This window comes from Phalangium opilio, unplaced genomic scaffold (assembly GCF_054372755.1).
Source record: "Phalangium opilio isolate 3A_F unplaced genomic scaffold, DU_Popi_V2 ptg000019l_1, whole genome shotgun sequence".
Taxonomy (NCBI): domain Eukaryota; kingdom Metazoa; phylum Arthropoda; class Arachnida; order Opiliones; family Phalangiidae; genus Phalangium; species Phalangium opilio.
Window position 1 is genome coordinate 5,220,549 of NW_028324152.1, and position 72,089 is coordinate 5,292,637.

Below are 72,089 nucleotides of genomic sequence, written 5' to 3' on the forward strand. Positions count from 1 at the left end.
ACATAATAAAAATAAGTGAGACGATACCAAAGTTGACGAACATTTTGCTTAATATCTCGGACCCTGTTTGTCCTAGCTCAATGTTTTTAGTATGGTTAGATGGGGGACAATTTGGACTATAACATATCCTAAGGACATCCCCGTATCTCTAGTAGACACAGAGTTATGGGCCTGCAAAGTATAGTCTAATGCATTTGCTATGGACGGGTTGTTTGTTTACGTTTAGCTTAATTACTCGGCCCCTGTTTGTCGTAGCTCAATGTTTTTAGTATGGTTAGATGGGGGACAAATTGGACTATGACATACACAAAGGACATCCCCAAATCTCCAGTAGAAACAGAGTTACGAGCCTGCAAAGTATAGTCTAATGCATTTTCTATGGAGGGGTTTGTTTGTTCACGTATTGCTTAATTACTTGACCCTGTTCTTTCGATTAAAAATAATAACATATCTTTAGTGTAGCGGTTATCGCATCCGCCTCACTCCCGGAAAGCCACAGGTTCGAAACCGCGAAGTTTTTTTTATAATTATCGGAACATTTGTGTCAAGGTCACATTATTTACATCCCCGTATCTCTGGTAGAACCAGAGTTACGAGCCTCCAGAATTTAGTCTAATGTATTTCCTATGGAGGGGTTTGTTTGTTTACGATTAGCTTAATTACTCGACTACTGTTTGTCGTAGCCCTAATTCTTAGTATGGCTAGATGAGGGACAAATTGGTCTCAACATACTCAAAGGACATCCCCGTATCTCCAGTAGAAACAGAGTTACGAGCCTGCAAAGTTTATTTTCAAAAATCAAAAGTAACCTTCTAACAATAAGTGAGACAAAAAATAAGTTGACGACGATATTGAGGTAGCCTCAAGTTTAAAGTATCCTTGTATGGGGAGCAAAGAGTACTATAACATATCCAAAGGAGATCCCAGTATCTCTTGTAGAACAAGAGTTATGAGCCTCCAAAGTTTAGTGCAAAAATCATAAGTAACATAATAAAAATATGTGAGACGATACCAAAGTTGACGAACATTTCGCTTAATATCTCGGCCCCGGTTTGTCGTAGCTCAATGTTTTTAGTATGGTTAGATGGGGGACAATTTGGACTATAACATATCCTAAGGACATCCCCGTATCTCTAGTAGACACAGAGTTATGGGCCTGCAAAGTATAGTCTAATGCATTTGCTATGGACGGGTTGTTTGTTTACGTTTAGCTTAATTACTCGGCCCCTGTTTGTCGTAGCTCAATGTTTTTAGTATGGTTAGATGGGGGACAAATTGGACTATAACATATTCAAAGGACATCCTCAAATCTCCAGTAGAAACAGAGTTACGAGCCTGCAAAGTATAGTCTAATGCATTTTCTATGGAGTGGTTTGTTTGTTCACGTATTGCTTAATTACTTGAACCTGTTCTTTCGATTAAAAATAATAACATATCTTTAGTGTAGCGGTTATCGCATCCGCCTCACTCCCGGAAGGCCACAGGTTCGAAACCGCGAAGTTTTTTTTTATAATTATCCGATCATTTGTGTCAAGGTCACATTATTTACATCCCCGTATCTCTGGTAGAACCAGAGTTACGAGCCTCCTGAATTTAGTCTAATGTATTTCCTATGGAGGGGTTTGTTTGTTTACTATTAGCTTAATTACTCGACTACTGTTTGTCGTAGCTCAATGTTTTTAGTATGGCTAGATGGGGAACAAATTGGACTATAACATACTCAAAGGACATCCCCGTATCTCCAGTAGAAACAGAGTTACGAGCCTGCAAAGTTTATTTTCAAAAATCAAAAGTAACCTTCTAACAATAAGTGAGACAAAAAATAAGTTGACGACGATATTGAGGTAGCCTCAAGTTTAAAGTATCCTTGTATGGGGAGCAAAGAGTACTATAACATATCCAAAGGAGATCCCAGTATCTCTTGTAGAACAAGAGTTATGAGCCTCCAAAGTTTAGTGCAAAAATCATAATTAACATAATAAAAATAAGTGAGACGATACCAAAGTTGACGAACATTTTGCTTAATATCTCGGACCCTGTTTGTCCTAGCTCAATGTTTTTAGTATGGTTAGATGGGGGACAATTTGGACTATAACATATCCTAAGGACATCCCCGTATCTCTAGTAGACACAGAGTTATGGGCCTGCAAAGTATAGTCTAATGCATTTGCTATGGACGGGTTGTTTGTTTACGTTTAGCTTAATTACTCGGCCCCTGTTTGTCGTAGCTCAATGTTTTTAGTATGGTTAGATGGGGGACAAATTGGACTATAACATACACAAAGGACATCCCCAAATCTCCAGTAGAAACAGAGTTACGAGCCTGCAAAGTATAGTCTAATGCATTTTCTATGGAGGGGTTTGTTTGTTCACGTATTGCTTAATTACTTGACCCTGTTCTTTCGATTAAAAATAATAACATATCTTTAGTGTAGCGGTTATCGCATCCGCCTCACTCCCGGAAGGCCACAGGTTCGAAACCGCGAAGTTTTTTTTTTGCTTGGAACATGCAAAGACCTTTATAATTATCCGAACATTTGTGTCAAGGTCACATTATTTACATCCCCGTATCTCTGGTAGAACCAGAGTTACGAGCCTCCAGAATTTAGTCTAATGTATTTCCTATGGAGGGGTTTGTTTGTTTACGATTAGCTTAATTACTCGACTACTGTTTGTCGTAGCCCTAATTCTTAGTATGGCTAGATGAGGGACAAATTGGTCTCAACATACTCAAAGGACATCCCCGTATCTCCAGTAGAAACAGAGTTACGAGCCTGCAAAGTTTATTTTCAAAAATCAAAAGTAACCTTCTAACAATAAGTGAGACAAAAAATAAGTTGACGACGATATTGAGGTAGCCTCAAGTTTAAAGTATCCTTGTATGGGGAGCAAAGAGTACTATAACATATCCAAAGGAGATCCCAGTATCTCTTGTAGAACAAGAGTTATGAGCCTCCAAAGTTTAGTGCAAAAATCATAAGTAACATAATAAAAATATGTGAGACGATACCAAAGTTGACGAACATTTCGCTTAATATCTCGGCCCCGGTTTGTCGTAGCTCAATGTTTTTAGTATGGTTAGATGGGGGACAATTTGGACTATAACATATCCTAAGGACATCCCCGTATCTCTAGTAGACACAGAGTTATGGGCCTGCAAAGTATAGTCTAATGCATTTGCTATGGACGGGTTGTTTGTTTACGTTTAGCTTAATTACTCGGCCCCTGTTTGTCGTAGCTCAATGTTTTTAGTATGGTTAGATGGGGGACAAATTGGACTATAACATATTCAAAGGACATCCTCAAATCTCCAGTAGAAACAGAGTTACGAGCCTGCAAAGTATAGTCTAATGCATTTTCTATGGAGTGGTTTGTTTGTTCACGTATTGCTTAATTACTTGAACCTGTTCTTTCGATTAAAAATAATAACATATCTTTAGTGTAGCGGTTATCGCATCCGCCTCACTCCCGGAAAGCCACAGGTTCGAAACCGCGAAGTTTTTTTTATAATTATCGGAACATTTGTGTCAAGGTCACATTATTTACATCCCCGTATCTCTGGTAGAACCAGAGTTACGAGCCTCCAGAATTTAGTCTAATGTATTTCCTATGGAGGGGTTTGTTTGTTTACGATTAGCTTAATTACTCGACTACTGTTTGTCGTAGCCCTAATTCTTAGTATGGCTAGATGAGGGACAAATTGGTCTCAACATACTCAAAGGACATCCCCGTATCTCCAGTAGAAACAGAGTTACGAGCCTGCAAAGTTTATTTTCAAAAATCAAAAGTAACCTTCTAACAATAAGTGAGACAAAAAATAAGTTGACGACGATATTGAGGTAGCCTCAAGTTTAAAGTATCCTTGTATGGGGAGCAAAGAGTACTATAACATATCCAAAGGAGATCCCAGTATCTCTTGTAGAACAAGAGTTATGAGCCTCCAAAGTTTAGTGCAAAAATCATAAGTAACATAATAAAAATATGTGAGACGATACCAAAGTTGACGAACATTTCGCTTAATATCTCGGCCCCGGTTTGTCGTAGCTCAATGTTTTTAGTATGGTTAGATGGGGGACAATTTGGACTATAACATATCCTAAGGACATCCCCGTATCTCTAGTAGACACAGAGTTATGGGCCTGCAAAGTATAGTCTAATGCATTTGCTATGGACGGGTTGTTTGTTTACGTTTAGCTTAATTACTCGGCCCCTGTTTGTCGTAGCTCAATGTTTTTAGTATGGTTAGATGGGGGACAAATTGGACTATAACATATTCAAAGGACATCCTCAAATCTCCAGTAGAAACAGAGTTACGAGCCTGCAAAGTATAGTCTAATGCATTTTCTATGGAGTGGTTTGTTTGTTCACGTATTGCTTAATTACTTGAACCTGTTCTTTCGATTAAAAATAATAACATATCTTTAGTGTAGCGGTTATCGCATCCGCCTCACTCCCGGAAGGCCACAGGTTCGAAACCGCGAAGTTTTTTTTTATAATTATCCGATCATTTGTGTCAAGGTCACATTATTTACATCCCCGTATCTCTGGTAGAACCAGAGTTACGAGCCTCCTGAATTTAGTCTAATGTATTTCCTATGGAGGGGTTTGTTTGTTTACTATTAGCTTAATTACTCGACTACTGTTTGTCGTAGCTCAATGTTTTTAGTATGGCTAGATGGGGAACAAATTGGACTATAACATACTCAAAGGACATCCCCGTATCTCCAGTAGAAACAGAGTTACGAGCCTGCAAAGTTTATTTTCAAAAATCAAAAGTAACCTTCTAACAATAAGTGAGACAAAAAATAAGTTGACGACGATATTGAGGTAGCCTCAAGTTTAAAGTATCCTTGTATGGGGAGCAAAGAGTACTATAACATATCCAAAGGAGATCCCAGTATCTCTTGTAGAACAAGAGTTATGAGCCTCCAAAGTTTAGTGCAAAAATCATAATTAACATAATAAAAATAAGTGAGACGATACCAAAGTTGACGAACATTTTGCTTAATATCTCGGACCCTGTTTGTCCTAGCTCAATGTTTTTAGTATGGTTAGATGGGGGACAATTTGGACTATAACATATCCTAAGGACATCCCCGTATCTCTAGTAGACACAGAGTTATGGGCCTGCAAAGTATAGTCTAATGCATTTGCTATGGACGGGTTGTTTGTTTACGTTTAGCTTAATTACTCGGCCCCTGTTTGTCGTAGCTCAATGTTTTTAGTATGGTTAGATGGGGGACAAATTGGACTATAACATACACAAAGGACATCCCCAAATCTCCAGTAGAAACAGAGTTACGAGCCTGCAAAGTATAGTCTAATGCATTTTCTATGGAGGGGTTTGTTTGTTCACGTATTGCTTAATTACTTGACCCTGTTCTTTCGATTAAAAATAATAACATATCTTTAGTGTAGCGGTTATCGCATCCGCCTCACTCCCGGAAGGCCACAGGTTCGAAACCGCGAAGTTTTTTTTTTGCTTGGAACATGCAAAGACCTTTATAATTATCCGAACATTTGTGTCAAGGTCACATTATTTACATCCCCGTATCTCTGGTAGAACCAGAGTTACGAGCCTCCAGAATTTAGTCTAATGTATTTCCTATGGAGGGGTTTGTTTGTTTACGATTAGCTTAATTACTCGACTACTGTTTGTCGTAGCCCTAATTCTTAGTATGGCTAGATGAGGGACAAATTGGTCTCAACATACTCAAAGGACATCCCCGTATCTCCAGTAGAAACAGAGTTACGAGCCTGCAAAGTTTATTTTCAAAAATCAAAAGTAACCTTCTAACAATAAGTGAGACAAAAAATAAGTTGACGACGATATTGAGGTAGCCTCAAGTTTAAAGTATCCTTGTATGGGGAGCAAAGAGTACTATAACATATCCAAAGGAGATCCCAGTATCTCTTGTAGAACAAGAGTTATGAGCCTCCAAAGTTTAGTGCAAAAATCATAAGTAACATAATAAAAATATGTGAGACGATACCAAAGTTGACGAACATTTCGCTTAATATCTCGGCCCCGGTTTGTCGTAGCTCAATGTTTTTAGTATGGTTAGATGGGGGACAATTTGGACTATAACATATCCTAAGGACATCCCCGTATCTCTAGTAGACACAGAGTTATGGGCCTGCAAAGTATAGTCTAATGCATTTGCTATGGACGGGTTGTTTGTTTAAGTTTAGCTTAATTACTCGGCCCCTGTTTGTCGTAGCTCAATGTTTTTAGTATGGTTAGATGGGGGACAAATTGGACTATAACATATTCAAAGGACATCTTCAAATCTCCAGTAGAAACAGAGTTACGAGCCTGCAAAGTATAGTCTAATGCATTTTCTATGGAGTGGTTTGTTTGTTCACGTATTGCTTAATTACTTGAACCTGTTCTTTCGATTAAAAATAATAACATATCTTTAGTGTAGCGGTTATCGCATCCGCCTCACTCCCGGAAGGCCACAGGTTCGAAACCGCGAAGTTTTTTTTTATAATTATCCGATCATTTGTGTCAAGGTCACATTATTTACATCCCCGTATCTCTGGTAGAACCAGAGTTACGAGCCTCCTGAATGTAGTCTAATGTATTTCCTATGGAGGGGTTTGTTTGTTTACTATTAGCTTAATTACTCGACTACTGTTTGTCGTAGCTCAATGTTTTTAGTATGGCTAGATGGGGAACAAATTGGACTATAACATACTCAAAGGACATCCCCGTATCTCCAGTAGAAACAGAGTTACGAGCCTGCAAAGTTTATTTTCAAAAATCAAAAGTAACCTTCTAACAATAAGTGAGACAAAAAATAAGTTGACGACGATATTGAGGTAGCCTCAAGTTTAAAGTATCCTTGTATGGGGAGCAAAGAGTACTATAACATATCCAAAGGAGATCCCAGTATCTCTTGTAGAACAAGAGTTATGAGCCTCCAAAGTTTAGTGCAAAAATCATAATTAACATAATAAAAATAAGTGAGACGATACCAAAGTTGACGAACATTTTGCTTAATATCTCGGACCCTGTTTGTCCTAGCTCAATGTTTTTAGTATGGTTAGATGGGGGACAATTTGGACTATAACATATCCTAAGGACATCCCCGTATCTCTAGTAGACACAGAGTTATGGGCCTGCAAAGTATAGTCTAATGCATTTGCTATGGACGGGTTGTTTGTTTACGTTTAGCTTAATTACTCGGCCCCTGTTTGTCGTAGCTCAATGTTTTTAGTATGGTTAGATGGGGGACAAATTGGACTATGACATACACAAAGGACATCCCCAAATCTCCAGTAGAAACAGAGTTACGAGCCTGCAAAGTATAGTCTAATGCATTTTCTATGGAGGGGTTTGTTTGTTCACGTATTGCTTAATTACTTGACCCTGTTCTTTCGATTAAAAATAATAACATATCTTTAGTGTAGCGGTTATCGCATCCGCCTCACTCCCGGAAGGCCACAGGTTCGAAACCGCGAAGTTTTTTTTTGCTTGGAACATGCAAAGACCTTTATAATTATCCGAACATTTGTGTCAAGGTCACATTATTTACATCCCCGTATCTCTGGTAGAACCAGAGTTACGAGCCTCCAGAATTTAGTCTAATGTATTTCCTATGGAGGGGTTTGTTTGTTTACGATTAGCTTAATTACTCGACTACTGTTTGTCGTAGCCCTAATTCTTAGTATGGCTAGATGAGGGACAAATTGGTCTCAACATACTCAAAGGACATCCCCGTATCTCCAGTAGAAACAGAGTTACGAGCCTGCAAAGTTTATTTTCAAAAATCAAAAGTAACCTTCTAACAATAAGTGAGACAAAAAATAAGTTGACGACGATATTGAGGTAGCCTCAAGTTTAAAGTATCCTTGTATGGGGAGCAAAGAGTACTATAACATATCCAAAGGAGATCCCAGTATCTCTTGTAGAACAAGAGTTATGAGCCTCCAAAGTTTAGTGCAAAAATCATAAGTAACATAATAAAAATATGTGAGACGATACCAAAGTTGACGAACATTTCGCTTAATATCTCGGCCCCGGTTTGTCGTAGCTCAATGTTTTTAGTATGGTTAGATGGGGGACAATTTGGACTATAACATATCCTAAGGACATCCCCGTATCTCTAGTAGACACAGAGTTATGGGCCTGCAAAGTATAGTCTAATGCATTTGCTATGGACGGGTTGTTTGTTTACGTTTAGCTTAATTACTCGGCCCCTGTTTGTCGTAGCTCAATGTTTTTAGTATGGTTAGATGGGGGACAAATTGGACTATAACATATTCAAAGGACATCCTCAAATCTCCAGTAGAAACAGAGTTACGAGCCTGCAAAGTATAGTCTAATGCATTTTCTATGGAGTGGTTTGTTTGTTCACGTATTGCTTAATTACTTGAACCTGTTCTTTCGATTAAAAATAATAACATATCTTTAGTGTAGCGGTTATCGCATCCGCCTCACTCCCGGAAGGCCACAGGTTCGAAACCGCGAAGTTTTTTTTTATAATTATCCGATCATTTGTGTCAAGGTCACATTATTTACATCCCCGTATCTCTGGTAGAACCAGAGTTACGAGCCTCCTGAATTTAGTCTAATGTATTTCCTATGGAGGGGTTTGTTTGTTTACTATTAGCTTAATTACTCGACTACTGTTTGTCGTAGCTCAATGTTTTTAGTATGGCTAGATGGGGAACAAATTGGACTATAACATACTCAAAGGACATCCCCGTATCTCCAGTAGAAACAGAGTTACGAGCCTGCAAAGTTTATTTTCAAAAATCAAAAGTAACCTTCTAACAATAAGTGAGACAAAAAATAAGTTGACGACGATATTGAGGTAGCCTCAAGTTTAAAGTATCCTTGTATGGGGAGCAAAGAGTACTATAACATATCCAAAGGAGATCCCAGTATCTCTTGTAGAACAAGAGTTATGAGCCTCCAAAGTTTAGTGCAAAAATCATAAGTAACATAATAAAAATATGTGAGACGATACCAAAGTTGACGAACATTTCGCTTAATATCTCGGCCCCGGTTTGTCGTAGCTCAATGTTTTTAGTATGGTTAGATGGGGGACAATTTGGACTATAACATATCCTAAGGACATCCCCGTATCTCTAGTAGACACAGAGTTATGGGCCTGCAAAGTATAGTCTAATGCATTTGCTATGGACGGGTTGTTTGTTTACGTTTAGCTTAATTACTCGGCCCCTGTTTGTCGTAGCTCAATGTTTTTAGTATGGTTAGATGGGGGACAAATTGGACTATAACATATTCAAAGGACATCCTCAAATCTCCAGTAGAAACAGAGTTACGAGCCTGCAAAGTATAGTCTAATGCATTTTCTATGGAGTGGTTTGTTTGTTCACGTATTGCTTAATTACTTGAACCTGTTCTTTCGATTAAAAATAATAACATATCTTTAGTGTAGCGGTTATCGCATCCGCCTCACTCCCGGAAGGCCACAGGTTCGAAACCGCGAAGTTTTTTTTTATAATTATCCGATCATTTGTGTCAAGGTCACATTATTTACATCCCCGTATCTCTGGTAGAACCAGAGTTACGAGCCTCCTGAATTTAGTCTAATGTATTTCCTATGGAGGGGTTTGTTTGTTTACTATTAGCTTAATTACTCGACTACTGTTTGTCGTAGCTCAATGTTTTTAGTATGGCTAGATGGGGAACAAATTGGACTATAACATACTCAAAGGACATCCCCGTATCTCCAGTAGAAACAGAGTTACGAGCCTGCAAAGTTTATTTTCAAAAATCAAAAGTAACCTTCTAACAATAAGTGAGACAAAAAATAAGTTGACGACGATATTGAGGTAGCCTCAAGTTTAAAGTATCCTTGTATGGGGAGCAAAGAGTACTATAACATATGCAAAGGAGATCCCAGTATCTCTTGTAGAACAAGAGTTATGAGCCTCCAAAGTTTAGTGCAAAAATCATAAGTAACATAATAAAAATATGTGAGACGATACCAAAGTTGACGAACATTTCGCTTAATATCTCGGCCCCGGTTTGTCGTAGCTCAATGTTTTTAGTATGGTTAGATGGGGGACAATTTGGACTATAACATATCCTAAGGACATCCCCGTATCTCTAGTAGACACAGAGTTATGGGCCTGCAAAGTATAGTCTAATGCATTTGCTATGGACGGGTTGTTTGTTTACGTTTAGCTTAATTACTCGGCCCCTGTTTGTCGTAGCTCAATGTTTTTAGTATGGTTAGATGGGGGACAAATTGGACTATAACATATTCAAAGGACATCCTCAAATCTCCAGTAGAAACAGAGTTACGAGCCTGCAAAGTATAGTCTAATGCATTTTCTATGGAGTGGTTTGTTTGTTCACGTATTGCTTAATTACTTGAACCTGTTCTTTCGATTAAAAATAATAACATATCTTTAGTGTAGCGGTTATCGCATCCGCCTCACTCCCGGAAGGCCACAGGTTCGAAACCGCGAAGTTTTTTTTTATAATTATCCGATCATTTGTGTCAAGGTCACATTATTTACATCCCCGTATCTCTGGTAGAACCAGAGTTACGAGCCTCCTGAATTTAGTCTAATGTATTTCCTATGGAGGGGTTTGTTTGTTTACTATTAGCTTAATTACTCGACTACTGTTTGTCGTAGCTCAATGTTTTTAGTATGGCTAGATGGGGAACAAATTGGACTATAACATACTCAAAGGACATCCCCGTATCTCCAGTAGAAACAGAGTTACGAGCCTGCAAAGTTTATTTTCAAAAATCAAAAGTAACCTTCTAACAATAAGTGAGACAAAAAATAAGTTGACGACGATATTGAGGTAGCCTCAAGTTTAAAGTATCCTTGTATGGGGAGCAAAGAGTACTATAACATATCCAAAGGAGATCCCAGTATCTCTTGTAGAACAAGAGTTATGAGCCTCCAAAGTTTAGTGCAAAAATCATAAGTAACATAATAAAAATATGTGAGACGATACCAAAGTTGACGAACATTTCGCTTAATATCTCGGCCCCGGTTTGTCGTAGCTCAATGTTTTTAGTATGGTTAGATGGGGGACAATTTGGACTATAACATATCCTAAGGACATCCCCGTATCTCTAGTAGACACAGAGTTATGGGCCTGCAAAGTATAGTCTAATGCATTTGCTATGGACGGGTTGTTTGTTTACGTTTAGCTTAATTACTCGGCCCCTGTTTGTCGTAGCTCAATGTTTTTAGTATGGTTAGATGGGGGACAAATTGGACTATAACATATTCAAAGGACATCCTCAAATCTCCAGTAGAAACAGAGTTACGAGCCTGCAAAGTATAGTCTAATGCATTTTCTATGGAGTGGTTTGTTTGTTCACGTATTGCTTAATTACTTGAACCTGTTCTTTCGATTAAAAATAATAACATATCTTTAGTGTAGCGGTTATCGCATCCGCCTCACTCCCGGAAGGCCACAGGTTCGAAACCGCGAAGTTTTTTTTTATAATTATCCGATCATTTGTGTCAAGGTCACATTATTTACATCCCCGTATCTCTGGTAGAACCAGAGTTACGAGCCTCCTGAATTTAGTCTAATGTATTTCCTATGGAGGGGTTTGTTTGTTTACTATTAGCTTAATTACTCGACTACTGTTTGTCGTAGCTCAATGTTTTTAGTATGGCTAGATGGGGAACAAATTGGACTATAACATACTCAAAGGACATCCCCGTATCTCCAGTAGAAACAGAGTTACGAGCCTGCAAAGTTTATTTTCAAAAATCAAAAGTAACCTTCTAACAATAAGTGAGACAAAAAATAAGTTGACGACGATATTGAGGTAGCCTCAAGTTTAAAGTATCCTTGTATGGGGAGCAAAGAGTACTATAACATATCCAAAGGAGATCCCAGTATCTCTTGTAGAACAAGAGTTATGAGCCTCCAAAGTTTAGTGCAAAAATCATAATTAACATAATAAAAATAAGTGAGACGATACCAAAGTTGACGAACATTTTGCTTAATATCTCGGACCCTGTTTGTCCTAGCTCAATGTTTTTAGTATGGTTAGATGGGGGACAATTTGGACTATAACATATCCTAAGGACATCCCCGTATCTCTAGTAGACACAGAGTTATGGGCCTGCAAAGTATAGTCTAATGCATTTGCTATGGACGGGTTGTTTGTTTACGTTTAGCTTAATTACTCGGCCCCTGTTTGTCGTAGCTCAATGTTTTTAGTATGGTTAGATGGGGGACAAATTGGACTATGACATACACAAAGGACATCCCCAAATCTCCAGTAGAAACAGAGTTACGAGCCTGCAAAGTATAGTCTAATGCATTTTCTATGGAGGGGTTTGTTTGTTCACGTATTGCTTAATTACTTGACCCTGTTCTTTCGATTAAAAATAATAACATATCTTTAGTGTAGCGGTTATCGCATCCGCCTCACTCCCGGAAGGCCACAGGTTCGAAACCGCGAAGTTTTTTTTTGCTTGGAACATGCAAAGACCTTTATAATTATCCGAACATTTGTGTCAAGGTCACATTATTTACATCCCCGTATCTCTGGTAGAACCAGAGTTACGAGCCTCCAGAATTTAGTCTAATGTATTTCCTATGGAGGGGTTTGTTTGTTTACGATTAGCTTAATTACTCGACTACTGTTTGTCGTAGCCCTAATTCTTAGTATGGCTAGATGAGGGACAAATTGGTCTCAACATACTCAAAGGACATCCCCGTATCTCCAGTAGAAACAGAGTTACGAGCCTGCAAAGTTTATTTTCAAAAATCAAAAGTAACCTTCTAACAATAAGTGAGACAAAAAATAAGTTGACGACGATATTGAGGTAGCCTCAAGTTTAAAGTATCCTTGTATGGGGAGCAAAGAGTACTATAACATATCCAAAGGAGATCCCAGTATCTCTTGTAGAACAAGAGTTATGAGCCTCCAAAGTTTAGTGCAAAAATCATAAGTAACATAATAAAAATATGTGAGACGATACCAAAGTTGACGAACATTTCGCTTAATATCTCGGCCCCTGTTTGTCGTAACCCAAATATTTTAGTATGGTTAGATGGGGGACAATTTGGACTATAACATATCCTAAGGACATCCCCGTATCTCTAGTAGACACAGAGTTATGGGCCTGCAAAGTATAGTCTAATGCATTTGCTATGGACGGGTTGTTTGTTTACGTTTAGCTTAATTACTCGGCCCCTGTTTGTCGTAGCTCAATGTTTTTAGTATGGTTAGATGGGGGACAAATTGGACTATAACATATTCAAAGGACATCCTCAAATCTCCAGTAGAAACAGAGTTACGAGCCTGCAAAGTATAGTCTAATGCATTTTCTATGGAGTGGTTTGTTTGTTCACGTATTGCTTAATTACTTGAACCTGTTCTTTCGATTAAAAATAATAACATATCTTTAGTGTAGCGGTTATCGCATCCGCCTCACTCCCGGAAGGCCACAGGTTCGAAACCGCGAAGTTTTTTTTTATAATTATCCGATCATTTGTGTCAAGGTCACATTATTTACATCCCCGTATCTCTGGTAGAACCAGAGTTACGAGCCTCCTGAATTTAGTCTAATGTATTTCCTATGGAGGGGTTTGTTTGTTTACTATTAGCTTAATTACTCGACTACTGTTTGTCGTAGCTCAATGTTTTTAGTATGGCTAGATGGGGAACAAATTGGACTATAACATACTCAAAGGACATCCCCGTATCTCCAGTAGAAACAGAGTTACGAGCCTGCAAAGTTTATTTTCAAAAATCAAAAGTAACCTTCTAACAATAAGTGAGACAAAAAATAAGTTGACGACGATATTGAGGTAGCCTCAAGTTTAAAGTATCCTTGTATGGGGAGCAAAGAGTACTATAACATATCCAAAGGAGATCCCAGTATCTCTTGTAGAACAAGAGTTATGAGCCTCCAAAGTTTAGTGCAAAAATCATAATTAACATAATAAAAATAAGTGAGACGATACCAAAGTTGACGAACATTTTGCTTAATATCTCGGACCCTGTTTGTCCTAGCTCAATGTTTTTAGTATGGTTAGATGGGGGACAATTTGGACTATAACATATCCTAAGGACATCCCCGTATCTCTAGTAGACACAGAGTTATGGGCCTGCAAAGTATAGTCTAATGCATTTGCTATGGACGGGTTGTTTGTTTACGTTTAGCTTAATTACTCGGCCCCTGTTTGTCGTAGCTCAATGTTTTTAGTATGGTTAGATGGGGGACAAATTGGACTATAACATACACAAAGGACATCCCCAAATCTCCAGTAGAAACAGAGTTACGAGCCTGCAAAGTATAGTCTAATGCATTTTCTATGGAGGGGTTTGTTTGTTCACGTATTGCTTAATTACTTGACCCTGTTCTTTCGATTAAAAATAATAACATATCTTTAGTGTAGCGGTTATCGCATCCGCCTCACTCCCGGAAGGCCACAGGTTCGAAACCGCGAAGTTTTTTTTTGCTTGGAACATGCAAAGACCTTTATAATTATCCGAACATTTGTGTCAAGGTCACATTATTTACATCCCCGTATCTCTGGTAGAACCAGAGTTACGAGCCTCCAGAATTTAGTCTAATGTATTTCCTATGGAGGGGTTTGTTTGTTTACGATTAGCTTAATTACTCGACTACTGTTTGTCGTAGCCCTAATTCTTAGTATGGCTAGATGAGGGACAAATTGGTCTATAACATACTCAAAGGACATCCCCGTATCTCCAGTAGAACCAGAGTTACGAGCCTCCAGAATTTAGTCTAATGTATTTCCTATGGAGGGGTTTGTTTGTTTACGATTAGCTTAATTACTCGACTACTGTTTGTCGTAGCTCAATGTTTTTAGTACGGTTAGATGGGGGACAAATTGGACTATAACATACTCAAAGGATATCCCCGTATCTCCAGTAGAAACAGAGTTACGAGCCTGCAAAGTATAGTCTAACTCATTTCCTATGGAGGGGGTTTGTTTCTTTACGTTTTGCTTAAGTACTCGGCCCCGCACGTAGGAACACTGCGTTCCGTTAGCTTTTTCACTTTTTTTGTCTTTTAAATTCCAATAGATATGAAAAAAGCAAACATATTTTCTTTTTGTTATTGTTTTAAAAAGATGATGGTTAATTTGTCTCACTTAATTTAAATTCGAATTATTAACTAGCACTCTCGGCAACGGCCATATCACTCTGAAAACACCGGTTCTCGTCCGATCACCGAAGTTAAGCAGCGTCGAGCGCAGTCGGTACTTGGGAACACTGCGTGCCGTTGGCTTTTTCCTTTTTGTTTCCTCTTTTAAATTCCACCAGATATGAAAAAACCAAATATATCTTCTTTTTGTTATTGTTTTATAAAGATGAAGGTTAATTAAATTCAAATTATTATCTAGCACTCTCGGCAACGGCCATATCACGCTGAAAACACCGGTTCTCGTCCGATCACAGAAGTTTAGCAGCGTTGAGCGCAGTCAGTACTTGGGAGGGAGACCACTTAGGAACACTGCGTGCCGTTGGCATTTTCACTTTTTTTTCCTCTTTTAAATTCCAATAGATATGAAAAAAGCAAACATATTTTCTTTTTGTTAATGTTTAAAAAGATGAAGGTTAATTTGTCTCACTTAATTTAAATTCGAATTATTAACTAGCACTCTCGGCAACGGCCATATCACTCTGAAAACACCGGTTCTCGTCCGATCACCGAAGTTAAGCAGCGTAGAGCGCAGTCAGTACTTGGGAGGTCTCTGATGTGACGTAAAAAGTCAAAGTTTTTCCACAATACCTGACGACCATATCATTTTTGAGCTTCCGTGGCGCAATGGTTAGCGCGTTCAGCTGTTATTCAAAAGGTTGGTGGTTCGAGTACACCTGGGAACCGTGTTGTGAGGTCTCAAATGTAACGTAAAAAGTCAGAGTTTTTCAACAATACTTGACGAACATATAATTTTTGGGCTTCCGTGGCGCAATGGTTAGCGCGTTCAGTTGTTAACCGAAAGGTTGGTGGTTCGAGCCCACCCGGGAGAGGTGTTGTGGGGTCTCAGATGTAGCGTGAAAAGTCATAACTTTTCCACAATACCTAACAACTATTTAATTTCTGAGCTTCCGTGGCTCAATGGTTGGCGCGTTCGGCTGTTGACCAATAGGTTGGTGGTTCGAGCCCACCCGGGAGAGGTGTTGTGGGGTCTCAGATGTAGCGTAAAAAGTCAAAGCTTTTCCACAATATGTGACAACCATTTAATTTCTGAGCTTCCGTGGCTCAATGGTTAGCGCGTTCGGCTGTTAGGCAATAGATTGGTGGTTCGAGCCCACCCGGGAGCGGTGTTGTGAGGTCTCTGATGTTACGTAAAAAGTCAAAGTTTTTCCACAATACCTGACGACCATATCATTTTTGGGCTTCCGTGTGGCAATGGTTAGCGCGCTCAGCTGTTATTCAAAAGGTTGGTGGTTCGAGCCCACCTGGGAGCGGTGTTGTGAGGCATCAGATGTAACGTAAAAAGTCAGAGTTTTTACACAATACCTCACGAACATATAATTTTTGGGCTTCCGTGGCGCAATGGTTAGCGCGTTCAGTTGTTAACCGAAAGGTTGGTGGTTCGAGCCCACCGGGGATAGGTGTTGTGGCGTCTCAGATCTACCGTGAAAAGTCATAACTTTTCCACAATACCTGAAAAACATTTAATTTCTGAGTTTCCGTGGCTCAATGGTTAGCGCGTTCGTCTGTTAACCAATAGGTTGGTGGTTCGAGCCCACCCGGGAGAGGTGTTGTGGGGTCTCAGATGTACCGTGAAAACTCATAACTTTTCCACAATACCTGAAAAACATTTGATTCCTGAGTTTCCGTGGCTCAATGGTTAGCGCGTTCGGCTGCTAACCAATAGGTTGGTGGTTCGAGCCCACCCGGGAGCGGTGTTGTGAGGGCTCTGATGTGACGTAAAAAGTCAAAGTTTTTCCACAATACCTGACGACCATATCATTTTTGGGCTTCCGTGGCGCAATGGTTAGCGCGCTCAGCTGTTATTCAAAAGGTTGGTGGTTCGAGCCCACCTGGGAGCGGTGTTGTGAGGTCTCAGATGTAACGTAAAAAGTCAGAGTTTTTCCACAATACCTGACGAACATTTAATTTTTGGGCTTCCGTGGCGCAATGGTTAGTGCGTGGGCTCGAACCACCAACCTATTGGATAACAGCCGAACGCGCTAACCATTGACCTACGGAAGCTCAGAAATTAAATGGTTGTCAGGTATTGTGGAAAAGTTATGACTGTTCACGCTACATCTGAGACCCCACAACATCTCTCCCGGGTGGGCTCGAAACACCAACCTTTCGGTTAACAGCTGAACGCGCTAAACATTGCGCCACGGAAGCTCAGAAATTAAATGGCTGTCACGTATTGTGGAAAAGTTTTGACTTTTTACGCTACATCTGAGACCCCACAACACCTCTCCCGGGTGGGCTCGAACCACCAACCTATTGGTCAACAGCCGAACGCGCCAACCATTGAGCCACGGAAGCTCAGAAATTAAATTGTTGTTAGGTATTGTGGAAAAGTTATGACTTTTCACGCTACATCTGAGACCCCACAACACCTCTCCCAGGTGGGCTCAAACCACCAACCTATTGGTTAACAGACAAACGCGCTAACCATTGCGCCACGGAAGCTCAGAAATTAAATGGTTGTCAGGTATTGTGGAAAAGTTATGACTTTTCACGGTACATCTGAGACCCTACAACACCTATCCCGGGTGGGCTCTAACCAACAACCTTTCGGTTAACAGCTGAACGCGCTAACCATTGCACCACGGAAGCCCAAAAATTAAATGTTCGTCAGGTATTGTGGAAAAACTCTGACTTTTTACGTTACATCAGAGACCTCTTAACACCGCTCCCGGATGGGCTCGTACCACCAACCTTTCGGTTAACAGCCGAACGAGCTAACCATTGCGCCACGGAAGCCCAAAAATTAAATGGTCGACAGGTATTGTGGAAAAACTTTGCCTTTTTACGTTACATTTGAGATCCCAAAACACCGCTCCCGGGTGGGCTCGAACCACCAACCTGTTGGATTACAGCCGAACGCGCTAACCATTGAGCCACGGAAACTCGGAAATGAAATGTTTTTCAGGTATTGTGGAAAAGTTATGACTTTTCACGCTACATCTGAGACCCCACAACATCTCTCCCGGGTGGGCTCGAAACACCAACCTTTCGGTTAACAGCTGAACGCGCTAACCAGTGCGCCACGGAAGCTCAGAAATTAAATGGTTGTCACGTATTGTGGAAAAGTTTTGACTTTCTACGCTACATCTGAGACCCCACAACACCTCTCCCGGGTGGGCTCGAACCACCAACCTATTGGTCAACAGCCGAACGCGCCAACCATTGAGCCACGGAAGCTCAGAAATTAAATAGTTGTTAGGTATTGTGGAAAAGTTATGACTTTCTACGCTACATCTGAGACCCCACAACACCTCTCCCGGGTGGGCTCGAACCATCAACCTGTTGGTTAACAGACGAACGCGCTAACCATTGCGCCACGGAAGCTCAGAAATGATATGGTCGTCAGGTATTTTGGAAAAACTTTGACTTTTTACGTCACATCAGAGACCTCACAACACCGCTCCCGGGTGGGTTCGAACCACCAACCTATTGGTTAACAGCCGAACGCGCTAACCATTGAGCCACGGAAACTCAGAAATTAAATGTTTTTCAGGTATTGTGGAAACGTTATGACTTTTCACGCTACATCTGAGACCCCACAACATCTCTCCCGTGTGGGCTCGAACCACCAACCTTTCGGTTAACAGCTGAACGCGCCAACCATTGAGCCACGGAAGCTCAGAAATTAAATAGTTGTTATGAATTGTGGAAAAGTTATGACTTTTCACGGTAGATCTGAGACCCCACAACACCTATCCCGGGTGGGCTCGAACCACGAACCTTTCGGTTAACAGCTGAACGCGCAAACCATTGCGCCACGGAAGCCCAAAAATTAAATGGTCGTCAGGTATTGTGGAAAAACTTTGACTTTTTACGTCACATCAGAGACCTCACAACACCGCTCCCGGGTGGGTTCGAACCACCAACCTATTGGTTAACAGCCGAACGCGCTAACCATTGAGCCACGGAAACTCAGAAATTAAATAGTTGTCACGTATTGTGGAAGAGTTTTGACTTTTTACGCTACATCTGAGACCCCACAACACCTCTCCCGGTTGGGCTCGAACCACAAACCTATAGGTTAACAGCCGAACGCGCTAACCATTGAGCCACGGAAGCTCAGAAATTAAATGGTTGTCAGGTATTGTGGAAATGCTATGACTTTTCACGCTACATCTGAGACCCCACAACACCTCACCCGGGTGGGCTCGAACCACCAACCTGTTGGTTAAGAGCCGAACGCGCTAACCATTGAGCCACGGAAGCTCAGAAATTAAATGGTTGTCAGGTATTGTGGAAAAGTTATGACTTTTCACGGTACATCTGAGACCCTACAACACCTATCCTGGGTGGGCTCTAACCAACAACCTTTCGGTTAACAGCTGAACGCGCTAACCATTGCACCACGGAAGCCCAAAAATTAAATGTTTTTCAGGTATTGTGGAAACGTTATGACTTTTCACGCTACATCTGAGACCCCACAACACCGCTCCCGGATGGGCTCGTACCACCAACCTTTCGGTTAACAGCCGAACGAGCTAACCATTGCGCCACGGAAGCCCAAAAATTAAATGGTCGACAGGTATTGTGGAAAAACTTTGCCTTTTTACGTTACATTTGAGATCCCAAAACACCGCTCCCGGGTGGGCTCGAACCACCAACCTGTTGGATTACAGCCGAACGCGCTAACCATTGAGCCACGGAAACTCGGAAATGAAATGTTTTTCAGGTATTGTGGAAAAGTTATGAATTTTCACGCTACATCTGAGACCCCACAACATCTCTCCCGGGTGGGCTCGAAACACCAACCTTTCGGTTAACAGCTGAACGCGCTAACCAGTGCGCCAAGGAAGCTCAGAAATTAAATGGTTGTCACGTATTGTGGAAACGTTTTGACTTTCTACGCTACATCTGAGACACCACAACACCTCCCCGGGTGGGCTCGAACCACCAACCTATTGGTCAACAGCCGAACGCGCCAACCATTGAGCCACGGAAGCTCAGAAATTAAATAGTTGTTAGGTATTGTGGAAAAGTGATGACTTTTCACGCTACATCTGAGACCCCACAACATCTCTCCCGGGTGGGCTCGAAACACCAACCTTTCGGTTTACAGCTGAACGCGCTAACCATTGCTCCCACGGAAGCCCAAAAATTAAATGTTCGTCAGGTATTGTGGAAAAACTCTGACTTTTTACGTCACATCAGAGACCTCACAACACCGCTCCCGGGTATGCTCGAACCACCAATCTATTGGTTAACAGCCGAACGCGCTAACCATTGAGCCACGGAAACTCAGAAATTAAAGGTTTTTCAGGTATTGTGGAAAAGTGATGACATTTCACGCTACATCTGAGACCCCACAACACCTCTCCCGGGTGGGCTCGAACCACCAACCTATTGGCCAACAGCCGAACGCGCCAACCATTGAGCCACTGAAGCTCAGAAATTAAATGGTTGTCAGGTATTGTGTAAAAGTTATGACTTTTCACGCTACATCTGAGACCCCACAACATCTCTCCCGGGTGGGCTCGAAACACCTACCTTTCGGTTAACAGCTGAACGCGCTAACCAGTGCGCCAAGGAAGCTCAGAAATTAAATGGTTGTCACGTATTGTGGAAAAGTTTTGACTTTCTACGCTACATCTGAGACCCCACAACACCTCTCCCGGGTGGGCTCGAACCACCAACCTATTGGCCAACAGCCGAACGCGCCAACCATTGAGCCACTGAAGCTCAGAAATTAAATGGTTGTCAGGTATTGTGTAAAAGTTATGACTTTTCACGGCAGATCTGAGACCCCACAACACCTATCCCGGGTGGGCTCGAACCACGAACCTTTCGGTTAACAGCTGAACGCGCAAACCATTGCGCCACGGAAGCCCAAAAATTGAATGTTCGTCAGGTATTGTGGAAAAACTCAGACTTTTTACGTTACAACTGATACCTCACAACACCGCTCCCAGGTGGGCTCGAACCACCAACCTTTTGAATAACAGCTGAGCGCGCTAACCATTGCCACACGGAAGCCCAAAAACGATATGGTCGTCAGGTATTGTGGAAAAACTTTGACTTTTCACGCCACATCAGAGACCTCACAACACCGCTCCCGGGTGGGTTCGAACCACCAACCTTTCGGTTTACAGCTGAACGCGCTAACCATTGCGCCACGGAAGCCCAAAAATTAAATGTTCGTCAGGTATTGTGGAAAAACTCTGACTTTTTACGTCACATCAGAGACCTCACAACACCGCTCCCGGGTATGCTCGAACCACCAATCTATTGGTTAACAGCCGAACGCGCTAACCATTGAGCCACGGAAACTCAGAAATTAAAGGTTTTTCAGGTATTGTGGAAAAGTGATGACATTTCACGCTACATCTGAGACCCCACAACACCTCTCCCGGGTGGGCTCGAACCACCAACCTATTGGCCAACAGCCGAACGCGCCAACCATTGAGCCACTGAAGCTCAGAAATTAAATGGTTGTCAGGTATTGTGTAAAAGTTATGACTTTTCACGCTACATCTGAGACCCCACAACATCTCTCCCGGGTGGGCTCGAAACACCTACCTTTCGGTTAACAGCTGAACGCGCTAACCAGTGCGCCAAGGAAGCTCAGAAATTAAATGGTTGTCACGTATTGTGGAAAAGTTTTGACTTTCTACGCTACATCTGAGACCCCACAACACCTCTCCCGGGTGGGCTCGAACCACCAACCTATTGGCCAACAGCCGAACGCGCCAACCATTGAGCCACTGAAGCTCAGAAATTAAATGGTTGTCAGGTATTGTGTAAAAGTTATGACTTTTCACGGCAGATCTGAGACCCCACAACACCTATCCCGGGTGGGCTCGAACCACGAACCTTTCGGTTAACAGCTGAACGCGCAAACCATTGCGCCACGGAAGCCCAAAAATTGAATGTTCGTCAGGTATTGTGGAAAAACTCAGACTTTTTACGTTACAACTGATACCTCACAACACCGCTCCCAGGTGGGCTCGAACCACCAACCTTTTGAATAACAGCTGAGCGCGCTAACCATTGCCACACGGAAGCCCAAAAATGATATGGTCGTCAGGTATTGTGGAAAAACTTTGACTTTTCACGCCACATCAGAGATCCCAAAACACCGCTCCCGGGTGGGCTCGAACCACCAACCTGTTGGATTACAGCCGAACGCGCTAACCATTGAGCCACGGAAACTCGGAAATGAAATGTTTTTCAGGTATTGTGGAAAAGTTATGACTTTTCACGCTACATCTGAGACCCCACAACATCTCTCCCGGGTGGGCTCGAAACACCAACCTTTCGGTTAACAGCTGAACGCGCTAACCAGTGCGCCAAGGAAGCTCAGAAATTAAATGGTTGTCACGTATTGTGGAAAAGTTTTGACTTTCTACGCTACATCTGAGACCCCACAACACCTCTCCCGGGTGAGCTCGAACCACCAACCTATTGGTCAACAGCCGAACGCGCCAACCATTGAGCCACGGAAGCTCAGAAATTAAATAGTTGTTAGGTATTGTGGAAAAGTGATGACTTTTCACGCTACATCTGAGACCGCACAACATCTCTCCCGGGTTAGCTCGAAACACCAACCTTTCGGTTAACAGCTGAACGCGCTAGCCAGTGCGCCACGGAAGCTCAAAAATTAAATGGTTGTCACGTATTGTGGAAAAGTTTTGACTTTCTACGCTACATCTGAGACCCCACAACACCTCTCCCGGGTGGGCTCGAACCACCAACCTATTGGCCAACAGCCGAACGCGCCAACCATTGAGCCACTGAAGCTCAGAAGTTAAATGGTTGTCAGGTATTGTGGAAAAGTTATGACTTTTCACGGTAGATCTGAGACCCCACAACACCTATCCCGGGTGGGCTCGAACCACGAACCTTTCGGTTAACAGCTGAACGCGCAAATCATTGCGCCACGGAAGCCCAAAAATTAAATGTTCCTCAGGTATTGTGGAAAAACTCTGACTTTTTACGTTACAACTGATACCTAACAACACCGCTCCCAGGTGGGCTCGAACCACCAACCTTTTGAATAACAGCTGAGCGCGCTAACCATTGCCACACGGAAGCCCAAAAATGATATGGTCGTCAGGTATTGTGGAAAAACTTTGACTTTTCACGCCACATCAGAGACCTCACAACACCGCTCCCGGGTGGGTTCGAACCACCAACCTTTCGGTTTACAGCTGAACGCGCTAACCATTGCGCCACGGAAGCCCAAAAATTAAATGTTCGTCAGGTATTGTGGAAAAACTCTGACTTTTTACGTTACATCAGAGACCTCACAACACCGCTCCCGAGTGGGCTCGAACCACCAACCAATTGGTTAACAGACGAACGCGCTAACCATTGAGCCACGGAAACTCAGAAATAAAATGTTTTTTCAGGTATTGTGGAAAAGTTATGACTTTTCACGCTACATCTGAGAACCTACAACACCTCTCCCGGGTGGGCTCGAACCACCAACCTAATGGTTAACAGACGAACGCGCTAACCATTGAGCCACGGAAACTCAGAAATTAAAAGTTTTTCAGGTATTGTGGAAAAGTTATGACTTTTCACGCTACATCTGAGACCCCACAACACCTCTCCCGGGTGGGCTCGAACCACCAACCTATTGGCCAACAGCCGAACGCGCCAACCATTTAGCCACTGAAGCTCAGAAATTAAATGGTTGTCAGGTATTGTGTAAAAGTTATGACTTTTCACGGTAGATCTGAGACCCCACAACACCTATCCCGGGTGGGCTCGAACCACGAACCTTTCGGTTAACAGCTGAACGCGCAAACCATTGCGCCACGGAAGCCCAAAAGTTGAATGTTCGTCAGGTATTGTGGAAAAACTCTGACTTTTTACGTTACAACTGATACCTCACAACACCGCTCCCAGGTGGGCTCGAACCACCAACCTTTTGAATAACAGCTGAGCGCGCTAACCATTGCCACACGGAAGCCCAAAAATGATATGGTCGTCAGGTATTGTGGAAAAACTTTGACTTTTCACGCCACATCAGAGACCTCACAACACCGCTCTCGGGTATGCTCGAACCACCAATCTATTGGTTAACAGCCGAACGCGCTAACCATTGAGCCACGGAAACTCAGAAATTAAAGGTTTTTCAGGTATTGTGGAAAAGTGATGACTTTTCACGCTACATCTGAGACCCCACAACATCTCTCCCGGGTGGGCTCGAACCACCAACCTATTGGTCAACAGCCGAACGCGCCAACCATTGAGCCACGGAAGCTCAGAAATTAAATGTTTTTCAGGTATTGTGGAAAAGTTATGACTTTTCACGCTACATCTGAGACCCCACAACACCTCTCCCGGGTGGGCTCGAACCACCAACCTATTGGTTAACAGACGAACGCGCTAACCATTGCGCCACGGAAGCTCAGAAATTAAGTGGTTGTCAGGTATTGTGGAAAATTATGACTTTTCACGGTAGATCTGAGACCCTACAACACCTATCCCGGGTGGGCTCGAACCACGAACCTTTTGGTTAACAGCTGAACGCGCTAACCATTGCGCCACGGAAGCCCAAAAATTAAATGTTCGTCAGGTATTGTGGAAAAACTGTGACTTTTTACGTTACAACTGATACCTCACAACACCGCTCCCAGGTGGGCTCGAACCATCAACCTTTTGAATAACAGCTGAGCGCGCTAACCATTGCCACACGGAAGCCCAAAAATGATATGGTCGTCAGGTATTTTGGAAAAACTTTGACTTTTTACGTCACATCAGAGACCTCACAACACCGCTCCCGGGTGGGTTCGAACCACCAACCTATTGGTTAACAGCCGAACGCGCTAACCATTGAGCCACGGAAACTCAGAAATTAAATGTTTTTCAGGTATTGTGGAAAAGTTATGACTTTTCACGCTACATCTGAGACCCCACAACATCTCTCCCGTGTGGGCTCGAACCACCAACCTTTCGGTTAACAGCTGAACGCGCCAACCATTGAGCCACGGAAGCTCAGAAATTAAATAGTTGTTAGGTATTGTGGAAAAGTTATGACTTTTCACGGTAGATCTGAGACCCCACAACACCTATCCTGGGTGGGCTCGAACCACGAACCTTTCGGTTAACAGCTGAACGCGCAAACCATTGCGCCACGGAAGCCCAAAAATTAAATGTTCGTCAGGTATTGTGGAAAAACTCTGACGTTTTACGTTACAACTGATACCTCACAACACCGCTCCCAGGTGGGCTCGAACCACCAACCTTTTGAATAACAGCTGAGCGCGCTAACCATTGCCACACGGAAGTCCAAAAATGATATGGTCGTCAGGTATTGTGGAAAAACTTTGACTTTTTACGTCACATCAGAGACCTCACAACACCGCTCCCGGGTGGGTTCGAACCACCAACCTATTGGTTAACAGCCGAACGCGCTAACCATTGAGCCACGGAAACTCAGAAATTAAATGGTTGTCACGTATTGTGGAAAAGTTTTGACTTTTTACGCTACATCTGAGACCCCACAACACCTCTCCCGGGTGGGCTCGAACCACCAACCTATTGGCCAACAGCCGAACGCGCCAACCATTTAGCCACTGAAGCTCAGAAATTAAATGGTTGTCAGGTATTGTGTAAAAGTTATGACTTTTCACGGTAGATCTGAGACCCCACAACACCTATCCCGGGTGGGCTCGAACCACGAACCTTTCGGTTAACAGCTGAACGCGCAAACCATTGCGCCACGGAAGCCCAAAAGTTGAATGTTCGTCAGGTATTGTGGAAAAACTCTGACTTTTTACGTTACAACTGATACCTCACAACACCGCTCCCAGGTGGGCTCGAACCACCAACCTTTTGAATAACAGCTGAGCGCGCTAACCATTGCCACACGGAAGCCCAAAAATGATATGGTCGTCAGGTATTGTGGAAAAACTTTGACTTTTCACGCCACATCAGAGACCTCACAACACCGCTCTCGGGTATGCTCGAACCACCAATCTATTGGTTAACAGCCGAACGCGCTAACCATTGAGCCACGGAAACTCAGAAATTAAAGGTTTTTCAGGTATTGTGGAAAAGTGATGACTTTTCACGCTACATCTGAGACCCCACAACATCTCTCCCGGGTGGGCTCGAACCACCAACCTATTGGTCAACAGCCGAACGCGCCAACCATTGAGCCACGGAAGCTCAGAAATTAAATGTTTTTCAGGTATTGTGGAAAAGTTATGACTTTTCACGCTACATCTGAGACCCCACAACACCTCTCCCGGGTGGGCTCGAACCACCAACCTATTGGTTAACAGACGAACGCGCTAACCATTGCGCCACGGAAGCTCAGAAATTAAGTGGTTGTCAGGTATTGTGGAAAATTATGACTTTTCACGGTAGATCTGAGACCCTACAACACCTATCCCGGGTGGGCTCGAACCACGAACCTTTTGGTTAACAGCTGAACGCGCTAACCATTGCGCCACGGAAGCCCAAAAATTAAATGTTCGTCAGGTATTGTGGAAAAACTGTGACTTTTTACGTTACAACTGATACCTCACAACACCGCTCCCAGGTGGGCTCGAACCATCAACCTTTTGAATAACAGCTGAGCGCGCTAACCATTGCCACACGGAAGCCCAAAAATGATATGGTCGTCAGGTATTTTGGAAAAACTTTGACTTTTTACGTCACATCAGAGACCTCACAACACCGCTCCCGGGTGGGTTCGAACCACCAACCTATTGGTTAACAGCCGAACGCGCTAACCATTGAGCCACGGAAACTCAGAAATTAAATGTTTTTCAGGTATTGTGGAAAAGTTATGACTTTTCACGCTACATCTGAGACCCCACAACATCTCTCCCGTGTGGGCTCGAACCACCAACCTTTCGGTTAACAGCTGAACGCGCCAACCATTGAGCCACGGAAGCTCAGAAATTAAATAGTTGTTAGGTATTGTGGAAAAGTTATGACTTTTCACGGTAGATCTGAGACCCCACAACACCTATCCTGGGTGGGCTCGAACCACGAACCTTTCGGTTAACAGCTGAACGCGCAAACCATTGCGCCACGGAAGCCCAAAAATTAAATGTTCGTCAGGTATTGTGGAAAAACTCTGACGTTTTACGTTACAACTGATACCTCACAACACCGCTTCCAGGTGGGCTCGAACCACCAACCTTTTGAATAACAGCTGAGCGCGCTAACCATTGCCACACGGAAGTCCAAAAATGATATGGTCGTCAGGTATTGTGGAAAAACTTTGACTTTTTACGTCACATCAGAGACCTCACAACACCGCTCCCGGGTGGGTTCGAACCACCAACCTATTGGTTAACAGCCGAACGCGCTAACCATTGAGCCACGGAAACTCAGAAATTAAATGGTTGTCACGTATTGTGGAAAAGTTTTGACTTTTTACGCTACATCTGAGACCCCACAACACCTCTCCCGGGTGGGCTCGAACCACCAACCTATTGGTTAACAGCCGAACGCGCTAACCATTGAGCCACGGAAGCTCAGAAATTAAATGGTTGTCAGGTATTGTGGAAATGTTATGACTTTTCACGCTACATCTGAGACCCCACAACACCTCTCCCGGGTGGGCTCGAACCACCAACCTGTTGGTTAACAGCCGAACGCGCTAACCATTGAGCCACGGAAGCTCAGAAATTAAATGGTTGTCACGTATTGTGGAAAAGTTTTGACTTTTTACGCTACATCTGAGACCCCACAACACCTCTCCCGGGTGGGCTCGAACCACCAACCTATTGGTTAACAGCCGAACGCGCTAACCATTGAGCCACGGAAGCTCAGAAATTAAATGGTTGTCAGGTATTGTGGAAATGTTATGACTTTTCACGCTACATCTGAGACCCCACAACACCTCTTCCGGGTGGGCTCGAACCACCAACCTGTTGGTTAAGAGCCGAACGCGCTAACCATTGAGCCACGGAAGCTCAGAAATTAAATGGTTGTCAGGTATTGTGGAAAAGTTATGACTTTTCACGGTACATCTGAGACCCTACAACACCTATCCCGGGTGGGCTCGAACCACGAACCTTTTGGTTAACAGCTGAACGCGCTAACCATTGCGCCACGGAAGCCCAAAAATTAAATGTTCGTCAGGTATTGTGGAAAAACTCTGACTTTTTACGTTACAACTGATACCTCACAACACCGCTCCCAGGTGAGCTCGAACCATCAACCTTTTGAATAACAGCTGAGCGCGCTAACCATTGCCACACGGAAGCCCAAAAATGATATGGTCGTCAGGTATTTTGGAAAAACTTTGACTTTTTACGTCACATCAGAGACCTCACAACACCGCTCCCGGGTGGGTTCGAAACACCAACCTATTGGTTAAAAGCCGAACGCGCTAACCATTGAGCCACGGAAACTCAGAAATTAAATGTTTTTCAGGTATTGTGGAAAAGTTATGAGTTTTCACGCTACATCTGAGACCCCACAACATCTCTCCCGGGTGGGCTCGAACCACCAACCTTTCGGTTAACAGCTGAACGCGCCAACCATTGAGCCACGGAAGCCCAAAAATTAAATGTTCGTCAGGTATTGTGGAAAGACTCTGACTTTTTACGTTACAACTGATACCTCACAACACCGCTCCCAGGTGGGCTCGAACCACCAACCTTTTGAATAACAGCTGAGCGCGCTAACCATTGCCACACGGAAGTCCAAAAATGATATGGTCGTCAGGTATTGTGGAAAAACTTTGACTTTTTACGTCACATCAGAGACCTCACAACACCGCTCCCGGGTGGGTTCGAACCACCAACCTATTAGTTAACAGCCGAACGCGCTAACCATTGAGCCACGGAAACTCAGAAATTAAATGGTTGTCACGTATTGTGGAAAAGTTTTGACTTTTTACGCTACATCTGAGACCCCACAACATCTCTCCCGGGTGGGCTCGAACCACCAACCTTTCGGTTAACAGCTGAACGCGCCAACCATTGAGCCACAGAAGCTCAGAAATTAAATGGTTGTCAGGTATTGTGGAAAAGTTATGACTTTTCACGGTAGATCTGAGACCTCACAACACCGCTCCCGGGTGGGTTCGAAACACCAACCTATTGGTTAACAGCAAAACGCGCTAACCATTGAGCCACGGAAGCCCAAAAATTAAATGTTCGTCAGGTATTGTGGAAAAACTCTGACTTTTTACGTCACATCAGAGACCTCACAACACCGCTCCCGGGTATGCTCGAACCACCAATCTATTGGTTAACAGCCGAACGCGCTAACCATTGAGCCACGGAAACTCAGAAATTAAAGGTTTTTCAGGTATTGTGGAAAAGTGATGACATTTCACGCTACATCTGAGACCCCACAACATCTCTCCCGGGTGGGCTCGAAACACCAACCTTTCGGTTAACAGCTGAACGCGCTAACCAGTGCGCCACGGAAGCTCAGAAATTAAATGGTTGTCACGTATTGTGGAAAAGTTTTGACTTTTTACGCTACATCTGAGACCCCACAACACCTCTCCCAGTTGGGCTCGAACCACAAACCTATTGGTTAACAGCCGAACGCGCTAACCATTGAGCCACGGAAGCTCAGAAATTAAATGGTTGTCAGGTATCGTGGAAATGCTATGACTTTTCTTGCTACATCTGAGACCCCACAACACCTCTCCCGGGTGGGCTCGAACCACCAACCTGTTGGTTAAGAGCCGAACGCGCTAACCATTGAGCCACGGAAGCTCAGAAATTAAATGGTTGTCAGGTATTGTGGAAAAGTTATGACTTTTCACGGTACATCTGAGACCCTACAACACCTATCCCGGGTGGGCTCTAACCAACAGCCTTTCGGTTAACAGCTGAACGCGCTAACCATTGCACCACGGAAGCCCAAAAATTAAATGTTCGTCATGTATTGTGGAAAAACTCTGATTTTTACGTTACATCAGAGACCTCACAACACCTCTCCCGGGTGGGCTCGAACCACCAACCTGTTGGTTAAGAGCCGAACGCGCTAACCATTGCGCCACGGAAGCCCAAAAATTCAATGGTCGACAGGTATTGTGGAAAAACTTTGCCTTTTTACGTTACATTTGAGATCCCAAAACACCGCTCCCGGGTGGGCTCGAACCACCAACCTGTTGGATTACAGCCGAACGCGCTAACCATTGAGCCACGGAAACTCGGAAATGAAATGTTTTTCAGGTATTGTGGAAAAGTTATGACTTTTCACGCTACATCTGAGACCCCACAACATCTCTCCCGGGTGGGTTCGAAACACCAACCTATTGGTTAAAAGCCGAACGCGCTAACCATTGAGCCACGGAAACTCAGAAATTAAATGTTTTTCAGGTATTGTGGAAAAGTTATGAGTTTTCACGCTACATCTGAGACCCCACAACATCTCTCCCGGGTGGGCTCGAACCACCAACCTTTCGGTTAACAGCTGAACGCGCCAACCATTGAGCCACGGAAGCCCAAAAATTAAATGTTCGTCAGGTATTGTGGAAAGACTCTGACTTTTTACGTTACAACTGATACCTCACAACACCGCTCCCAGGTGGGCTCGAACCACCAACCTTTTGAATAACAGCTGAGCGCGCTAACCATTGCCACACGGAAGCCCAAAAATGATATGGTCGTCAGGTATTTTGGAAAAACTTTGACTTTTTACGTCACATCAGAGACCTCACAACACCGCTCCCGGGTGGGTTCGAAACACCAACCTATTGGTTAAAAGCCGAACGCGCTAACCATTGAGCCACGGAAACTCAGAAATTAAATGTTTTTCAGGTATTGTGGAAAAGTTATGAGTTTTCACGCTACATCTGAGACCCCACAACATCTCTCCCGGGTGGGCTCGAACCACCAACCTTTCGGTTAACAGCTGAACGCGCCAACCATTGAGCCACGGAAGCCCAAAAATTAAATGTTCGTCAGGTATTGTGGAAAGACTCTGACTTTTTACGTTACAACTGATACCTCACAACACCGCTCCCAGGTGGGCTCGAACCACCAACCTTTTGAATAACAGCTGAGCGCGCTAACCATTGCCACACGGAAGTCCAAAAATGATATGGTCGTCAGGTATTGTGGAAAAACTTTGACTTTTTACGTCACATCAGAGACCTCACAACACCGCTCCCGGGTGGGTTCGAACCACCAACCTATTAGTTAACAGCCGAACGCGCTAACCATTGAGCCACGGAAACTCAGAAATTAAATGGTTGTCACGTATTGTGGAAAAGTTTTGACTTTTTACGCTACATCTGAGACCCCACAACATCTCTCCCGGGTGGGCTCGAACCACCAACCTTTCGGTTAACAGCTGAACGCGCCAACCATTGAGCCACAGAAGCTCAGAAATTAAATGGTTGTCAGGTATTGTGGAAAAGTTATGACTTTTCACGGTAGATCTGAGACCTCACAACACCGCTCCCGGGTTTGTTCGAAACACCAACCTATTGGTTAACAGCAAAACGCGCTAACCATTGAGCCACGGAAGCCCAAAAATTAAATGTTCGTCAGGTATTGTGGAAAAACTCTGACTTTTTACGTCACATCAGAGACCTCACAACACCGCTCCCGGGTATGCTCGAACCACCAATCTATTGGTTAACAGCCGAACGCGCTAACCATTGAGCCACGGAAACTCAGAAATTAAAGGTTTTTCAGGTATTGTGGAAAAGTGATGACATTTCACGCTACATCTGAGACCCCACAACATCTCTCCCGGGTGGGCTCGAAACACCAACCTTTCGGTTAACAGCTGAACGCGCTAACCAGTGCGCCACGGAAGCTCAGAAATTAAATGGTTGTCACGTATTGTGGAAAAGTTTTGACTTTTTACGCTACATCTGAGACCCCACAACACCTCTCCCAGTTGGGCTCGAACCACAAACCTATTGGTTAACAGCCGAACGCGCTAACCATTGAGCCACGGAAGCTCAGAAATTAAATGGTTGTCAGGTATCGTGGAAATGCTATGACTTTTCTTGCTACATCTGAGACCCCACAACACCTCTCCCGGGTGGGCTCGAACCACCAACCTGTTGGTTAAGAGCCGAACGCGCTAACCATTGAGCCACGGAAGCTCAGAAATTAAATGGTTGTCAGGTATTGTGGAAAAGTTATGACTTTTCACGGTACATCTGAGACCCTACAACACCTATCCCGGGTGGGCTCTAACCACGAACCTTTCGGTTAACAGCTGAACGCGCAAACCATTGCGCCACGGAAGCCCAAAAATTAAATGTTCGTCAGGTATTGTGGAAAAACTCTGACGTTTTACGTTACAACTGATACCTCACAACACCGCTCCCAGGTGGGCTCGAACCACCAACCTTTTGAATAACAGCTGAGCGCGCTAACCATTGCCACACGGAAGTCCAAAAATGATATGGTCGTCAGGTATTGTGGAAAAACTTTGACTTTTTACGTCACATCAGAGACCTCACAACACCGCTCCCGGGTGGGTTCGAACCACCAACCTATTGGTTAACAGCCGAACGCGCTAACCATTGAGCCACGGAAACTCAGAAATTAAATGGTTGTCACGTATTGTGGAAAAGTTTTGACTTTTTACGCTACATCTGAGACCCCACAACACCTCTCCCGGGTGGGCTCGAACCACCAACCTATTGGTTAACAGCCGAACGCGCTAACCATTGAGCCACGGAAGCTCAGAAATTAAATGGTTGTCAGGTATTGTGGAAATGTTATGACTTTTCACGCTACATCTGAGACCCCACAACACCTCTCCCGGGTGGGCTCGAACCACCAACCTGTTGGTTAACAGCCGAACGCGCTAACCATTGAGCCACGGAAGCTCAGAAATTAAATGGTTGTCACGTATTGTGGAAAAGTTTTGACTTTTTACGCTACATCTGAGACCCCACAACACCTCTCCCGGGTGGGCTCGAACCACCAACCTATTGGTTAACAGCCGAACGCGCTAACCATTGAGCCACGGAAGCTCAGAAATTAAATGGTTGTCAGGTATTGTGGAAATGTTATGACTTTTCACGCTACATCTGAGACCCCACAACACCTATCCCGGGTGGGCTCGAACCACGAACCTTTTGGTTAACAGCTGAACGCGCTAACCATTGCGCCACGGAAGCCCAAAAATTAAATGTTCGTCAGGTATTGTGGAAAAACTCTGACTTTTTACGTTACAACTGATACCTCACAACACCGCTCCCAGGTGAGCTCGAACCATCAACCTTTTGAATAACAGCTGAGCGCGCTAACCATTGCCACACGGAAGCCCAAAAATGATATGGTCGTCAGGTATTTTGGAAAAACTTTGACTTTTTACGTCACATCAGAGACCTCACAACACCGCTCCCGGGTGGGTTCGAAACACCAACCTATTGGTTAAAAGCCGAACGCGCTAACCATTGAGCCACGGAAACTCAGAAATTAAATGTTTTTCAGGTATTGTGGAAAAGTTATGAGTTTTCACGCTACATCTGAGACCCCACAACATCTCTCCCGGGTGGGCTCGAACCACCAACCTTTCGGTTAACAGCTGAACGCGCCAACCATTGAGCCACGGAAGCCCAAAAATTAAATGTTCGTCAGGTATTGTGGAAAGACTCTGACTTTTTACGTTACAACTGATACCTCACAACACCGCTCCCAGGTGGGCTCGAACCACCAACCTTTTGAATAACAGCTGAGCGCGCTAACCATTGCCACACGGAAGTCCAAAAATGATATGGTCGTCAGGTATTGTGGAAAAACTTTGACTTTTTACGTCACATCAGAGACCTCACAACACCGCTCCCGGGTGGGTTCGAACCACCAACCTATTAGTTAACAGCCGAACGCGCTAACCATTGAGCCACGGAAACTCAGAAATTAAATGGTTGTCACGTATTGTGGAAAAGTTTTGACTTTTTACGCTACATCTGAGACCCCACAACATCTCTCCCGGGTGGGCTCGAACCACCAACCTTTCGGTTAACAGCTGAACGCGCCAACCATTGAGCCACAGAAGCTCAGAAATTAAATGGTTGTCAGGTATCGTGGAAATGCTATGACTTTTCTTGCTACATCTGAGACCCCACAACACCTCTCCCGGGTGGGCTCGAACCACCAACCTGTTGGTTAAGAGCCGAACGCGCTAACCATTGAGCCACGGAAGCTCAGAAATTAAATGGTTGTCAGGTATTGTGGAAAAGTTATGACTTTTCACGGTACATCTGAGACCCTACAACACCTATCCCGGGTGGGCTCTAACCAACAGCCTTTCGGTTAACAGCTGAACGCGCTAACCATTGCACCACGGAAGCCCAAAAATTAAATGTTCGTCATGTATTGTGGAAAAACTCTGATTTTTACGTTACATCAGAGACCTCACAACACCTCTCCCGGGTGGGCTCGAACCACCAACCTGTTGGTTAAGAGCCGAACGCGCTAACCATTGCGCCACGGAAGCCCAAAAATTAAATGGTCGACAGGTATTGTGGAAAAACTTTGCCTTTTTACGTTACATTTGAGATCCCAAAACACCTCTCCCGGGTGGGCTCGAACCACCAACCTGTTGGTTAACAGCCGAACGCGCTAACCATTGAGCCACGGAAGCCCAAAAATTAAATGTTCGTCAGGTATTGTGGAAAGACTCTGACTTTTTACGTTACAACTGATACCTCACAACACCGCTCCCAGGTGGGCTCGAACCACCAACCTTTTGAATAACAGCTGAGCGCGCTAACCATTGCCACACGGAAGTCCAAAAATGATATGGTCGTCAGGTATTGTGGAAAAACTTTGACTTTTTACGTCACATCAGAGACCTCACAACACCGCTCCCGGGTGGGTTCGAACCACCAACCTATTAGTTAACAGCCGAACGCGCTAACCATTGAGCCACGGAAACTCAGAAATTAAATGGTTGTCACGTATTGTGGAAAAGTTTTGACTTTTTACGCTACATCTGAGACCCCACAACATCTCTCCCGGGTGGGCTCGAACCACCAACCTTTCGGTTAACAGCTGAACGCGCCAACCATTGAGCCACAGAAGCTCAGAAATTAAATGGTTGTCAGGTATTGTGGAAAAGTTATGACTTTTCACGGTAGATCTGAGACCTCACAACACCGCTCCCGGGTGGGTTCGAAACACCAACCTATTGGTTAACAGCAAAACGCGCTAACCATTGAGCCACGGAAGCCCAAAAATTAAATGTTCGTCAGGTATTGTGGAAAAACTCTGACTTTTTACGTCACATCAGAGACCTCACAACACCGCTCCCGGGTATGCTCGAACCACCAATCTATTGGTTAACAGCCGAACGCGCTAACCATTGAGCCACGGAAACTCAGAAATTAAAGGTTTTTCAGGTATTGTGGAAAAGTGATGACATTTCACGCTACATCTGAGACCCCACAACATCTCTCCCGGGTGGGCTCGAAACACCAACCTTTCGGTTAACAGCTGAACGCGCTAACCAGTGCGCCACGGAAGCCCAAAAATTAAATGGTCGACAGGTATTGTGGAAAAACTTTGCCTTTTTACGTTACATTTGAGATCCCAAAACACCGCTCCCGGGTGGGCTCGAACCACCAACCTGTTGGATTACAGCCGAACGCGCTAACCATTGAGCCACGGAAACTCGGAAATGAAATGTTTTTCAGGTATTGTGGAAAAGTTATGACTTTTCACGCTACATCTGAGACCCCACAACATCTCTCCCGGGTGGGCTCGAAACACCAACCTTTCGGTTAACAGCTGAACGCGCTAACCAGTGCGCCAAGGAAGCTCAGAAATTAAATGTTTGTCACGTATTGTGGAAAGGTTTTGACTTTCTACGCTACATCTGAGACCCCACAACACCTCTCCCGGGTGCGCTCGAACCACCAACCTATTGGTCAACAGCCGAACGCGCCAACCATTGAGCCACGGAAGCTCAGAAATTAAATAGTTGTTAGGTATTGTGGAAAAGTGATGACTTTTCACGCTACATCTGAGACCCCACAACATCTCTCCCGGGTGGGCTCGAAACACCAACCTTTCGGTTAACAGCTGAACGCGCTAACCAGTGCGCCACGGAAGCTCAGAAATTAAATGGTTGTCACGTATTGTGGAAAGGTTTTGACTTTCTACGCTACATCTGAGACCCCACAACACCTCTCCCGGGTGCGCTCGAACCACCAACCTATTGGTCAACAGCCGAACGCGCCAACCATTGAGCCACGGAAGCTCAGAAATTAAATAGTTGTTAGGTATTGTGGAAAAGTTATGACTTTTCACGCTACATCTGAGAACCTACAACACCTCTCCCGGGTGGGCTCGAAACACCAACCTATTGGTTAACAGCTGAACGCGCTAACCATTGAGCCACGGAAGCCCAAAAATTAAATGTTCATCAGGTATTGTGGAAAAACTCTGACTTTTTACGTCACATCAGAGACCTCACAACACCGCTCTCGGGTATGCTCGAACCACCAATCTATTGGTTAACAGCCGAACGCGCTAACCATTGAGCCACGGAAACTCAGAAATTAAAGGTTTTTCAGGTATTGTGGAAAAGTGATGACTTTTCACGCCACATCAGAGACCTCACAACACCGCTCCCGGGTGGGTTCGAACCACCAACCTTTCGGTTTACAGCTGAACGCGCTAACCATTGCGCCACGGAAGCCCAAAAATTAAATGTTCGTCAGGTATTGTGGAAAACTCTGACTTTTTACGTCACATCAGAGACCTCACAACACCGCTCCCGGGTATGCTCGAACCACCAATCTATTGGTTAACAGCCGAACGCGCTAACCATTGAGCCACGGAAACTCAGAAATTAAAGGTTTTTCAGGTATTGTGGAAAAGTGATGACATTTCACGCTACATCTGAGACCCTACAACACCAATCCCGGGTGGGGTCTAACCAACAACCTTTCGGTTAACAGCTGAACGCGCTAACCATTGCGCCACGGAAGCCCAAAAATTAAATGTTCGTCAGGTATTGTGGAAAAACTCTGACTTTTTACGTTACATCAGAGACCTCACAACACCGCTCCCGGATGGGCTCGTACCACCAACCTTTCGGTTAACAGCCGAACGAGCTAACCATTGCGCCACGGAAGCCCAAAAATTAAATGGTCGACAGGTATTGTGGAAAAACTTTGCCTTTTTACGTTACATTTGAGATCCCAAAACACCGCTCCCGGGTGGGCTCGAACCACCAACCTGTTGGATTACAGCCGAACGCGCTAACCATTGAGCCACGGAAACTCGGAAATGAAATGTTTTTCAGGTATTGTGGAAAAGTTATGACTTTTCACGCTACATCTGAGACCCCACAACACCTCTCCCGGGTGGGCTCGAACCACCAACCTATTGGATAACAGCCGAACGCGCCTACCATTGAGCCACGGAAGCTCAGAAATTAAATATTTGTCAGGTATTGTGGAAAAGCTATGACTTTTCACGCTACATCTGAGACCCCACAACACCTCTCCCGAGTGGGCTCGAACCACCAACCAATTGGTTAACAGACGAACGCGCTAACCATTGAGCCTCGGAAACTCAGAAATTAAAGGTTTTTCAGGTATTGTGGAAAAGTGATGACTTTTCACGCTACATCTGAGACCCCACAACATCTCTCCCGGGTGGGCTCGAAACACCAACCTTTCGGTTAACAGCTGAACGCGCTAACCAGTGCGCCACGGAAGCTCAGAAATTAAATGGTTGTCACGTATTGTGGAAAAGTTTTGACTTTCTACGCTACATCTGAGACCCCACAACACCTCTCCCGGGTGGGCTCGAACCACCAACCTATTGGTCAACAGCCAAACGCGCCAACCATTGAGCCACGGAAGCTCAGAAATTAAATGTTTTTCAGGTATTGTGGAAAAGTTATGACTTTTCACGCTACATCTGAGACCCCACAACACCTCTCCCGGGTGGGCTCGAACCACCAACCTATAGGTTAACAGACGAACGCGCTAACCATTGCGCCACGGAAGCTCAGAAATTAAGTGGTTGTCAGGTATAGTGGAAAAGTTATGACTTTTCACGGTAGATCTGAGACCCTACAACACCTATCCTGGGTGGGCTCGAACCACGAACCTTTTGGTTAACAGCTGAACGCGCTAACCATTGCGCCACGGAAGCCCAAAAATTAAATGTTCGTCAGGTATTGTGGAAAAACTCTGACTTTTTACGTTACAACTGATACCTCACAACACCGCTACCAGGTGGGCTCGAACCATCAACCTTTTGAATAACAGCTGAGCGCGCTAACCATTGCCACACGGAAGCCCAAAAATGATATGGTCGTCAGGTATTTTGGAAAAACTTTGACTTTTTACGTCACATCAGAGACCTCACAACACCGCTCCCGGGTGGGTTCGAACCACCAACCTATTGGTTAACAGCCGAAGGCGCTAACCATTGAGCCACGGAAACTCAGAAATTAAATGTTTTTCAGGTATTGTGGAAAAGTTATGACTTTTCACGCTACATCTGAGACCCCACAACATCTCTCCCGGGTGGGCTCGAACCACCAACCTATTGGTTAACAGCCGAACGCGCCTACCATTGAGCCAAGGAAGCTCAGAAATTAAATATTTGTCAGGTATTGTGGAAAAGCTCTGACTTTTCACGCTACATCTGAGACCCCACAACACCTCTCCCGAGTGGGCTAGAACCACCAACCAATTGGTTAACAGACGAACGCGCTAACCATTGAGCCACGGAAACTCAGAAATAAAATGTTTTTTCAGGTATTGTGGAAAAGTTATGACTTTTCACGCTACATCTGAGAACCTACAACACCTCTCCCGGGTGGGCTCGAACCACCAACCTATTGGTTAACAGACGAACGCGCTAAACATTGAGCCACGGAAACACAGAAATTAAAAGTTTTTCAGGTATTGTGGAAAAGTTATGACTTTTCACGCTACATCTGAGACCCCACAACACCTCTCCCGGGTGGGCTCGAACCACCAACCTATTGGCCAACAGCCGAACGCGCCAACCATTGAGCCACTGAAGCTCAGAAATTAAATGGTTGTCAGGTATTGTGTAAAAGTTATGACTTTTCACGGTCGATCTGAGACCCCACAACACCTATCCCGGGTGGGCTCGATCCACCAACCTTTCGGTTAACAGCTGAACGCGCTAACCATTGAGCCACGGAAGCCCAAAAATTAAATGTTCGTCAGGTATTGTGGAAAAACTCTGACTTTTTACGTCACATCAGAGACCTCACAACACCGCTCTCGGGTATGCTCGAACCACCAATCTATTGGTTAACAGCCGAACGCGCTAACCATTGAGCCACGGAAACTCAGAAATTAAAGGTTTTTCAGGTATTGTGGAAAAGTGATGACTTTTCACGCTACATCTGATACCCCACAACATCTCTCCCGGGTGGGCTCGAAACACCAACCTTTCGGTTAACAGCTGAACGCGCTAACCAGTGCGCCACGGAAGCTCAGAAATTAAATGGTTGTCACGTATTGTGGAAAAGTATTTGACTTTCTACGCTACATCTGAGACCCCACAACACCTCTCCCGGGTGGGCTCGAACCACCAACCTATTGGTCAACAGACGAACGCGCTAACCATTGAGCCACGGAAACTCAGAAATAAAATGTTTTTTCAGGTATTGTGGAAAAGTTATGACTTTTCACGCTACATCTGAGAACCTACAACACCTCTCCCGGGTGGGCTCGAACCACCAACCTATTGGTTAACAGACGAACGCGCTAAACATTGAGCCACGGAAACACAGAAATTAAAAGTTTTTCAGGTATTGTGGAAAAGTTATGACTTTTCACGCTACATCTGAGACCCCACAACACCTCTCCCGGGTGGGCTCGAACCACCAACCTATTGGTCAACAGCCGAACGCGCCAACCATTGAGCCACGGAAGCTCAGAAATTAAATGTTTTTCAGGTATTGTGGAAAAGTTATGACTTTTCACGCTACATCTGAGACCCCACAACACCTCTCCCGGGTGGGCTCGAACCACCAACCTATTGGTTAACAGACGAACGCGCTAACCATGGCGCCACGGAAGCTCAGAAATTAAGTGGTTGTCAGGTATTGTGGAAAAGTTATGACTTTTCACGGTAGATCTGAGACCCTACAACACCTATCCTGGGTGGGCTCGAACCACGAACCTTTTGGTTAACAGCTGAACGCGCTAACCATTGCGCCACGGAAGCCCAAAAATTAAATGTTCGTCAGGTATTGTGGAAAAACTCTGACTTTTTACGTTACAACTGATACCTCACAACATAGCTCCCAGGTGGGCTCGAACCATCAACCTTTTGAATAACAGCTGAGCGCGCTAACCATTGCCACACGGAAGTCCAAAAATGATATGGTCGTCAGGTATTGTGGAAAAACTTTGACTTTTTACGTCACATCAGAGACCTCACAACACCGCTCCCGGGTGGGTTCGAACCACCAACCTATTGGTTAACAGCCGAACGCGCTAACCATTGAGCCACGGAAACTCAGAAATTAAATGTTTTTCAGGTATTGTGGAAAAGTTATGAGTTTTCACGCTACATCTGAGACCCCACAACATCTCTCCCGGGTGGGCTCGAACCACCAACCTTTCGGTTAACAGCTGAACGCGCCAACCATTGAGCCACGGAAGCTCAGAAATTAAATAGTTGTTAGGTATTGTGGAAAAGTTATGACTTTTCACGGTAGATCTGAGACCCCACAACACCTATCCCGGGTGGGCTCGAACCACGAACCTTTCGGTTAACAGCTGAACGCGCAAACCATTGCGCCACGGAAGCCCAAAAATTAAATGTTCGTCAGGTATTGTGGAAAAACGCTGACTTTTTACGTTACAACTGATACCTCACAACACCGCTCCCAGATGGGCTCGAACCACCAACCTTTTGAATAACAGCTGAGCGCGCTAACCATTGCCACACGGAAGTCCAAAAATGATATGGTCGTCAGGTATTGTGGAAAAACTTTGACTTTTTACGTCACATCAGAGACCTTACAACACCGCTCCCGGGTGCGTTCGAACCACCAACCTATTGGTTAACAGCCGAACGCGCTAACCATTGAGCCACGGAAACTCAGAAATTAAATGGTTGTCACGTATTGTGGAAAAGTTTTGACTTTTTACGCTACATCTGAGACCCCACAACCCCTCTCCCGGGTGGGCTCGAACCACCAACCTATTGGTTAACAGCCGAACGCGCTAACCATTGAGCCACGGAAGCTCAGAAATTAAACGGTTGTCAGGTATTTTGGAAATGTTATGACTTTTCACGCTACATCTGAGACCCCACAACACCTCTCCCGGGTGGGCTCGAACCACCAACCTGTTGGTTAAGAGCCGAACGCGCTAACCATTGAGCCACGGAAGCTCAGAAATTAAATGGTTGTCAGGTATTGTGGAAAAGTTATGACTTTTCACGGTACATCTGAGACCCTACAACACCTATCCCGGGTGGGCTCGAACCACGAACCTTTTGGTTAACAGCTGAACGCGCTAACCATTGCGCCACGGAAGCCCAAAAATTAAATGTTCGTCAGGTATTGTGGAAAAACTCTGACTTTTTACGTTACAACTGATACCTCACAACACCGCTCCCAGGTGAGCTCGAACCATCAACCTTTTGAATAACAGCTGAGCGCGCTAACCATTGCCACACGGAAGCCCAAAAATGATATGGTCGTCAGGTATTTTGGAAAAACTTTGACTTTTTACGTCACATCAGAGACCTCACAACACCGCTCCCGGGTGGGTTCGAAACACCAACCTATTGGTTAACAGCCGAACGCGCTAACCATTGAGCCACGGAAACTCAGAAATTAAATGTTTTTCAGGTATTGTGGAAAAGTTATGAGTTTTCACGCTACATCTGAGACCCCACAACATCTCTCCCGGGTGGGCTCGAACCACCAACCTTTCGGTTAACAGCTGAACGCGCCAACCATTGAGCCACGGAAGCTCAGAAATTTAATAGTTGTTAGGTATTGTGGAAAAGTTATGACTTTCACGGTAGATCTGATACCCCACAACACCGCTCCCGGGTGGGTTCGAAACACCAACCTATTGGTTAACAGCCGACGCGCTAACCATTGAGCCACGGAAACTCAGAAACTAAATGTTTTTCAGGTATTGTGGAAAAGTTAGGAGTTTTCACGCTACATCTGAGACCCCACAACATCTCTCCCGGGTGGGCTCGAACCACCAACCTTTCGGTTAACAGCTGAACGCGCCAACCATTGAGCCACGGAAGCTCAGAAATTAAATAGTTTTTAGGTATTGTGGAAAATTTATGACTTTCACGGTAGATCTGAGACCCCACAACACCTATCCCGGGTGGGCTCGAACCACGAACCTTTCGGTTAACAGCTGAACGCGCAAACCATTGCGCCACGGAAGCCCAAAAATTAAATGTTCGTCAGGTATTGTGGAAAAACTCTGACTTTTTACGTTACAACTGATACCTCACAACACCGCTCCCAGGTGGGCTCGAACCACCAACCTTTTGAATAACAGCTGAGCGCGCTAACCATTGCCACACGGAAGCCCAAAAATGATATGGTCGTCAGGTATTGTGGAAAAACTTTGACTTTTTACGTCACATCAGAGACCTCACAACACCGCTCCCAGGTGAGCTCGAACCATCAACCTTTTGAATAACAGCTGAGCGCGCTAACCATTGCCACACGGAAGCCCAAAAATGATATGGTCGTCAGGTATTTTGGAAAAACTTTGACTTTTTACGTCACATCAGAGACCTCACAACACCGCTCCCGGGTGGGTTCGAAACACCAACCTATTGGTTAACAGCCGAACGCGCTAACCATTGAGCCACGGAAACTCAGAAATTAAATGTTTTTCAGGTATTGTGGAAAAGTTATGAGTTTTCACGCTACATCTGAGACCCCACAACATCTCTCCCGGGTGGGCTCGAACCACCAACCTTTCGGTTAACAGCTGAACGCGCCAACCATTGAGCCACGGAAGCTCAGAAATTTAATAGTTGTTAGGTATTGTGGAAAAGTTATGACTTTCACGGTAGATCTGATACCCCACAACACCGCTCCCGGGTGGGTTCGAAACACCAACCTATTGGTTAACAGCCGAACGCGCTAACCATTGAGCCACGGAAACTCAGAAACTAAATGTTTTTCAGGTATTGTGGAAAAGTTAGGAGTTTTCACGCTACATCTGAGACCCCACAACATCTCTCCCGGGTGGGCTCGAACCACCAACCTTTCGGTTAACAGCTGAACGCGCCAACCATTGAGCCACGGAAGCTCAGAAATTAAATAGTTTTTAGGTATTGTGGAAAATTTATGACTTTCACGGTAGATCTGAGACCCCACAACACCTATCCCGGGTGGGCTCGAACCACGAACCTTTCGGTTAACAGCTGAACGCGCAAACCATTGCGCCACGGAAGCCCAAAAATTAAATGTTCGTCAGGTATTGTGGAAAAACTCTGACTTTTTACGTTACAACTGATACCTCACAACACCGCTCCCAGGTGGGCTCGAACCACCAACCTTTTGAATAACAGCTGAGCGCGCTAACCATTGCCACACGGAAGCCCAAAAATGATATGGTCGTCAGGTATTGTGGAAAAACTTTGACTTTTTACGTCACATCAGAGACCTCACAACACCGCTCCCGGACGGGTTCGAACCACCAACCTATTGGTTAACAGCCGAACGCGCTAACCATTGAGCCACGGAAACTCAGAAATTAAATGGTTGTCACGTATTGTGGAAAAGTTTTGACTTTTTACGCTACATCTGAGACCCCACAACACCTCTCCCGGGTGGGCTCGAACCACCAACCTATTGCTTAACAGCCGAACGCGCTAACCATTGAGCCACGGAAGCTCAGAAATTAAATGGTTGTCAGGTATTGTGGAAATGTTATGACTTTTCACGCTACATCTGAGACCCCACAACACCTCTCCCGGGTGGGCTCGAACCACCAACCTGTTGGTTAAGAGCCGAACGCACTAACCATTGAGCCACGGAAGCTCAGAAATTAAATGGTTGTCAGGTATTGTGGAAAAGTTATAACTTTCCACGGTACATCTGAGACCCTACAACACCTATCCCGGGTGGGCTCGAACCACGAACCTTTCGGTTAACAGCTGAACGCGCTAACCATTGCACCACGGAAGCCCAAAAGTTAAATGTTCGTCAGGTATTGTGGAAAAACTCTGACTTTTTACGTTACATCAGAGACCTCACAACACCGCTCCCGGATGGGCTCGTACCACCAACCTTTCGGTTAACACCCGAACGCGCTAACCATTGCGCCACGGAAGCCCAAAAATTAAATGGTCGACAGGTATTGTGGAAAAACTTTGCCCTTTTACGTTACATTTGAGATCCCAAAACACCGCTCCCGGGTGGGCTCGAACCACCAACCTGTTGGTTTACAGCCGAACGCGCTAACCATTGAGCCACGGAAACTCGGAAATGAAGTGTTTTTTAGGTATTGTGGAAAAGTTATGACTTTTCACGCTACATCTGAGACCCCACAACACCTCTCCCGGGTGGGCTCGAACCACCAACCTATTGGTTAACAGCCGAACGCGCTAACCATTGAGCCACGGAAGCTTAGAAATTAACTGGTTGTCAGGTATTGTGGAAATGTTATGACTTTTCACGCTACATCTGAGACCCCACAACACCTCTCCCGGGTGGGCTCGAACCACCAGCCTGTTGGTTAAGAGCCGAACGCGCTAACCATTGAGCCACGGAAGCCCAAAAATTAAATGTTCGTCAGGTATTGTGGAAAGACTCTGACTTTTTACATTACAACTGATACCTCACAACACCGCTCCCAGGTGGGCTCGAACCACCAACCTTTTGAATAACAGCTGAGCGCGCTAACCATTGCCACACGGAAGTCCAAAAATGATATGGTCGTCAGGTATTGTGGAAAAAATTTGACTTTTTACGTCACATCAGAGACCTCACAACACCGCTCCCGGGTGGGTTCGAACCACCAACCTATTAGTTAACAGCCGAACGCGCTAACCATTGAGCCACGGAAACTCAGAAATTAAATGGTTGTCACGTATTGTGGAAAAGTTTTGACTTTTTACGCTACGTCTGAGACCCCACAACACCTCTCCCGGGTGGGCTCGAACCACCAACCTGTTGGTTAAGAGCCGAACGCGCTAACCATTGAGCCACGGAAACTCAGAAATTAAATGTTTTTCAGGTATTGTGGAAAAGTTATGACTTTTCACGGTCGATCTGAGACCCCACAACACCTATCCCGGGTGGGCTCGATCCACCAACCTTTCGGTTAACAGCTGAACGCGCTAACCATTGAGCCACGGAAGCCCAAAAATTAAATGTTCGTCAGGTATTGTGGAAAACTCTGACTTTTTACGTCACATCAGAGACCTCACAACACCGCTCCCGGGTATGCTCGAAACACCAACCTATTGGTTAACAGCCGAACGCGCTAACCATTGAGCCACGGAAACTCAGAAATTAAATGTTTTTCAGGTATTGTGGAAAAGTGATGACATTTCACGCTACATCTGAGACCCTACAACACCAATCCCGGGTGGGCTCTAACCAACAACCTTTCGGTTAACAGCTGAACGCGCTAACCATTGCGCCACTGAAGCCCAAAAATTAAATGTTCGTCAGGTATTGTGGAAAAACTCTGACTTTTTACGTTACATCAGAGACCTCACAACACCGCTCCCGGATGGGCTCGTACCACCAACCTTTCGGTTAACAGCCGAACGAGCTAACCATTGCGCCACGGAAGCCCAAAAATTAAATGGTCGACAGGTATTGTGGAAAAACTTTGCCTTTTTACGTTACATTTGAGATCCCAAAATACCGCTCCCGGGTGGGCTCGAACCACCAACCTGTTGGATTACAGCCGAACGCGCTAACCATTGAGCCACGGAAACTCGGAAATGAAATGTTTTTCAGGTATTGTGGAAAAGTTATGACTTTTCACGCTACATCTGAGACCCCACAACACCTCTCCCGGGTGGGCTCGAACCACCAACCTATTGGTTAACAGCCGAACGCGCCTACCATTGAGCCACGGAAGCTCAGAAATTAAATATTTGTCAGGTATTGTGGAAAAGCTATGACTTTTCACGCTACATCTGAGACCCCACAACACCTCTCCCGAGTGGGCTCGAACCACCAACCAATTGGTTAACAGACGAACGCGCTAACCATTGAGCCACGGAAACTCAGAAATAAAATGTTTTTTCAGGTATTGTGGAAAAGTTATGACTTTTCACGCTACATCTGAGAACCTACAACACCTCTCCCGGGTGGGCTCGAACCACCAACCTATTGGTTAACAGACGAACGCGCTAACCATTGAGCCACGGAAACTCAGAAATTAAAAGTTTTTCAGGTATTGTGGAAAAGTTATGACTTTTCACGCTACATCTGAGACCCCACAACCTCTCTCCCGGTTGGGCTCGAACCACCAACCTATTGGTTAACAGCCGAACGCGCCTACCATTGAGCCACGGAAGCTCAGAAATTAAATATTTGTCAGGTATTGTGGAAAAGCTATGACTTTTCACGCTACATCTGAGACCCCACAACACCTCTCCCGAGTGGGCTCGAACCACCAACCAATTGGTTAACAGACGAACGCGCTAACCATTGAGCCACGGAAACTCAGAAATAAAATGTTTTTTCAGGTATTGTGGAAAAGTTATGACTTTTCACGCTACATCTGAGAACCTACAACACCTCTCCCGGGTGGGCTCGAACCACCAACCTATTGGTTAACAGACGAACGCGCTAACCATTGAGCCACGGAAACTCAGAAATTAAAAGTTTTTCAGGTATTGTGGAAAAGTTATGACTTTTCACGCTACATCTGAGACCCCACAACACCTCTCCCGGGTGGGCTCGAACCACCAACCTATTGGCCAACAGCCGAACGCGCCAACCATTGAGCCACTGAAGCTCAGAAATTAAATGGTTGTCAGGTATTGTGTAAAAGTTATGACTTTTCACGGTAGATCTGAGACCCCACAACACCTATCCCGGGTGGGCTCGAACCACGAACCTTTCGGTTAACAGCTGAACGCGCAAACCATTGCGCCACGGAAGCCCAAAAATTGAATGTTCGTCAGGTATTGTGGAAAAACTCTGACTTTTTACGTTACAACTGATACCTCACAACACCGCTCCCAGGTGGGCTCGAACCACCAACCTTTTGAATAACAGCTGAGCGCGCTAACCATTGCCACACGGAAGCCAAAAAATGATATGGTCGTCAGGTATTGTGGAAAAACTTTGACTTTTCACGCCACATCAGAGACCTCACAACACCGCTCCCGGGTGGGTTCGAACCACCAACCTTTCGGTTTACAGCTGAACGCGCTAACCATTGAGCCACGGAAACTCAGAAACTAAATGTTTTTCAGGTATTGTGGAAAAGTTATGACTTTTCACGGTCGATCTGAGACCCCACAACACCTATCCCGGGTGGGCTCGATCCACCAACCTTTCGGTTAACAGCTGAACGCGCTAACCATTGAGCCACGGAAGCCCAAAAATTAAATGTTCGTCAGGTATTGTGGAAAAACTCTGACTTTTTACGTCACATCAGAGACCTCACAACACCGCTCTCGGGTATGCTCGAACCACCAATCTATTGGTTAACAGCCGAACGCGCTAACCATTGAGCCACGGAAACTCAGAAATTAAAGGTTTTTCAGGTATTGTGGAAAAGTGATGACTTTTCACGCTACATCTGAGACCCCACAACATCTCTCCCGGGTGGGCTCGAAACACCAACCTTTCGGTTAACAGCTGAACGCGCTAACCATTGAGCCACGGAAGCCCAAAAATTAAATGTTCGTCAGGTATTGTGGAAAAACTCTGACTTTTTACGTCACATCAGAGACCTCACAACACCGCTCTCGGGTATGCTCGAACCACCAATCTATTGGTTAACAGCCGAACGCGCTAACCATTGAGCCACGGAAGCTCAGAAATTAAATGGTTGTCACGTATTGTGGAAAAGTTTTGACTTTCTACGCTACATCTGAGACCCCACAACACCTCTCCCGGGTGGGCTCGAACCACCAACCTATTGGTCAACAGCCGAACGCGCCAACCATTGAGCCACGGAAGCTCAGAAATTAAATGTTTTTCAGGTATTGTGGAAAAGTTATGACTTTTCACGCTACATCTGAGACCCCACAACACCTCTCCCGGGTGGGCTCGAACCACCAACCTATTGGTTAACAGACGAACGCGCTAACCATTGCGCCACGGAAGCTCAGAAATTAAGTGGTTGTCAGGTATTGTGGAAAAGTGATGACATTTCACGCTACATCTGAGACCCTACAACACCAATCCCGGGTGGGCTCTAACCAACAACCTTTCGGTTAACAGCTGAACGCGCTAACCATAGCGCCACGGAAGCCCAAAAATTAAATGTTCGTCAGGTATTGTGGAAAAACTCTGACTTTTTACGTTACATCAGAGACCTCACAACACCGCTCCCGGATGGGCTCGTACCACCAACCTTTCGGTTAACAGCCGAACGAGCTAACCATTGCGCCACGGAAGCCCAAAAACTAAATGGTCGACAGGTATTGTGGAAAAACTTTGCCTTTTTACGTTACATTTGAGATCCCAAAATACCGCTCCCGGGTGGGCTCGAACCACCAACCTGTTGGATTACAGCCGAACGCGCTAACCATTGAGCCACGGAAACTCGGAAATGAAATGTTTTTCAGGTATTGTGGAAAAGTTATGACTTTTCACGCTACATCTGAGACCCCACAACACCTCTCCCGGGTGGGCTCGAACCACCAACCTATTGGTTAACAGCCGAACGCGCCTACCATTGAGCCACGGAAGCTCAGAAATTATATATTTGTCAGGTATTGTGGAAAAGCTATGACTTTTCACGCTACATCTGAGACCCCACAACACCTCTCCCGAGTGGGCTCGAACCACCAACCAATTGGTTAACAGACGAACGCGCTAACCATTGAGCCACGGAAACTCAGAAATAAAATGTATTTTCAGGTATTGTGGAAAAGTTATGACTTTTCACGCTACATCTGAGAACCTACAACACCTCTCCCGGGTGGGCTCGAACCACCAACCTATTGGTTAACAGACGAACGCGCTAACCATTGAGCCACGGAAACTCAGAAATTAAAAGTTTTTCAGGTATTGTGGAAAAGTTATGACTTTTCACGCTACATCTGAGACCCCACAACACCTCTCCCGGGTGGGCTCGAACCACCAACCTATTGGTTAACAGCCGAACGCGCCTACCATTGAGCCACGGAAGCTCAGAAATTAAATATTTGTCAGGTATTGTGGAAAAGCTATGACTTTTCACGCTACATCTGAGACCCCACAACACCTCTCCCGAGTGGGCTCGAACCACCAACCAATTGGTTAACAGACGAACGCGCTAACCATTGAGCCACGGAAACTCAGAAATAAAATGTTTTTTCAGGTATTGTGGAAAAGTTATGACTTTTCACGCTACATCTGAGAACCTACAACACCTCTCCCGGGTGGGCTCGAACCACCAACCTATTGGTTAACAGACGAACGCGCTAACCATTGAGCCACGGAAACTCAGAAATTAAAAGTTTTTCAGGTATTGTGGAAAAGTTATGACTTTTCACGCTACATCTGAGACCCCACAACACCTCTCCCGGGTGGGCTCGAACCACCAACCTATTGGCCAACAGCCGAACGCGCCAACCATTGAGCCACTGAAGCTCAGAAATTAAATGGTTGTCAGGTATTGTGTAAAAGTTATGACTTTTCACGGTAGATCTGAGACCCCACAACACCTATCCTGGGTGGGCTCGAACCACGAACCTTTCGGTTAACAGCTGAACGCGCAAACCATTGCGCCACGGAAGCCCAAAAATTGAATGTTCGTCAGGTATTGTGGAAAAACTCTGACTTTTTACGTTACAACTGATACCTCACAACACCGCTCCCAGGTGGGCTCGAACCACCAACCTTTTGAATAACAGCTGAGCGCGCTAACCATTGCCACACGGAAGCCCAAAAATGATATGGTCGTCAGGTATTGTGGAAAAACTTTGACTTTTCACGCCACATCAGAGACCTCACAACACCGCTCCCGGGTGGGTTCGAACCACCAACCTTTCGGTTTACAGCTGAACGCGCTAACCATTGAGCCACGGAAACTCAGAAACTAAATGTTTTTCAGGTATTGTGGAAAAGTTATGACTTTTCACGGTCGATCTGAGACCCCACAACACCTATCCCGGGTGGGCTCGATCCACCAACCTTTCGGTTAACAGCTGAACGCGCTAACCATTGAGCCACGGAAGCCCAAAAATTAAATGTTCGTCAGGTATTGTGGAAAAACTCTGACTTTTTACGTCACATCAGAGACCTCACAACACCGCTCTCGGGTATGCTCGAACCACCAATCTATTGGTTAACAGCCGAACGCGCTAACCATTGAGCCACGGAAACTCAGAAATTAAAGGTTTTTCAGGTATTGTGGAAAAGTGATGACTTTTAACGCTACATCTGAGACCCCACAACATCTCTCCCGGGTGGGCTCGAAACACCAACCTTTCGGTTAACAGCTGAACGCGCTAACCAGTGCGCCACGGAAGCTCAGAAATTAAATGGTTGTCACGTATTGTGGAAAAGTTTTGACTTTCTACGCTACATCTGAGACCCCACAACACCTCTCCCGGGTGGGCTCGAACCACCAACCTATTGGTCAACAGCCGAACGCGCCAACCATTGAGCCACGGAAGCTCAGAAATTAAATGTTTTTCAGGTATTGTGGAAAAGTTATGACTTTTCACGCTACATCTGAGACCCCACAACACCTCTCCCGGGTGGGCTCGAACCACCAACCTATTGGTTAACAGACGAACGCGCTAACCATTGCGCCACGGAAGCTCAGAAATTAAGTGGTTGTCAGGTATTGTGGAAAAGTGATGACATTTCACGCTACATCTGAGACCCTACAACACCAATCCCGGGTGGGCTCTAACAAACAACCTTTCGGTTAACAGCTGAACGCGCTAACCATTGCGCCACGGAAGCCCAAAAATTAAATGTTCGTCAGGTATTGTGGAAAAACTCTGACTTTTTACGTTACATCAGAGACCTCACAACACCGCTCCCGGATGGGCTCGTACCACCAACCTTTCGGTTAACAGCCGAACGAGCTAACCATTGCGCCACGGAAGCCCAAAAATTAAATGGTCGACAGGTATTGTGGAAAAACTTTGCCTTTTTACGTTACATTTGAGATCCCAAAATACCGCTCCCGGGTGGGCTCGAACCACCAACCTGTTGGATTACAGCCGAACGCGCTAACCATTGAGCCACGGAAACTCGGAAATGAAATGTTTTTCAGGTATTGTGGAAAAGTTATGACTTTTCACGCTACATCTGAGACCCCACAACACCTCTCCCGGGTGGGCTCGAACCACCAACCTATTGGTTAACAGCCGAACGCGCCTACCATTGAGCCACGGAAGCTCAGAAATTATATATTTGTCAGGTATTGTGGAAAAGCTATGACTTTTCACGCTACATCTGAGACCCCACAACACCTCTCCCGAGTGGGCTCGAACCACCAACCAATTGGTTAACAGACGAACGCGCTAACCATTGAGCCACGGAAACTCAGAAATAAAATGTTTTTTCAGGTATTGTGGAAAAGTTATGACTTTTCACGCTACATCTGAGAACCTACAACACCTCTCCCGGGTGGGCTCGAACCACCAACCTATTGGTTAACAGACGAACGCGCTAACCATTGAGCCACGGAAACTCAGAAATTAAAAGTTTTTCAGGTATTGTGGAAAAGTTATGACTTTTCACGCTACATCTGAGACCCCACAACACCTCTCCCGGGTGGGCTCGAACCACCAACCTATTGGTTAACAGCCGAACGCGCCTACCATTGAGCCACGGAAGCTCAGAAATTAAATATTTGTCAGGTATTGTGGAAAAGCTATGACTTTTCACGCTACATCTGAGACCCCACAACACCTCTCCCGAGTGGGCTCGAACCACCAACCAATTGGTTAACAGACGAACGCGCTAACCATTGAGCCACGGAAACTCAGAAATAAAATGTTTTTTCAGGTATTGTGGAAAAGTTATGACTTTTCACGCTACATCTGAGAACCTACATCACCTCTCCCGGGTGGGCTCGAACCACCAACCTATTGGTTAACAGACGAACGCGCTAACCATTGAGCCACGGAAACTCAGAAATTAAAAGTTTTTCAGGTATTGTGGAAAAGTTATGACTTTTCACGCTACATCTGAGACCCCACAACACCTCTCCCGGGTGGGCTCGAACCACCAACCTATTGGCCAACAGCCGAACGCGCCAACCATTGAGCCACTGAAGCTCAGAAATTAAATGGTTGTCAGGTATTGTGTAAAAGTTATGACTTTTCACGGTAGATCTGAGACCCCACAACACCTATCCTGGGTGGGCTCGAACCACGAACCTTTCGGTTAACAGCTGAACGCGCAAACCATTGCGCCACGGAAGCCCAAAAATTGAATGTTCGTCAGGTATTGTGGAAAAACTCTGACTTTTTACGTTACAACTGATACCTCACAACACCGCTCCCAGGTGGGCTCGAACCACCAACCTTTTGAATAACAGCTGAGCGCGCTAACCATTGCCACACGGAAGCCCAAAAATGATATGGTCGTCAGGTATTGTGGAAAAACTTTGACTTTTCACGCCACATCAGAGACCTCACAACACCGCTCCCGGGTGGGTTCGAACCACCAACCTTTCGGTTTACAGCTGAACGCGCTAACCATTGAGCCACGGAAACTCAGAAACTAAATGTTTTTCAGGTATTGTGGAAAAGTTATGACTTTTCACGGTCGATCTGAGACCCCACAACACCTATCCCGGGTGGGCTCGATCCACCAACCTTTCGGTTAACAGCTGAACGCGCTAACCATTGAGCCACGGAAGCCCAAAAATTAAATGTTCGTCAGGTATTGTGGAAAAACTCTGACTTTTTTCGTCACATCAGAGACCTCACAACACCGCTCTCGGGTATGCTCGAACCACCAATCTATTGGTTAACAGCCGAACGCGCTAACCATTAAGCCACGGAAACTCAGAAATTAAAGGTTTTTCAGGTATTGTGGAAAAGTGATGACTTTTCACGCTACATCTGAGACCCCACAGCATCTCTCCCGGGTGGGCTCGAAACACCAACCTTTCGGTTAACAGCTGAACGCGCTAACCAGTGCGCCACGGAAGCTCAGAAATTAAATGGTTGTCACGTATTGTGGAAAAGTTTTGACTTTCTACGCTACATCTGAGACCCCACAACACCTCTCCCGGGTGGGCTCGAACCACCAACCTATTGGTCAACAGCCGAACGCGCCAACCATTGAGCCACGGAAGCTCAGAAATTAAATGTTTTTCAGGTATTGTGGAAAAGTTATGACTTTTCACGCTACATCTGAGACCCCACAACACCTCTCCCGGGTGGGCTCGAACCACCAACCTATTGGTTAACAGACGAACGCGCTAACCATTGCGCCACGGAAGCTCAGAAATTAAGTGGTTGTCAGGTATTGTGGAAAAGTGATGACATTTCACGCTACATCTGAGACCCTACAACACCAATCCCGGGTGGGCTCTAACCAACAACCTTTCGGTTAACAGCTGAACGCGCTAACCATTGCGCCACGGAAGCCCAAAAATTAAATGTTCGTCAGGTATTGTGGAAAAACTCTGACTTTTTACGTTACATCAGAGACCTCACAACACCGCTCCCGGATGGGCTCGTACCACCAACCTTTCGGTTAACAGCCGAACGAGCTAACCATTGCGCCACGGAAGCCCAAAAATTAAATGGTCGACAGGTATTGTGGAAAAACTTTGCCTTTTTACGTTACATTTGAGATCCCAAAACACCGCTCCCGGGTGGGCTCGAACCACCAACCTGTTGGATTACAGCAGAACGCGCTAACCATTGAGCCACGGAAACTCGGAAATGAAATGTTTTTCAGGTATTGTGGAAAAGTTATGACTTTTCACGCTACATCTGAGACCCCACAACACCTCTCCCGGGTGGGCTCGAACCACCAACCTATTGGTTAACAGCCGAACGCGCCTACCATTGAGCCACGGAAGCTCAGAAATTAAATATTTGTCAGGTATTGTGGAAAAGCTATGACTTTTCACGCTACATCTGAGACCCCACAACACCTCTCCCGAGTGGGCTCGAACCACCAACCAATTGGTTAACAGACGAACGCGCTAACCATTGAGCCACGGAAACTCAGAAATAAAATGTTTTTTCAGGTATTGTGGAAAAGTTATGACTTTTCACGCTACATCTGAGAACCTACAACACCTCTCCCGGGTGGGCTCGAACCACCAACCTATTGGTTAACAGACGAACGCGCTAACCATTGAGCCACGGAAACTCAGAAATTAAAAGTTTTTCAGGTATTGTGGAAAAGTTATGACTTTTCACGCTACATCTGAGACCCCACAACACCTCTCCCGGGTGGGCTCGAACCACCAACCTATTGGTTAACAGCCGAACGCGCCTACCATTGAGCCACGGAAGCTCAGAAATTAAATATTTGTCAGGTATTGTGGAAAAGCTATGACTTTTCACGCTACATCTGAGACCCCACAACACCTCTCCCGAGTGGGCTCGAACCACCAACCAATTGGTTAACAGACGAACGCGCTAACCATTGAGCCACGGAAACTCAGAAATAAAATGTTTTTTCAGGTATTGTGGAAAAGTTATGACTTTTCACGCTACATCTGAGAACCTACAACACCTCTCCCGGGTGGGTTCGAACCACCAACCTATTGGTTAACAGACGAACGCGCTAACCATTGAGCCACGGAAACTCAGAAATTAAAAGTTTTTCAGGTATTGTGGAAAAGTTATGACTTTTCACGCTACATCTGAGACCCCACAACACCTCTCCCGGGTGGGCTCGAACCACCAACCTATTGGCCAACAGCCGAACGCGCCAACCATTGAGCCACTGAAGCTCAGAAATTAAATGGTTGTCAGGTATTGTGTAAAAGTTATGACTTTTCACGGTAGATCTGAGACCCCACAACACCTATCCCGGGTGGGCTCGAACCACGAACCTTTCGGTTAACAGCTGAACGCGCAAACCATTGCGCCACGGAAGCCCAAAAATTGAATGTTCGTCAGGTATTGTGGAAAAACTCTGACTTTTTACGTTACAACTGATACCTCACAACACCGCTCCCAGGTGGGCTCGAACCCCCAACCTTTTGAATAACAGCTGAGCGCGCTAACCATTGCCACACGGAAGCCCAAAAATGATATGGTCGTCAGGTATTGTGGAAAAACTTTGACTTTTCACGCCACATCAGAGACCTCACAACACCGCTCCCGGGTGGGTTCGAACCACCAACCTTTCGGTTTACAGCTGAACGCGCTAACCATTGAGCCACGGAAACTCAGAAATTAAATGTTTTTCAGGTATTGTGGAAAAGTTATGACTTTTCACGGTCGATCTGAGACCCCACAACACCTATCCCGGGTGGGCTCGATCCACCAACCTTTCGGTTAACAGCTGAACGCGCTAACCATTGAGCCACGGAAGCCCAAAAATTAAATGTTCGTCAGGTATTGTGGAAAAACTCTGACTTTTTACGTTACATCAGAGACCTCACAACACCGCTCCCGGATGGGCTCGTACCACCAACCTTTCGGTTAACAGCCGAACGAGCTAACCATTGCGCCACGGAAGCCCAAAAATTAAATGGTCGACAGGTATTGTGGAAAAACTTTGCCTTTTTACGTTACATTTGAGATCCCAAAATACCGCTCCCGGGTGGGCTCGAACCACCAACCTGTTGGATTACAGCCGAACGCGCTAACCATTGAGCCACGGAAACTCGGAAATGAAATGTTTTTCAGGTATTGTGGAAAAGTTATGACTTTTCACGCTACATCTGAGACCCCACAACACCTCTCCCGGGTGGGCTCGAACCACCAACCTATTGGTTAACAGCCGAACGCGCTAACCATTGAGCCACGGAAACTCAGAAATTAAAGGTTTTTCAGGTATTGTGGAAAAGTGATGACTTTTCACGCTACATCTGAGACCCCACAACATCTCTCCCGGGTGGGCTCGAAACACCAACCTTTCGGTTAACAGCTGAACGCGCTAACCAGTGCGCCACGGAAGCTCAGAAATTAAATGGTTGTCACGTATTGTGGAAAAGTTTTGACTTTCTACGCTACATCTGAGACCCCACAACACCTCTCCCGGGTGGGCTCGAACCACCAACCTATTGGTCAACAGCCGAACGCGCCAACCATTGAGCCACGGAAGCTCAGAAATTAAATGTTTTTCAGGTATTGTGGAAAAGTTATGACTTTTCACGCTACATCTGAGACCCCACAACACCTCTCCCGGGTGGGCTCGAACCACCAACCCATTGGTTAACAGACGAACGCGCTAACCATTGCGCCACGGAAGCTCAGAAATTAAGTGGTTGTCAGGTATTGTGGAAAAGTTATGACTTTTCACGGTAGATCTGAGACCCTACAACACCTATCCTGGGTGGGCTCGAACCACGAACCTTTTGGTTAACAGCTGAACGCGCTAACCATTGCGCCACGGAAGCCCAAAAATTAAATGTTCGTCAGGTATTGTGGAAAAACTCTGACTTTTTACGTTACAACTGATACCTCACAACACCGCTCCCAGGTGGGCTCGAACCATCAACCTTTTGAATAACAGCTGAGCGCGCTAACCATTGCCACACGGAAGCCCAAAAATGATATGGTCGTCAGGTATTTTGGAAAAACTTTGACTTTTTACGTCACATCAGAGACCTCACAACACCGCTCCCGGGTGGGTTCGAACCACCAACCTATTGGTTAACAGGCGAACGCGCTAACCATTGAGCCACGGAAACTCAGAAATTAAATGTTTTTCAGGTATTGTGGAAAAGTTATGACTTTTCACGCTACATCTGAGACCCCACAACATCTCTCCCGTGTGGGCTCGAACCACCAACCTTTCGGTTAACAGCTGAACGCGCCAACCATTGAGCCACGGAAGCTCAGAAATTAAATAGTTGTTAGGTATTGTGGAAAAGTTATGACTTTTCACGGTAGATCTGAGACCCCACAACACCTATCCCGGGTGGGCTCGAACCACGAACCTTTCGGTTAACAGCTGAACGCGCAAACCATTGCGCCACGGAAGCCCAAAAATTAAATGTTCGTCAGGTATTGTGGAAAAACTCTGACTTTTTACGTTACAACTGATACCTCACAACACCGCTCCCAGATGGGCTCGAACCACCAACCTTTTGAATAACAGCTGAGCGCGCTAACCATTGCCACACGGAAGCCCAAAAATGATATGGTCGTCAGGTATTGTGGAAAAACTTTGACTTTTTACGTCACATCAGAGACCTCACAACACCGCTCCCGGGCGGGTTCGAACCACCAACCTATTGGTTAACAGCCGAACGCGCTAACCATTGAGCCACGGAAGCTCAGAAATTAAATGGTTGTCAGGTATTGTGGAAATGTTATGACTTTTCACGCTACATCTGAGACCCCACAAAACCTCTCCCGGGTGGGCTCGAACCACCAACCTGTTGGTTAAGAGCCGAACGCACTAACCATTGAGCCACGGAAGCTCAGAAATTAAATGGTTGTCAGGTATTGTGGAAAAGTTATGACTTTCCACGGTACATCTGAGACCCTACAACACCTTTCCCGGGTGGGCTCGAACCACGAACCTTTCGGTTAACAGCTGAACGCGCTAACCATTGCACCACGGAAGCCCAAAAATTAAATGTTCGTCAGGTATTGTGGAAAAACTTTGCCCTTTTACGTTACATTTGATATCCCAAAACACCGCTCCCGGGTGGGCTCGAACCACCAACCTGTTGGTTTACAGCCGAACGCGCTAACCATTGAGCCACGGAAACTCGGAAATGAAATGTTTTTCAGGTATTGTGGAAAAGTTATGACTTTTCACGCTACATCTGAGACCCCACAACACCTCTCCCGGGTGGGCTCGAACCACCAACCTATTGGTTAACAGCCGAACGCGCCTACCATTGAGCCACGGAAGCTCAGAAATTAAATATTTGTCAGGTATTGTGGAAAAGCTATGACTTTTCACGCTACATCTGAGACCCCACAACACCTCTCCCGGGTGGGCTCGAACCACCAACCTATTGGTTAACAGCCGAACGCGCTAACCATTGAGCCACGGAAGCTTAGAAATTAAATGGTTGTCAGGTATTGTGGAAATGTTATGACTTTTCACGCTACATCTGAGACCCCACAACACCTCTCCCGGGTGGGCTCGAACCACCAGCCTGTTGGTTAAGACCCGAACGCGCTAACCATTGAGCCACGGAAGCCCAAAAATTAAATGTTCGTCAGGTATTGTGGAAAGACTCTGACTTTTTACGTTACAACTGATACCTCACAACACCGCTCCCAGGTGGGCTCGAACCACCAACCTTTTGAATAACAGCTGAGCGCGCTAACCATTGCCACACGGAAGTCCAAAAATGATATGGTCGTCAGGTATTGTGGAAAAACTTTGACTTTTTACGTCACATCAGAGACCTCACAACACCGCTCCCGGGTGGGTTCGAACCACCAACCTATTAGTTAACAGCCGAACGCGCTAACCATTGAGCCACGGAAACTCAGAAATTAAATGGTTGTCACGTATTGTGGAAAAGTTTTACCTTTTTACGCTACGTCTGAGACCCCACAACACCTCTCCCGGGTGGGCTCGAACCACCAACCTGTTGGTTAAGAGCCGAACGCGCTAACCATTGAGCCACGGAAGCTCAGAAATTAAATGGTTGTCAGGTATTGTGGAAAAGTTATGACTTTTCACGGTACATCTGAGACCCTAAAACACCTATCCCGGGTGGGCTCGAACCACGAACCTTTTGGTTAACAGCTGAACGCGCTAACCATTGCGCCACGGAAGCCCAAAAATTAAAAGTTCGTCAGGTATTGTGGAAAAACTCTGACTTTTTACGTTACAACTGATACCTCACAACACCGCTCCCAGGTGAGCTCGAACCATCAACCTTTTGAATAACAGCTGAGCGCGCTAACCATTGCCACACGGAAGCCCAAAAATGATATGGTCGTCAGGTATTTTGGAAAAACTTTGACTTTTTACGTCACATCAGAGACCTCACAACACCGCTCCCGGGTGGGTTCGAAACACCCATCTATTGGTTAACAGCCGAACGCGCTAACCATTGAGCCACGGAAACTCAGAAATTAAATGTTTTTCAGGTATTGTGGAAAAGTTATGAGTTTTCACGCTACATCTGAGACCCCACAACATCTCTCCCGTGTGGGCTCGAACCACCAACCTTTCGGTTAACAGCTGAACGCGCCAACCATTGAGCCACGGAAGCTCAGAAATTAAATAGTTGTTAGGTATTGTGGAAAAGTTATGACTTTTCACGGTAGATCTGAGACCCCACAACACCTATCCCGGGTGGGCTCGAACCACGAACCTTTCGGTTAACAGCTGAACGCGCAAACCATTGCGCCACGGAAGCCCAAAAATTAAATGTTCGTCAGGTATTGTGGAAAAACTCTGACTTTTTACGTTACAACTGATACCTCACAACACCGCTCCCAGATGGGCTCGAACCACCAACCTTTTGAATAACAGCTGAGCGCGCTAACCATTGCCACACGGAAGTCCAAAAATGATATGGTCGTCAGGTATTGTGGAAAAACTTTGACTTTTTACGTCACATCAGAGACCTTACAACACCGCTCCCGGGTGCGTTCGAACCACCAACCTATTGGTTAACAGCCGAACGCGCTAACCATTGAGCCACGGAAACTCAGAAATTAAATGTTTTTCAGGTATTGTGGAAAAGTTATGAGTTTTCACGCTACATCTGAGACCCCACAACATCTCTCCCGGGTGGGCTCGAACCACCAACCTTTCGGTTAACAGCTGAACGCGCCAACCATTGAGCCACGGAAGCTCAGAAATTTAATAGTTGTTAGGTATTGTGGAAAAGTTATGACTTTCACGGTAGATCTGATACCCCACAACACCGCTCCCGGGTGGGTTCGAAACACCAACCTATTGGTTAACAGCCGAACGCGCTAACCATTGAGCCACGGAAACTCAGAAACTAAATGTTTTTCAGGTATTGTGGAAAAGTTATGAGTTTTCACGCTACATCTGAGACCCCACAACATCTCTCCCGGGTGGGCTCGAACCACCAACCTTTCGGTTAACAGCTGAACGCGCCAACCATTGAGCCACGGAAGCTCAGAAATTAAATAGTTGTTAGGTATTGTGGAAAAGTTATGACTTTTCACGGTAGATCTGAGACCTAACAACACCTATCCCGGGTGGGCTCGAACCACGAACCTTTCGGTTAACAGCTGAACGCGCAAACCATTGCGCCACGGAAGCCCAAAAATTAAATGTTCGTCAGGTATTGTGGAAAAACTCTGACTTTTTACGTTACAACTGATACCTCACAACACCGCTCCCAGATGGGCTCGAACCACCAACCTTTTGAATAACAGCTGAGCGCGCTAACCATTGCCACACGGAAGTCCAAAAATGATATGGTCGTCAGGTATTGTGGAAAAACTTTGACTTTTTACGTCACATCAGAGACCTTACAACACCGCTCCCGGGTGCGTTCGAACCACCAACCTATTGGTTAACAGCCGAACGCGCTAACCATTGAGCCACGGAAACTCAGAAATTAAATGTTTTTCAGGTATTGTGGAAAAGTTATGAGTTTTCACGCTACATCTGAGACCCCACAACATCTCTCCCGGGTGGGCTCGAACCACCAACCTTTCGGTTAACAGCTGAACGCGCCAACCATTGAGCCACGGAAGCTCAGAAATTTAATAGTTGTTAGGTATTGTGGAAAAGTTATGACTTTCACGGTAGATCTGATACCCCACAACACCGCTCCCGGGTGGGTTCGAAACACCAACCTATTGGTTAACAGCCGAACGCGCTAACCATTGAGCCACGGAAACTCAGAAACTAAATGTTTTTCAGGTATTGTGGAAAAGTTATGAGTTTTCACGCTACATCTGAGACCCCACAACATCTCTCCCGGGTGGGCTCGAACCACCAACCTTTCGGTTAACAGCTGAACGCGCCAACCATTGAGCCACGGAAGCTCAGAAATTAAATAGTTGTTAGGTATTGTGGAAAAGTTATGACTTTCACGGTAGATCTGAGACCCCACAACACCTATCCCGGGTGGGCTCGAACCACGAACCTTTCGGTTAACAGCTGAACGCGCAAACCATTGCGCCACGGAAGCCCAAAAATTAAATGTTCGTCAGGTATTGTGGAAAAACTCTGACTTTTTACGTTACAACTGATACCTCACAACACCGCTCCCAGGTGGGCTCGAACCACCAACCTTTTGAATAACAGCTGAGCGCGCTAACCATTGCCACACGGAAGCCCAAAAATGATATGGTCGTCAGGTATTGTGGAAAAACTTTGACTTTTTACGTCACATCAGAGACCTCACAACACCGCTCCCGGGCGGGTTCGAACCACCAACCTATTGGTTAACAGCCGAACGCGCTAACCATTGAGCCACGGAAACTCAGAAATTAAATGGTTGTCACGTATTGTGGAAAAGTTTTGACTTTTTACGCTACATCTGAGACCCCACAACACCTCTCCCGGGTGGGCTCGAACCACCAACCTATTGGTTAACAGCCGAACGCGCTAACCATTGAGCCACGGAAGCTCAGAAATTAAATGGTTGTCAGGTATTGTGGAAATGTTATGACTTTTCACGCTACATCTGAGACCCCACAACACCTCTCCCGGGTGGGCTCGAACCACCAACCTGTTGGTTAAGAGCCGAACGCACTAACCATTGAGCCACGGAAGCTCAGAAATTAAATGGTTGTCAGGTATTGTGGAAAAGTTATGACTTTCCACGGTACATCTGAGACCCTACAACACCTATCCCGGGTGGGCTCGAACCACGAACCTTTTGGTTAACAGCTGAACGCGCTAACCATTGCGCCACGGAAGCCCAAAAATTAAATGTTCGTCAGGTATTGTGGAAAAACTCTGACTTTTTACGTTACAACTGATACCTCACAACACCGCTCCCAGGTGAGCTCGAACCATCAACCTTTTGAATAACGGCTGAGCGCGCTAACCACTGCCACACGGAAGCCCAAAAATGATATGGTCGTCAGGTATTTTGGAAAAACTTTGACTTTTTACGTCACATCAGAGACCTCACAACACCGCTCCCGGGTGGGTTCGAAACACCAACCTATTGGTTAACAGCCGAACGCGCTAACCATTGAGCCACGGAAACTCAGAAATTAAATGTTTTTCAGGTATTGTGGAAAAGTTATGAGATTTCACGCTACATCTGAGACCCCACAACATCTCTCCCGGGTGGGCTCGAACCACCAACCTTTCGGTTAACAGCCGAACGCGCTAACCATTGAGCCACGGAAACTCAGAAATTAAATGTTTTTCAGGTATTGTGGAAAAGTTATGACTTTTCACGCTACATCTGAGACCCCACAACATCTCTCCCGTGTGGGCTCGAACCACCAACCTTTCGGTTAACAGCTGAACGCGCCAACCATTGAGCCACGGAAGCTCAGAAATTAAATAGTTGTTAGGTATTGTGGAAAAGTTATGACTTTTCACGGTAGATCTGAGACCCCACAACACCTATCCCGGGTGGGCTCGAACCACGAACCTTTCGGTTAACAGCTGAACGCGCAAACCATTGCGCCACGGAAGCCCAAAAATTAAATGTTCGTCAGGTATTGTGGAAAAACTCTGACTTTTTACGTTACAACTGATACCTCACAACACCGCTCCCAGATGTGCTCGAACCACCAACCTTTTGAATAACAGCTGAGCGCGCTAACCATTGCCACACGGAAGTCCAAAAATGATATGGTCGTCAGGTATTGTGGAAAAACTTTGACTTTTTACGTCACATCAGAGACCTTACAACACCGCTCCCGGGTGCGTTCGAACCACCAACCTATTGGTTAACAGCCGAACGCGCTAACCATTGAGCCACGGAAACTCAGAAATTAAATGTTTTTCAGGTATTGTGGAAAAGTTATGACTTTTCACGGTCGATCTGAGACCCCACAACACCTATCCCGGGTGGGCTCGATCCACCAACCTTTCGGTTAACAGCTGAACGCGCTAACCATTGAGCCACGGAAGCCCAAAAATTAAATGTTCGTCAGGTATTGTGGAAAAACTCTGACTTCTTACGTCACATCAGAGACCTCAAAACACCGCTCTCGGGTATGCTCGAACCACAAATCTATTGGTTAACAGCCGAACGCGCTAACCATTGAGCCACGGAAGCTCAGAAATTAAATGGTTGTCACGTATTGTGGAAAAGTTTTGACTTTCTACGCTACATCTGAGACCCCACAACACCTCTCCCGGGTGGGCTCGAACCACCAACCTATTGGTCAACAGCCGAACGCGCCAACCATTGAGCCACGGAAGCTCAGAAATTGAGTGTTTTTCAGGTATTGTGGAAAAGTTATGACTTTTCACGCTACATCTGAGACCCCACAACACCTCTCCCGGGTTGGCTCGAACCACCAACCTATTGGTTAACAGACGAACGCGCTAACCATTGCGCCACGGAAGCTCAGAAATTAAGTGGTTGTCAGGTATTGTGGAAAAGTTATGACTTTTCACGGTAGATCTGAGACCCTACAACACCTATCCTGGGTGGGCTCGAACCACGAGCCTTTTGGTTAACAGCTGAACGCGCTAACCATTGCGCCACGGAAGCCCAAAAACAAAATGTTCGTCAGGTATTGTGAAAAAACTCTGACTTTTTGCGTCACATCAGAGACCTCACAACACCGCTCCCGGGTGGGTTCGAACCACCAACCTATTGGTTAACAGCCGAACGCGCTAACCATTGAGCCACGGAAACTCAGAAATTAAATGTTTTTCAGGTATTGTGGAAAAGTTATGACTTTTCACGCTACATCTGAGACCCCACAACATCTCTCCCGTGTGGGCTCGAACCACCAACCTTTCGGTTAACAGCTGAACGCGCCAACCATTGAGCCACGGAAGCTCAGAAATTAAATAGTTGTTAGGTATTGTGGAAAAGTTATGACTTTTCACGGTAGATCTGAGACCCCACAACACCTATCCCGGGTGGGCTCGAACCACGAACCTTTCGGTTAACAGCTGAACGCGCAAACCATTGCGCCACGGAAGCCCAAAAATTAAATGTTCGTCAGGTATTGTGGAAAAACTCTGACTTTTTACGTTACAACTGATACCTCACAACACCGCTCCCAGATGGGCTCGAACCACCAACCTTTTGAATAACAGCTGAGCGCGCTAACCATTGCCACACGGAAGCCCAAAAATGATATGGTCGTCAGGTATTGTGGAAAAACTTTGACTTTTTACGTCACATCAGAGACCTCACAACACCGCTCCCGGGCGGGTTCGAACCACCAACCTATTGGTTAACAGCCGAACGCGCTAACCATTGAGCCACGGAAGCTCAGAAATTAAATGGTTGTCAGGTATTGTGGAAAAGTTATGACTTTTCACGCTACATCAGAGACCCTACAACACCTATCCCGGGTGGGCTCGAACCACGAACCTTTCGGTTAACAGCTGAACGCGCTAACCATTGCACCACGGAAGCCCAAAAATTAAATGTTCGTCAGGTATTGTGGAAAAACTCTGACTTTTTACGTTACATCAGAGACCTCACAACACCGCTCCCGGATGGGCTCGTACCACCAACCTTTCGGTTAACAGCCGAACGCGCTAACCATTGCGCCACGGAAGCCCAAAAATTAAATGGTCGACAGGTATTGTGGAAAAACTTTGCCCTTTTACATTACATTTAAGATCCCAAAACACCGCTCCCGGGTGGGCTCGAACCACCAAGCTGTTGGTTTACAGCCGAACGCGCTAACCATTGAGCCACGGAAACTCGGAAATGAAATGTTTTTCAGGTATTGTGGAAAAGTTATGACTTTTCACGCTACATCTGAGACCCCACAACACCTCTCCCGGGTGGGCTCGAACCACCAACCTATTGGTTAACAGCCGAACGCGCCTACCATTGAGCCACGGAAGCTCAGAAATTAAATATTTGTCAGGTATTGTGGAAAAGCTATGACTTTTCACGCTACATCTGAGACCCCACAACACCTCTCCCGGGTGGGCTCGAACCACCAACCTATTGGTTAACAGCCGAACGCGCTAACCATTGAGCCACGGAAGCTTAGAAATTAAATGGTTGTCAGGTATTGTGGAAATGTTATGACTTTTCACGCTACATCTGAGACCCCACAACACCTCTCCCGGGTGGGCTCGAACCACCAGCCTGTTGGTTAAGAGCCGAACGCGCTAACCATTGAGCCACGGAAGCCCAAAAATTAAATGTTCGTCAGGTATTGTGGAAAGACTCTGACTTTTTACGTTACAACTGATACCTCACAACACCGCTCCCAGGTGGGCTCGAACCACCAACCTTTTGATTAACAGCTGAGCGCGCTAACCATTGCCACACGGAAGTCCAAAAATGATATGGTCGTCAGGTATTGTGGAAAAACTTTGACTTTTTACGTCACATCAGAGACCTCACAACACCGCTCCCGGGTGGGTTCGAACCACCAACCTATTAGTTAACAGCCGAACGCGCTAACCATTGAGCCACGGAAACCCAGAAATTAAATGGTTGTCACGTATTGTGGAAAAGTTTTGACTTTTTACGCTACGTCTGAGACCCCACAACACCTCTCCCGGGTGGGCTCGAACCACCAACCTGTTGGTTAAGAGCCGAACGCGCTAACCATTGAGCCACGGAAGCTCAGAAATTAAATGGTTGTCAGGTATTGTGGAAAAGTTATGACTTTTCACGGTACATCTGAGACCCTAAAACACCTATCCCGGGTGGGCTCGAACCACGAACCTTTTGGTTAACAGCTGAACGCGCTAACCATTGCGCCACGGAAGCCCAAAAATTAAAAGTTCGTCAGGTATTGTGGAAAAACTCTGACTTTTTACGTTACAACTGATACCTCACAACACCGCTCCCAGGTGAGCTCGAACCATCAACCTTTTGAATACAAGCTGAGCGCGCTAACCATTGCCACACGGAAGCCCAAAAATGATATGGTCGTCAGGTATTTTGGAAAAACTTTGACTTTTTACGTCACATCAGAGACCTCACAACACCGCTCCCGGGTGGGTTCGAAACACCAACCTATTGGTTAACAGCCGAACGCGCTAACCATTGAGCCACGGAAACTCAGAAATTAAATGTTTTTCAGGTATTGTGGAAAAGTTATGAGTTTTCACGCTACATCTGAGACCCCACAACATCTCTCCCGGGTGGGCTCGAACCACCAACCTTTCGGTTAACAGCTGAACGCGCCAACCATTGAGCCACGGAAGCTCAGAAATTAAATAGTTGTTAGGTATTGTGGAAAAGTTATGACTTTCACGGTAGATCTGAGACCCCACAACACCTATCCCGGGTGGGCTCGAACCACGAACCTTTCGGTTAACAGCTGAACGCGCAAACCATTGCGCCACGGAAGCCCAAAAATTAAATGTTCGTCAGGTATTGTGGAAAAACTCTGACTTTTTACGTTACAACTGATACCTCACAACACCGCTCCCAGGTGGGCTCGAACCACCAACCTTTTGAATAACAGCTGAGCGCGCTAACCATTGCCACACGGAAGCCCAAAAATGATATGGTCGTCAGGTATTGTGGAAAAACTCTGACTTTTTACGTTACAACTGATACCTCACAACACCGCTCCCAGGTGAGCTCGAACCATCAACCTTTTGAATACAAGCTGAGCGCGCTAACCATTGCCACACGGAAGCCCAAAAATGATATGGTCGTCAGGTATTTTGGAAAAACTTTGACTTTTTACGTCGCATCAGAGACCTCACAACACCGCTCCCGGGCGGGTTCGAACCACCAACCTATTGGTTAACAGCCGAACGCGCTAACCATTGAGCCACGGAAGCTCAGAAATTAAATGGTTGTCAGGTATTGTGGAAATGTTATGACTTTTCACGCTACATCTGAGACCCCACAACACCTCTCCCGGGTGGGCTCGAACCACGAACCTTTTGGTTAACAGCTGAACGCGCTAACCATTGCGCCACGGAAGCCCAAAAATTAAATGTTCGTCAGGTATTGTGGAATAACTCTGACTTTTTACGTTACATCAGAGACCTCACAACACCGCTCCCGGATGGGCTCGTACCACCAACCTTTCGGTTAACAGCCGAACGCGCTAACCATTGCGCCACGGAAGCCCAAAAATTAAATAGTCGTCAGGTATTGTGGAAAAACTTTGACTTTTTACGTCAAATCAGAGACCTCACAACACCGCTCCCGGATGGTTTCGTACCACCAACCTTTCGGTTAACAGCCGAACGCGCTAACCATTGCGCCACGGAAGCCCAAAAGTTAAATGGTCGTCAGGTATTGTGGAAAAACTTTGGCTTTTTATGTTACATTTGAGATCCCAAAACACCGCTCCCGGGTGGGCTCGAACCACCAACCTATTGGTTTACAGCCGAACGCGCAAACCATTGAGCCACGGAAACTCAGAAATTAAATGTTTTTCAGGTATTGCGGAAAAGTTATGACTTTTCACGCTACATCTGAGACCCCACAACACCTCTTCCGGGTGGGCTCGAACCACCAACCTATTGGTCAACAGCCGAACGCGCCAACCATTGAGCCACGGAACCTCAGAAATTAAATAGTTGTTAGGTATTGTGGAAAAGTTATGACTTTTCACGCTACATCTGAGACCCCACAACACCTCTCCCGGGTGAGCTCGAACCACCAACCTTTCGGTTAACAACTGAACGCGCTAACCATTGCGCCAAGGAAGCCCAAAAATTAAATGTTCGTGAGGTATTGTGGAAAAACTCTGACTTTTTACGTTACATCTGATGCCTCACAACACCGCTCCCAGGTGGGCTCGAACCACCAACCTTTTGAATAACAGCTTAGCGCGCTAACCATTGCCACACGGAAGCCCAAAAATGATATGGTCGTCAGGTATTGTGGAAAAACTTTGACTTTATACGTCACATCAGAGACCTCACAACACCGCTCCCGGGTGGGCTCGAACCACCAATCTATTGCCTAACAGCCGAACGCGCTAACCATTGAGCCACGGAAACTCAGAAATTATATGTTTTTCAGGTATTGTGGAAAAGTTATGACTTTTCACGCTACATCTGAGACCCCACAACATCTCTCCCGGGTGGTCTCGAACCACCAACCTTTTGAATAACAGCTGAACGCGCTAACCATTGCGCCACGGAAGCTCAAAAATGATATAGTCGTCAGGTATTGTGGAAAAACTTTGACTTTTTACGTCACATCAGAGGCCTCCCAAGTACTGACTGCGCTCGACGCTGCTTAACTATGGTGATCGGACGAGAAACGGTGTTTTCAGTGTGATATGGCCGTTGCCAAGAGTGCTAGTTAATAATTCGAATTTAAATTAAGTGAGACAAATTAACCTTCATCTTTTTAAACAATAACAAAATGAAGATATGTTTGGTTTTTTCATATCTGGTGGAATTTAAAAGAGAAAACAAAAAGGAAAAAGCCAACGGCACGCAGTGTTCCCAAGCACTGACTGCGCTCGACGCTGTTTACTTCGGTGATCGGACGAGAACCGGGGTTTTCAGCGTGATATGGCCGTTGCCGAGAGTGCTAGTTAATAATTCGAATTTAAATTAAGTGAAACAAATTAACCTTCATCTTTTTAAAACAATAACAAAAAGATAATACGTTTGCTTTTTTCATATCTATTGGAATTTAAAAAAGGAAAAAAAAAGTCAAAAACCAAAGGAACACAGTGTTCCTAAGTGGTCTCCCTCCCAAGTACTGACTGCACTCGACGCTGCTCTACTTCGGTGATCGGACGAGAAACGGTGTATTCAGAGTGATATGGCCGTTGCCGAGAGTGCTAGTTAATTTGAATTTAATTAACCTTCATCTTTATAAAACAATAACAAAAAGAAGATATGTTTGCTTTTTTCATATCTGGTGGAATTTTAAAGAGGAAACAAAAAGGAAAAAGCCAACGGCACGCTGTGTTACCAAGTACTGACTGCGCTCGACGCTGCTTAGCTATGGTGATCGGACGAGAAACGGTGTATTCAGAGTGATATGGCCGTTGCCGAGAGTGCTAGTTAATTTGAATTTAATTAACCTTCATCTTTATAAAACAATAACAAAAAGAAGATATGTTTGCTTTTTTCATATCTGGTGGAATTTTAAAGATTAAACAAAAAGGAAAAAGCCAACGGCACGCTGTGTTACCAAGTACTGACTGCGCTCGACGCTGCTTAACTTCGGTAATCGGACGAGAAACGGTGTATTCAGCGTAGAAATCGCTGAACGCGCTAACCATTGCGCCACGGAAGCCCAAAAATTAAATGTTCGTCAGGTATTGTGGAAAGACTCTGACTTTTTACGTTACATCTGAGACTTCACAACACCGCTCCCGGGTGGGCTTGAACCACCAACCTTTCGGTTAACAGATGAACGTGCTAACCATTGCGCCACGGAAGCCTAAAAATTAAATGTCGTCAGGTATTGTTGAAAAACTTCGTCTTTTGAAGTTACATTTGAGACCTCACAACACCGCTCCCAGGTGGGCTCGAACCACCAACCTTTCGATTAACAGCCAAACGCGCTAACCATTGAGCCACAGAAGCTCAGAAATTAAATGGTTGTCAGGTCTTGTGGAAAACTTATGACTTTTTACGCTACATCTTAGACCCCACAACACCTCTCCCGGGTGGGCTGGAACCACCAACCTTTCGGTTAACAGCTGAACGCGCTAACCATTGCGCCACGGAAGCCCAAAAATTAAATTTTCGTCAGGTGTTGTAGAAAAACTCTGACTTTTAACGTTACATCTGAGACCTCACAACACCGCTCCCGGGTGGGCTTGAACCACCAACCTTTTGAATAACAGCTGAACGCGCTAACCATTGCACCACGGAAGCCCAAAAATTAAATGGTCGTCAGGTATTGTGGAAAACTTATGACTTTTTACGCTACATCTGAGACCTCACAACACCGCTCCCGGATGGGCTCGAACCACCAAACTATCGGTTTAAAGCCGAACGCCGTATTGATTGAGCCAAGGAAGCTCTGAAATTAAATGGTCGTCAGGAATTGTGGAAAAACTTTGACTTTATACGTCAAATCTGAGACCTCACAACACCGCTCCCGGATGGGCTCGAACCACCAACCTTTCTGTTAACAGCCGAATGCGCTAACCATTGCGCCACGGAAGCCCAAAAATGAAATAGTCGTCAGGTATTGTTGAAAACTTTGACTTTTTACGAAACATCTGAAACCTCACAGCACCGCTCCCGGGTGTGCTCGAACCACCAACCTTTCAGATAACATCCGAACGCGCTAACCATTGAGCCACGGAAGCTCAGAAATTAAAACGTGAAAAAGTTTGACTTTTTACGTCACATCTGAGACCTCACAACACCGCTCTCCGAATGGGATCGAACCATCAACTTCTCGGTTAACAGACGAACGCACTAAGCATTGCGCCACGGAAGCTTAGAATTAAAAATGTTGTCAGGTATTGTGGACAAACTTTGACTTTTTACGTAACATCTGAAACCTCACATCACCGCTCCCGGGTGTGCTCGAACCACCAACCTTTCGGATAACAGCCGAACGCGCTAACCATTGAGCCACGGAAGCTCAGAACTTAAATGGTTGTAAGGTATTGTGGAAAACTTATGACTCCTTACGCTACATCTGAGACCCCACAACAACTCTCCCGGGAGGGCTTGAACCACCAACCTTTCGGTTAACAGCCGAACGCGCTAACCATTGCGCCACGGAAGCCCAAAAATTAAATGGTCGTCAGGCATTGTTGAAAAACTTTGGCTTTTAACGTTACATTTGAGATCTCACAACACCACTTCCGGGTGGGCTCGAGACACCAACCTTTCGGTTTACAGCCGACCGCGCTAACCATTGAGCCACGGAAGCTCAGAAATTAAATGGTTGTCAGGTATTGTGGAAAACGACTTTTTACGCTACATCTGAGACCCCACAACACCTCTCCCGGGTGGGCTGGAACCACCAACCTTTCGGTTAACAGCCAAACGCGCTAACCATTGAGCCACGGAAGCTCAGAAATTAAATGGTTGTCAGGTATTGTGGAAAAACTTTGACTTTTTACGTCACATCTGACACCTCACAACACCGCTCCCGGATGGGGTCGAACCACCTACCTTTCGGTTAACAGCCGAACGCACTAAGCATTGCGCCACGGAAGCTTAGAATTTAAAATGTTGTCAGGTATAGTGGAAAAACTTTGACTTTTTACGTTACATTTGAGATCTCACAACACCGCTCCCGGGTGGGCTCGAACGACCATCCTTTCGGTTAACAGCCGAACGTGCTACCAATTGAGCCACGGAAAACCAAAAATTAAATGTTCGTCAGGTATTTTGGAAAAACTCTGACTTTTTACGTCACATCTGAGACCTCACAACACCGCTCCCGGATGGGGTCGAACCACCAACCTTTCGGTTAACAGCCGAACGCACTAAGCAGTCCGCCACGGAAGCTTAGAATTTAAAATGTTGTCAGGTATAGTGGAAAAACTTTGATTTTTTACGTTACGTCTGAGACCTCACAACACCGCTCCCGGATGGGCTCGAACCACCAACCTTTCGGTTAACAGCCGAACGCACTAAGCATTGCGCCACGGAAGCTTAGAATTTAAAATGTTGTCAGGTATTGTGGAAAAACTATGACTTTTTACGTTACATTTGAGATCTCACAACACCGCTCCCGTGTGGGCTCGAACGACCAACCTTTCGGTTAACAGCCGAACGCGCTAACCATTGAGCCACGGAAAATTAGAATTTAAAATGTTGTCAGGTAT

The 72,089-nt window shown here is 45.4% G+C and overlaps 9 non-coding genes and 2 pseudogenes across 9 annotated transcripts; 2 read left to right on the forward strand and 9 right to left on the reverse strand.

Annotated features, from left to right (window-relative positions):
- The first annotated feature begins 15,131 nt into the window (after positions 1-15,131).
- LOC149700324 (5S ribosomal RNA) lies at positions 15,132-15,234 on the forward strand (annotated as a pseudogene).
- A 122-nt stretch (positions 15,235-15,356) lies between these two features.
- Positions 15,357-15,475, forward strand: LOC149700325 (5S ribosomal RNA; annotated as a pseudogene).
- A 5,740-nt stretch (positions 15,476-21,215) lies between these two features.
- TRNAY-GUA (transfer RNA tyrosine (anticodon GUA)) lies at positions 21,216-21,288 on the reverse strand. Its single transcript has one exon. It is a non-coding gene; the product is annotated as a tRNA-Tyr (tRNA).
- Positions 21,289-23,273: 1,985 nt separating this feature from the next.
- On the reverse strand, positions 23,274-23,346 carry TRNAY-GUA (transfer RNA tyrosine (anticodon GUA)). Its single transcript has one exon. It is a non-coding gene; the product is annotated as a tRNA-Tyr (tRNA).
- Positions 23,347-30,033: 6,687 nt separating this feature from the next.
- TRNAK-CUU (transfer RNA lysine (anticodon CUU)) lies at positions 30,034-30,106 on the reverse strand. The gene has a single exon. It is a non-coding gene; the product is annotated as a tRNA-Lys (tRNA).
- Positions 30,107-34,442: 4,336 nt separating this feature from the next.
- TRNAK-CUU (transfer RNA lysine (anticodon CUU)) lies at positions 34,443-34,515 on the reverse strand. The gene has a single exon. It is a non-coding gene; the product is annotated as a tRNA-Lys (tRNA).
- Positions 34,516-36,647: 2,132 nt separating this feature from the next.
- Positions 36,648-36,720, reverse strand: TRNAY-GUA (transfer RNA tyrosine (anticodon GUA)). Its single transcript has one exon. It is a non-coding gene; the product is annotated as a tRNA-Tyr (tRNA).
- Positions 36,721-47,376: 10,656 nt separating this feature from the next.
- On the reverse strand, positions 47,377-47,449 carry TRNAY-GUA (transfer RNA tyrosine (anticodon GUA)). Its single transcript has one exon. It is a non-coding gene; the product is annotated as a tRNA-Tyr (tRNA).
- A 2,722-nt stretch (positions 47,450-50,171) lies between these two features.
- On the reverse strand, positions 50,172-50,244 carry TRNAY-GUA (transfer RNA tyrosine (anticodon GUA)). The gene has a single exon. It is a non-coding gene; the product is annotated as a tRNA-Tyr (tRNA).
- A 2,575-nt stretch (positions 50,245-52,819) lies between these two features.
- Positions 52,820-52,892, reverse strand: TRNAY-GUA (transfer RNA tyrosine (anticodon GUA)). The gene has a single exon. It is a non-coding gene; the product is annotated as a tRNA-Tyr (tRNA).
- Positions 52,893-55,467: 2,575 nt separating this feature from the next.
- TRNAY-GUA (transfer RNA tyrosine (anticodon GUA)) lies at positions 55,468-55,540 on the reverse strand. The gene has a single exon. It is a non-coding gene; the product is annotated as a tRNA-Tyr (tRNA).
- Between the last annotated feature and the right edge of the window lie 16,549 nt (positions 55,541-72,089).